Here is a 72,089-nt window from a genome sequence, read left to right as displayed (position 1 = left end):
TACACGTATTAGGGCATCCAAGGTAGGAATTTCCCTTTTAAATCAATGAAGGGCAAACAGATTTCTGTAGCTACATCATGAGAGATGCCATCAAAAGACTGAACACCAAGCAATGGTTAATAACCACTCTGATATGTGTATATATTACATATATTATATATATATATTACACATATGATATGATGAATACTGTGGGCCTACATACCTTAGCATGACTGTAAGTGCAGATGAGTGAGTATTAGTTGCAAATTTAGTTTCTATGTCTCATTCATTGTGTCCATGCGCTTATACGACCATTATGCAAATGCATCAATTCGACTGAAGGAGGAGAGTCGGAGGAGAGGACCAACGCTAATCGGCACTACTCCTGGCGACTAAAGTTTTTTTTGTCATGAAATAACCCACCAAAAACCGATCTATTTGGTTTACTAAATGTTAATCGATCAATATGACAACACAGGCTTATGCAGAATAGGTTAGGGAAAGTCAGGGCAGGAGCATCATGTGCATCATGTGCCACTGCTAAGGGCTGGGGAGGTGCAATCTTTTGAAACTCAAAAATGCTTTATTAAGTGTCTATAATGAGCACATTGCTTTCATTATGTATTATTAATATGATTGAAATTGCATAGTTGTGTTTACAGTGATATATTGGGACAATATATACCCAGTTTAGATGTGGATGGATACACCCATAAGAGCAGAGTGGCACAAACTTTGAGTGGAAGATTTGGCCCAAACATTGGGTAGTGGTACACCAAATACAGGTACAGAATTAGACATTAGAATATCCTCTGAAAAACATTTGTTTTATATAAAGATTGACTCCCAAAAACTTAGGAAAAGACACCAAATATGTTGGATAGGTGTACATAGACCCTCCAATATTAACACCATTTTACCCAGAGCGCCTCACTCTAAAACATCAAAAAGAAAAATGCCTATAATATGGATTCCACTAAATCCATGAAGGTATACTTTTAATATATGATAGAAGAGGATATTATGACCAATAAAAGCTATGAAACATTACTATGGCACTTTCTCTTGGGTTGACTGGACTAGATGCTACAATTAGCATTTGACTGTCATGTTCTTCTAACAGCTTATTTGAAAATGTAACTAAATAACTGATTACCTGAATTACAAACTAACGTGTTATGTTAAAGTAAAAAAAAAAAAGTAATCTGAGTACTGCAACCCCCCGACACTGATTTTGAGTCCTTCACCACTCCCTCTGACCTTGTTTTCACCAGTCGTAACCACAAGTGATCAGTTCTGATTCTGAGCATTAAATTCAAATATAAATCTCATCTCATTTTTTGTGATATAACCCAGACAAGACACACATTAGTTCTATTGCCTCCGTTTGCTGGCAGATACAGTATGCTGGGGTATTTAGGTCAAGATGATCTAGTGTGTGTCTTTTGAGGCAAGCAGGAGGAGACTCAACACATGCTAATGGGAGGCCTGCCTAATTCTCCTGGCAAACATCAGTCAAAAAGGGAGAAGAACTGCAGGGACACGGCAAGAAATAGCCATAACAAGTCAGAAAGTTCACTGTAGAATTATTACAGTAAAATCAAACTAAAACGAGACAAAAATAGCATCGCCAATGCAAAACATTTTTCAACACTTAGAAATAGAACGGCCAATTAACTAAACATTTATTAAAACAGACATTATGAATCTCTAACCGACCTAATTTAAATCATGCCAGTAAGTTCGGAAAATGAATTCATTTTAGATGGGTTGTCATTTGTAGAGTTGCTTGGCAACTCTTTGCACCCAAAAGGAATCACGTCATTCCCAAAGCAACAACCAATCACTAGTCGTGATTCCATTCACGTATTTTTACACGTACTTTGAAGTATCAAATTAGAAAAGCTGTACGGAAACGTCAAAATTCGATAATGTGGTTTTTGCCTCTGTTGAAACAGTTGATGGATATGGAAACTTCTTTGCTGAATAAATTCTGAAGTAGGGAACATTTAACTCACACTACTGATCAGCTGTTTCCGCTGTCGGCATCTTCCAGGACATATATTTATATTGTCTTCGTCTCCAGACAGCATGAAACCTGACTAATACTAGCTGACATGAAAGAACTATTAAAACTTGCCCAATTGAAACAAATTCCTGAAGACCTCTCTCCTATTTTCTCTCGTGGATTGGCCAAGGCGACTTGTTTTGTTTCTGGTTCGCAACCTCTACTTCTTCTACTCTGTTTACTGGCGGATTACAGCCATGCATAAAGCGTAACCCATACCACCAACTTCTGACAAAACTACTCAGCCTTTATTTGCTCCAAACCAGTTGACAGTGTGGCCTTGTGTCTGTGCATGATACAAACAAAACGGGGGCCTGCTCATAAAAAACAATGCTTAAAACAATACCAGCCTCACTGTCATGGCTGGTAATAAATAATAAGAGGTATCATTTTAATATAGTATGGGATAAGAGATATAGTATAATGGGAAAACGGTGGTAATATAATATAATATAATGGTATAGTAAAGCAATATAGTCTGTGGTCTCCACTGCTGTTGTGTAGTCTGATAGCAGCAGGTACAAAGGAGCGCATGAAGCGCTCAGTTTTGCACCATGATGGGATGATGGTTGCGGAGGTAAACAACAGCCCTCTGGTCTTGTCAACGTGACTCCCCGGTAACAAAAGTGTAAAAAAAAAACACGAGGAGAACCAGTAGAAAATGTTTAGACTGCAAAATTATTATTATTAACAAGACAGGCTAAAAATAAAGTAAAAACAAGGCGATTAGAAACAACACAAAATACACAGAAAGTTACACAAGCTGCTGCCATTTGAGCGGCACCGTCGGCAACACTCATGCTCGAGCTCTTGCTGTGCTTAAACCAATCTGGCCTTGTAAAAACTCCAACACACCCAATCTACCAGTCACAAACCAGCTTCAGCCTGGGGCAAGAGAGGGAGAGGGAGGAGAAAATATCTGTGTGTGTGTGTGAGTGAAGAGGAGAAAGGAAGAGACAGTGAGAGGAAATGTGTGCGTGAGAGAGAGAGAGAGAAAATGAAAGGATGAGTGAGACTAAGAACTGATGGGTAAGAGAGAGAGAGAGATAGAGTGATGGATTTGATTGGTGCATTGACAGTGATGGCTCACTGACTTCCAGGCCCGCCAGAAGGCTTACCCAATTATCCAGACTATACACTCAACATGATCAGCAGCCACTGGTAGGGCAGCATCCTGCATCTCAACTCTATCAAGTCTGTGCACGTGTTGTTCTTCCACACTCATGAAACCTCTCTCTCTCCATCCAGCCGTCCTTCTCATTCCCCTCCCCATCTCGCCATCCTGCCGCCCTCCAATCAAATCGCTCGTCGTGACCGTTAAATGGTAACAAACTATGAGTGTTGAGAGCGTCTGTGAAGTCAATGGGGCCCAATCCATCACCAGGAGGTGTTGGCTCGACCGGGATAAGAGGTGGTGGTGGTGGAGAAGGAGGGGGCTTGACGAGGAAAGGGGATGGGGGGGGGGGGGGGAGTTGTATTTGCTCATAATGTTCACCTCCAAGCAGCCGACTTATGGAGATTGGATTGAACAGTGTGTCCTTGGGCAAGGTCGGAATCGTAATGAGCGGGAAAATAAAAGTACCTTTTATGTGCAGATCAGAAGAGAGCACGGCAGTGGCGAGGAGACACTTTCTTCTTTTTTTCCAAGATAAATGGTGTGGCCTGAGAAAATACTGCGGGGGTGGGATCTAATGGGTAGTAATCACTTGTGACTGGAAGGTCTCCCGTTTGAACCTGACCACTGGATAGAAAAATGTAGTACAAGATAGTGCACTTAAAGGAACAGTATGTCACATTTCAGGGGATCTATTTCATAATGTTGTCATTAGTGTATAATCACCTGAATCTGAGAGCCCTTCATATCTTCATAAGGAGCAGGTCCTCCTCAAAGAGTCCGCCAGGTTGCTCCGCTATGTTTCTACAGTGGCACAACACAAGATAACCCAAACACTGTCTCTAGAGAGAGTCTTTCACGTTTACCCGAAGGACACCGTAGTTCTCCAACACACTTGTGAAACTGCGGTAACGTGAGTCGCAGAGTGCAAAACTGTGGTATCGCCCGCCATCTTCCCTTGCTCCTTACGTTGTGTTATTATAGCGAGGATGGCCTCTGAGCATGGCAAACGCCGTTACCACGGTTTTGCACTCGGCGGCTCACGTTACTGAAGTCATGAAATAGGGAGGAGTGAGCAGAGGGGTACTCAGTTGGTTGCAATATGCAACCACACCCTTAGATGGCACCAAATCCTACACACTGTAGCTTTTATTAAGAGAGCTTCTTAAATGATTATCATTTCTTACGTTACATCCTAACCGAGCCTGAAGTCAGACAGAAGGCCTGTGCTCACTGCTTTAAGCGAGCAGTGGTGCTCTGTCTCAAATGCAGAGTCACACTTCACAATAAATGTTTCAAAGCCTTCCATAACAAGTAAGGGACAGGTGAAGTCACAGAATGGCTGAGGCACACACCTATATTATCCCACTCAGTGATGCAATACATTTTATATGAAGTTTGTGGTTTAATGTAGGCATCATATTTGTATGAGCCTAATTATTTTGAGATTGACTAGTAATACAGGGAGAATGTAATGCATTTGTAATTATATTTTCTCCGTGCCCCTATTGATTTATGCAAGTTTCTCTCGTGTGTGTGTGTGTGGAGAGAGAGAGAGACCGGGAGAGAGGGGGCTTCCTATATGTATTTGAGAGTCAATAGGCCTAGTTATCTCAAAAAAGCAAATTCTGAGGTTTAATAGAAGTAAACAGACTTACTGAACGTGCATTGAAACCAATTGAAACTAATGGAGAATGGCTCCTCAAGCCAATGTTTACACCTGCTGTATGACATATAATAGTTCTGTGCAATTTGTATTTATATGGAATATCTAGATAGGAGTCCCTGGCATGTGTGTAAATAATAAAAATACCTACATTTTTACTGCTTATTCGAGGGCATTTTCCACCATTTTTAAAAAAAAAACAGTAAGAAAAACTCACTTTGCAGGTTTGACCGATTTTGAAAATGTCTTCAGATTTGGAAATTTAAAAGATTCCGGTCGCGGGCACAAATGGGTTAAGACACAGTGCTGTATTATGTTTGAGATACTCAGCTGGAGTATCAAACAGGTAACATGTAAATAGAAAGCATACCAATTAAAGGTCAAATCAGGTTGAGACATTTCTAGTGCAGCTGCAGTTCAACTCAGTGTGTTAGTGCCGTTGTTACTGTTACCTCTACCTACACAGCAGGACACAACAATTACACACCTGGGGCCAGATGCATGAAACTGTAGATTCACAACTTAAAGCTGTGTGCAGGCACAAAGAAAGACATATGCATGCACGTTCATTTCGTCAGATTTATGAAGCTGCACGTACGCCTGATTCTGTTTTATAAATCTCAATCATTGTGGACGCAATGGGTGCATGTGCCTCATTTCCACTCCCGCAGTTAGCCGTAAATGGGCATAGAAACTCACTGAAACATCTGTTGTCATATCAGGATTACTGCCTGTTCAGATCGTGTTGCACAATTATGACAATCAGTGAAATTGGTTGACAACATAAACAAACAATGTTACTATGAGGTTCAGTCTCTCACCCCATATTTAATGTCCACATTATCATATCACCCACAGCTGTCTTGGATAGAACCATGTGTACGCCGGTCTGAAGTATCCGTGAGGCGAGCAAATTCTCACCACACATTCTTCTTTTATAAATACCAGTTTATGTGTGGGAAATGGTGCATGCATGTTTTTTTTTTATGTGTACGCATCGCCCTGAGACTCTCAAATGGCATTGTGGGAAAATGCATACGGTAAGTAGATGTAGAAGATGAGGCAATATGGATCCAAAAAAGATTAAACATACAATACATAATGATAACTGTATATTTAACCCTCAGTGGAGCCGGTGTGGTTGTATAATATGGGAGCTGTTAAATGTGAAACTACAGCATGAAACCTAATGTCAAACTGAAATTTAGCAAGAATATTCATCCCTCCATCCCTCCATGGATCCATCCATCTATGAGGAGACATGAAGGAGGCAGGAATTGCCTTCTTGTTTACTGTAAAAATGGCAAACCTTTAAAAAGTCATGTTTTACAATGCAGTTCAGTTTGTGTTAAGAATTTAACAGAAACTAATGTCAGCACCTTAACGGCAAGCAGAAAAGGGAAGGTCACTCCACTAACAACACTTAATGAAATTGATGTAGTTGATTTACATTAGAAACAGGTGAATTTATCTTAAGAAGTGCCCTAAATCATCGGTTAAATGACTACATGTCGTTTTTTTTGTAGGATAGAGTGCTTCCCCGATCGTATTCCAGTATGTTCTGCTCTGATTTCCCATGTACACAGCCTCATGGTGCTTTTCATTACTGTCCTCTCCCCCATGAGCTTTGCATTTTACAGCCCTGTATATACCTTCCACAGCAGCATATGACAGCTATAAACTTGTTTTATCATGGGAGAGTTGTTCATGGCCACAGAGCATAGGCATGTCATTGCTCACTCCCTTGTGCTACACACACCCATTTCCATGTATATTATTATGTTGCCATGGTTAATCCATGCTGTTATGGCCCGCATGGTATTTTAGATGAAGTTGTTTCCAATGCTGATGTTCCCATCTGCTCACACAATGTGGGCAGAATGGAAAGAACAGGAAAACCTCCTGTTATTCCGACTAGAGAGAGTTCACAAATTATTGAGTGTTCACACAGAAGGTGAAGCAGATTTTAGAGCTGGCGGGTTGCATACAAAGTCTATGAAAAGACACAAATTTGCTTGGGGGGTGGCACAAGGTGACGTACAGTTGGTACATTGGCTGTTTGGGGTCAACTTCACACAAATGATGCAAGGCGAAATTTTTTCACTCTCTGTCTGAAGACACCTTGACAACAAGATGTGAGCCCCCACTGCTATTTACATAACCTAAATTAGCTTCTTTCATGTTTTTTTGTTACTGTAACAAGTGACAACCAGATACAAACAGTGTATTGCTCCTTTAAAATTAGCAGTGTCAGTTGTGTTAGTGGTATTGGATTTTATTTAGATGCTACTGCTAGTGATGGAGGCTTTGCGATCATTTTGCCAACGGCTTGATGCCACTTTCGTAGCTCGTTTCAAGCTATTGTTGCTGTCAGAAATCAGAATACGTTTTTGAAGTTTGATACCGACACCATATCCTTTTACAAGTGACAATTACAGGACAATGTAGCTGTATGGAGAGGCGAGGTCCCGCCCCTTCCAGTGGACCACCATGAGACCTTCATTCGGAAAAAAATATGAACGGTAGTCAACGGAGAGAGACAAAAAATGTTTGTGATCCCGTTTGAATTGTGACATGACACATATATACACATATGATGTTTGTCAATTTAACATAATTTTGCAAGTCAAAAAAGTCGCAGTTTGTTGTAAAACTGTTGAAGTATCAGACTGTGAAAATACGGCATTAGGAAGACTACAGACCTAAAAGTCGCGTAAGTGATGTCTCTTTCTCTCTGAAGCTATAACGGGTCTGATCGTTCTTTCTCAATTCAAATGGGATGAAAGAATTATTTGTCTCTCGTCGTTGACTACAGTGCATATTTTTTCCGAAATAAGGTCCCATGGGGTCCACCGGAATGGGCGAGACTTTGCCTCTCTATTCCCCCTTTGGAGGAAGAACATTTTTCACCCTACCCCCCCCACACCTCCCTCAGCTGCCAGAGTTTTCCGACATAATAATAATACCACTGGTCTCTCCTCATCTCCCACCACATTCATTGTGAATCCAACAGCAAGATAGGCTTCGTTATATTTTCTTCTTGACTTATTTTGTGGTTAATAACCGTCACCTGAGCACGTTGTTCTTGTTCGACTCGGAAGCAAACACTGAACCCGACCCGACCCGCAAACCGTCAACTTTATGTATGAGACAAGGGCTGAGCGCCGCGGCGGTGTGTGTGTGTGTGTGTGTGTTTGAGAAAGAGAGTTACAGAGAGAGGGGAAGGGAAGTGCACACAATGTAACTTATTAATAACTTACTCAGAACGCTGCTTTTCACTCCGGGGTTGGGTCGACCCGAATATCACTAAAACTTACAGACTATGTGTCTGAATGAACACCATTGCTATTGTGAAGGCACGATTTATTGACTGTTCCACCATGAAAAAGATTCTGTTGTCAAAACATTAGTTCTGCATCACTTCTTTCCCCCCGGTCACGCACGCCACACCTGTCATGCTTGCGGCGGGTGAACATAGTGGAGTGTCTGATTGGCCAAAGATTATTCATTGAGGAGTTGGTGGAGAGATCTACAAAGAGAGTGAATATTCATCAGGTGTCCAGACACACAACTCTGAATGAATGCCAATGTTCTGTGTCTGCTGGATGTGTAAATAGGCAACTATTTGCTAACATGTTGACCACAGTAACTTAAATAAGGTGATGATATATCAGGTGTTGTGTTTAGAGTTTGTTCCGCAGCCCCCAAGTGGACAAAAAATCTATTACAACTGTCTTTGAAATGAATGAGCTTATTATTATTAACTCTAAATATGTAGACATTTTTGCTAGATACTAGAAACCTTATCCATCGTAATCTAAACTATGACACTGCAATCAAATTCACAAAGTATACTTTTCCGCCAAAACTTCAATATCAAAAAGCATAAAAATGATTTACGTAGACAAAGTTGACGAATGATATTAGACTAGATTCTAGCGTGCTGTAAGTCACCAAACAACACACTGTTTTATCTAGTGCCATTAAATCTTTATTTGTCCAATACTTTGGTTTATGACCAAATACCTGCAAAACTAATGACATCCCATCAGCCTCAGCTGTACTTTGTGTTAATTGCTAATTAGCAAATGTTAGCATGCTAACATGCTAAACTAAAGTGCCGACTATGGTAAACATTATATCTGCTCAACATCAGCATGTTCAAGCACCACTGTGCCTACTGTAAGTACTGTACAGCCTCCCAGAGCTGCTAGCATGGCTGTAGTCTCTGGAGGATAAAATCAGCCAGCTAAATCTGGGACTGTAATCGGTTAATGGATGGAATATTGCATATCTTACCATGCCCAACTGACATGACTCATAACATGAACCCATGAATGTAACATCCATCCATCCATTATCTGTAACTGCTTATCCTGTTCAGGGTCGCGGGGGAGGGGGCTGGAGCTGATCCCAGCTGACATTGGGTGAAGGCGGGGATACACCCTGGAAAAGGTCACCAGACTATCACAGAGCTGACACATAGAGACAGACAACCATTCACATTCACATTCACACCTATGGGAAATTTAGAGTCAACAATGAACCTAACATGCATGTCTTTGGACTGTAGGAGGAAACCGGAGAACCTGGAGAAAACCCACGCTAACACGGGGAGAACATGTGAATGTCACATGAACCGTGCTATCACTTTCTGCTGCTTGGTGGTATTACAGTGTACATTTCAGGTTTCTCACAGCTTGTTAATGGCAGACGCAGGAACAGGAACTGAAAAAAGTAGTTGATATGTCAAACTACTGTACATTATCAGTCATTATGAACAATTTCCATACATGATATGGATTTATTATAGCTGTCCCTCATTCTTTGGTACTTGCTGTTTTCCCAATGCATTTTATCTGAATGTCCCAGTTCCCCTGAGTTGATTAGAGGGTAATTCAGATCACCTGTTGTGCAGAGTGTGGGGACCGGCTCCTAATTAAGAATTGAGAGCAGCTTGGTACATTTACCCTCTTGAACAATCATGGTGTGACGACGCCACTTCCTCAGGGCTTAAGGTGAGGAACTGTACACCCAGGGCGTTCTGAGCCTTCCTCCACTTAAGTCAGCCAGAAACTCTGGTCTTTAGGCCCTTTTAGACTTCTTTACTTTAGCTTGAGTGGATATTAACCCTCTGAGGTCTAAGCAATTTTTTGCTATTTTTGGTCTGCCTGGTCTCCTTTTGTATTAATAATTAAAGAAGACCTGCACCAGGTTACCTGCATCAGTATTTGTGCAAGAGTTTGTGCTGCTTACTGAGAACCTAACGCCCACAGGCTTTATTTTGTTTATTGCGTTATTTTCATTGAAACCCCCTTTATACACATTTCCTTATTATCACAGAGACATTTGTTTATTGAAGAGGTATTTGTATATTATTATTATTATTATTATTATTATTAGGGAGGCATTTTTTCATTGTCAAGGAACATGTGTGATTTGTTTCTCTGAATATTTCTGTGTTATGTGGTTGGTTCTCAAGCTTCTTCCCGGTCAGCTAAAATTTGGGGAATCAGTACCACCACATTCAGATTTGTCTTATAGTTAGTCAAGTATAAAGTGTATGGCCCTGTGACTGATTGTCAATCTCTACTGTCCAATGCATGCAGAGATTGATTTCATATTGTGTCTGTATATATATGAATAAATTACTTTGCATTTATACATAATGATTAATGCAGAACGTTCCTGAAGCACAAATAAACCGTAAACATTTACTTGGTGATCAAGGACCAAATAGAAATGCATCTGGTTTCAAAACATTTAATTTATAAATGAATCGCAAGGCAAGACAAACAGACTAATAGCTCCGAATGAAGCAGCAGCTCATAATTTATTGCCACTCCGAGTCATTTGGAGTAAAACCAGCTCAGCATGCACTGAATATTGTATAGATTTTTCTAATGCATGTTGATTAATGTCATATTTACTGTAGCACTGATCAACAGACTGATTTCACCGGAAGGCATGGATTTATTTTAGTGTGAGAAACTTCATACAGGTTCACAGCCCAGATGTGGCAGAAAGAGGCCACACGAAGACACTGCTGAGACCTGCATGGCTTCAGGTACTGCAGCCCCCCAGGACTTTTCTCTGGGCTGTTTACTGCCCATAGCAACCTCTCCCAATCACATGCTCTGTGAGCGTCTGTCAGTTGAGATTTAAAGTGTGTAGCCTTCTGGGAGGTTCAACCTCAGGCAATGGAGTGCTTCTGCTGCTGCTTTCTCTCCTCTCCACCCCTGGATAGCTGTGCTGCTCTATATAAGTTGTCTTCTGTGCCAGTCTGTCTGCTTCAGATCCCTCTCCTCATTACTCTACGTGTGCGTGGGTGGTATGGACTACATCAGTAACAGCTGATCAGCAGTATTACGCTATCATTTATCAACCTTTGAGAAGAGCACTCCGCCGCTAAATCATGATTGGCACTCGTTAGAATCCTCTCAGTCAAAAACAGCATTTTATTCGAGATTTTAAAGGATTGACAAGTTTTCTTGTCAATTTTAACTGCATGCATTGGACATGTTTTGTGCAGTCACATGCCTCAGATTACAGATAGATCTTGTTGGTATATATAATGCTGCGTTAGGTGCAACTGTTTCTGCAGTGTGTAGGATTTCAGCTGCAGCTACAGCCACACAAGCAAAATCTTTCACTGTCTCTACAGAGTTTCCTCTGCATGCAGCCCACTCCTATAGCAGCGTAGTAGATTCTGTGTGTGTGTGTGTGTGTGTGTGTGTGTGTGTGTGTGTGTGTGTGTGTGTGTGTGTGTGTGTGGAAGCATGCATGCAAATCCCTATGTGTGTTTGTGATTGCGTGTGCCTGGGTGGTGTAGAACTGTCACTGTGGATGGGCGTGGGAGCCACACACTAGCAGCAAAAAAAAAAACAGATGGCTGCTTAAATATTCATACAGTCAATTTGTTAACGTGCTCTGCTCACCGTTGTCCAACCAGCCTCTCGTGCTGGAGGAGGAGGAGGAGGAGGAGGAGGAGGAGGAGGAGGAGGAGGAGGAGGAGGAAGACGACGAGATAACAAAAGGGGGAGGGCAGGGAGAGTGAGAGGTGGATGGGGGATTAAGGGTTGTGGTCTCTGGCATGCATACATGGATGCTGTGAGGAGTTGAAGTGACCCTGGTCCGTGGAGGTCAGGTTGGCTGGTTCTGTGTGCTACTATGGGCTCACTAGGATGATAACATTGTTCATTTCAGTCATACCTTCTCACCAAACAAAGTCAGCACAAGCAACACCAGAACTTTTAAAAGTCCAGCCACAAATATGGGATAACATTGTGTGCTCATCAGGCAGCATTTGCATGTACAGCGGTGAAGAACCTTGACGTTGTTGTCTGGAATTATATCTGGTTTGCTTTCTGGCAGCAGCATTTGGTGAATAAGATATTCCGGCTGCTGTCTAACCGCCTCAGCTGTGACTGGGAATCTGATGAAGGAAGCTCAAATCTACAGCCCTATACTTTAGTGATGTATTACTCAAATAAAACATGGCGGTTAAATGTGTATGCAGCAGCCTGTGAAGGTGGTCAAAACCCTTGACACAAATAAAGGAAAATGTTTTCAGCGTAGGAGTAGCCTATAGCCTTAATTGAACTTGTATTCGTTTTAGTCCTGATTTGTTTTCTCATGAAGTCATCCTCATGAGAACAACAGCTTTTTTTTTTTTTTTTTTTTTTCAAATGCCTAAATGAATCTGACAAGTACCAAGGCCTATAGAAAGGAGGCTGGATCACGCGTTATATCTCCTGGGATATAACACATGCGCAGTAAAATCTCGCCTGCACTCGCCGAAATTGAGCCAATCGCAACGCATGACCGCAGCTTCAGTTACACTGCGCATGTGTTATACATCATTACCCAAGACCCATGTCCGCCCGTGACCCAGCCTCCTTTCCATAGGCCTTGACAAGGACGAGGAAGTAGCATGACTTTGTTATGGCTCCGCAAAAACAGTCAAGAGCCACTGAATGCGGTGTGAATGTAAATGGGTTCTATGGGTACCCGCGAGTCTCCCTTTTACAGACATGCCCACTTTATGATAATCACATGCAGTTTGGGGGCAAGTCATAGTCAAGTCAGCACACTGACACACTGACAGCTGTTGTTGCCTGTTGGGCTGCAGTTTGCCATGTTATGATTTGACCATATTTTTTTCTGCTAAATGCAGTACCTGTGAGGGTTTCTGGACAATATTTGTCATTGTTTTGTGTTGTTAATTGATTTCCAATAATACATATATACATACATTTGCATAAAGCAGCCTTTTTGCCCACTCCCATGTTGATAATAGTATTAAATACTTGACAAATCTCCCTTTAAGGTACATTGTGAATGGATAAAAAATGTATGGGAAATCACGCAATTAATCGTCATTAGATATTTTAATCGATTGAGAGCCTAGTATGTACACTTTTTGGGTTTATTTTTCAGAAACCTGTGCCAGTCACTTGTGTTATACTGACTTGACCTTACCTGTCATTATGTGCTGAATCGGTATATGTCCAAGCAGGAAAATCTTAGAGGGAATTTTTCACACTGCCAGTCTACTGTCTGAGTCTACTGTGCCCATGCACATGATTAGCAGTGACATTCTGTTTTTTTCTTTTTAAATTAAAGTTAAGGATTCACAGTCTCAATCTGGGACTTGGGTGATTATGATAGGCCAAGTGTCTGGAGACTGGAGCTGCAGAGTATCTGTCACTGTACTGTCTGTCTGGCTGTTACTGTTACTGAAATGTGATGAGCATTGTGTATCGACGTAGCCTGAATGTGTATATTACACACACTTTCATAATCACAATGAGGTTTGGTTATATTGTGGCTAAAGTAAAGTGAAGAATTGCTTATTCTTTTTTTTTCCTTCGATTGAATATTGATGTGGAATTGATTTTGTTTCCCCCGAAGAGTAAGCAATATTCTGCAAGATTCTCAGGTCAATAGACACCTTGATGCATGGGATTGGAAATGAAAGTCAAATGATCCTGTCTTTGTTTACTGCTCTGTGCTTGATGCCGTCGCACAAGGCACCCTTTAGCCCTGGTATACGCCGCACCAGGCTTTTCATTGACCACAATGTACACCAGTAAATGCAAAGGGAAAGTGCTGTGGTGACGTAGTTAAGAAAGCGAAAGAGACACACCGGGTGGTCCAACAAACACAAGGCTTTCATCCAAAAGGCCGCTGTTTGTGTCCCGTACGTTACGTTACAGTCGGCTGTTCGTTCGTGTCCTGTGTTCATGTCAAGTCACATGTTCACTGTATACGTAGTCATTGTAAGCCCAACCATGTTGTTTTTTTTCCTAAACCTAGCTAAGTAGTTTTGTTGCCTAATCGTGTTTTTGTTTAATTCACAACATTAAAGGGACTGTTTGTAACTTTCTAAGCGTATAAATGTAGCGGGTCGGCACACATGCGCGCTCGCATTTGCGCGCTCGCGTGTGGCCGCTGTCTCGTCTCCTCTGCCTGCTCGCCTTCACTCAGACAGCGCACGCGTTCTCGCGTACTCGCTCCACCTCTAGACGTGAACGCGCGCTCACTCTACACTGCAGAAGAGTTAGTTTAGCTCTGAGAATATGTAGTGAATGTACAGTGGACGTTTGTGCAGAAATAAATGCTGCAGCTCCTCCAGACTAATAGAGGTTTCCCGTGTCTTGGGAAGTAAACGGGCTCCGCAAAGAGAAACGTTACCGTCTCGTTACCGACTGGTTGCCAGTGTCTTCCTGCTCTCTCCGGCTGCAGGCGGAGGGAAACGAGTTTCTCGCTGGGGAGCCCCGCTGCTGAAGCCTGCGCTGAGGCAGGAGAAGCAAACACAGTATCAGCATTGATTCATGGAGAGACCTTCGTCTGGTCAGCTAACATTACTGCCAAGCAGCTGAAATATAGAGTGATATTGTGCTTTTAGCTGACGTGTGTCGCCTCACTGTTTTGAGCGATGCTCGTTCATGTCCATTTAGAGCGAGCACAAGCACGAGCCCGACGCTGACTTTCGTTGATTTCACGGCCACAAGTGTTGCTGTTAAGAAGCATTTCTGAAAGTTACAAATAGTCCCTTTTAAGCATTAACATTTTAGTTTTTACTGCGGGCGAAAAAGTGATTTTGAGTGGTCTGACAAAGTTGGATTTTCAGTATTTTTATGATTATCAAAATCACAGTTTGTTTTATCTGATACCCGATAAAATAAATAAATAAAAAAATCTCTGATGCAGCCGCCCCTCTCTGTCTGCAGTCACCACTCTGTCTCGCTCAATGTCTCGCCCACAGCACTATCCGATTGGTTACACGTCATGAGCAAAAGCCTATCAACACTGAAGGATAGCGTATCTCTGACACCGGTATTCAACTGGGCGTGGCTACGACATGGTTTTGTTAGGTCCCCCACACTGCATCATATTACACCGGGAGCGTTTCAGAAGCGTTTTGCCTGCCCAACAAGCAGATTTGGTTGATTTGGTCATTTTTCCTAGATATTTGTGCTTCTACCTGTACATACCAGTACACAGTACCCACATAGTTTAATCTCACAGGATTCTGCAAAGGGTGTTTATTGTGAAAATTGACCAGATACTTTAACCGTTCCACCTTCTGCTTGACTCAACCTGCTCTGTGCGACGCCATGCGTCCCAGGCAGAAATAGACTAGGCGCATATATTTTTAGCAGAGCAGAAAGACGCTTCTGGGATGCATCTAAAACATGCTATGTTGCGTCTGGTGGAATCACAAGCATTGTCTAAAGTGGCCGCGAACACTCCGACAGCCGCGACAGTCGGAACACGGCGCAGGTGCGCCCGGTGGAATCCAAGTGCGGCAGTCAAAGCTGCTGCGGTGAGCAAGCAGAGCTGACCGTGTGTCGAAATTAAGGTATAGTATAGCAGACATGGCTGAAGTTGCAATAAACAACCTGTGATTCAGCTGGTGACGTAGAATAAACATTGAAGGAGACTGCTGATGGTGGGTGGACGGGTCCAACAAACACAGGACTTTCAACCAGGACACCGGTGTTCATGTCCCAAAGTGTTGTTGAGTTATTTTGAAATGACGTTTTTGACGTGTATTCTGTATTTTAGTTAGTTTACTTATTTTAAGCCCGACCATGATGTTTTTCCTAAAATCATAACTAAGTGTTTTGTTGCCCAAAATGCGTTGTCATGACAAGTGGAAATGTTGTCCTATTTATACGCCTTCCCATGAGATCAGGTTGACTGGTTAGTTGGTCTGTCTACCACTTTGGTCCAGACTGAAATTTCTCAACATCTATTTGATGGATTGCCATAAACATAAGTAGAGACATATGTGTGGTCCTGATGTCAGTGATCTCCATCTACTTGATTGATCTGTACCAAATTTTCACTCCCAATAAAAAACTAGTCTACTATAAAGATAATAATAAGCGTAATTGTAAGGGAAAAAAACATGTTAATCATAAACTGGGCTTTGATGTCATGAAAATCTATATAACTAATTATAACTTTAAAGTAAAATATTAGCTGTTAGTTTATTTATTAGGCCCACGGTGCCCACTTGAATGACATGTTTTTGTTTTTGTTAGATAAGTGATGTTAAGCTGCAAGATTACTTCTGGACTCAAGTGTCCACACCTCCTCTTCTATCCAATATACACCTAGAATGAGCTGCTATTTATCATCCCCCCTGCTAATAATGCCCATGCCGTGCAGGAGACACGTCTTCCTTTTATGGTCTCAGTTTCCTTCCTGGAAGCTTCAGTTGGATGAGGAGAGGAGGAGGAGAGAGGAGAGAAGAGGAGGAGAGAAGAGGAGAGCGCACCACCACTCTCCATCGTCCATCCTCCAGCAGCGCTGCTGCGCTCAGCCTGTCTCCTGTCTGGAACATTGAGGTTTTTTTATCAAAAGAAATTATAGCCTTATTATAAACATGAAATAATCATAGTCGGTACTTGTTGGATAACCGACGGATGTTTTTTTTTTTTTTGTATATTTCCCCGCGTGGTGTTTCTCCTCTCTTGTTTTGTTTCGGTCGCCGGTCAGTCTGTGGAAGGAATGGTCCGCGTTTTGTCTCCTGGGTCGTTTCCACTTCAGCATGGGAACTGCGGTGTCCAAAAGGAAGAATCTGAGGAGTGATGCGATATCTTCCGTAGCCGCAAAAGTCAGGTGAGTGTTTGGGTAACGTGGTCGCTGTGAAGGCGCACGGAGGAGCAGAAGAGTCCACTGTCTCCAAAACTACCAGAGTCCATATATCCAAGAGGATTTTAGACAGTTGAGTGTGAAAGTAGCCCACCAAAGAAGTTACAATTAGCTTCCACTTAACAATAAATTAATAAATTTAGATATTATTCTCACATGGAGTAAATCAATGTTTGGTTGCACAGCTCCTTCTGAACTTTCTCTAACGCTCCTTTTCTCTCATGAATCTTCCCTAAATGTACAAACCATCTTCTTGATGTTGAAGCAGGTTTTACACCTTTCATTTCTCTCAAAGCAAACATTGTCATAAGATCTCTCTCTCTCTATATATATATATATATATATATAAATTATATATATATATATATATATATATATTTTTTTTTTTTTTTTTTTTGTGTGATTAATATGTATGTATGGGCATTTTTATGACACTTTTTAGACCTAATGATTCATTATCTACAGATTAATCCATAGTTGAAATAATCATTACAGCCTTAGATATCAGTGTTACTTAAAGTACCAGTAGGCAGTATATTTTTGGCTTCATTGGGCAAAAATTCCATAATAACCTTTCAGCATATTGTAATTCAAGTGTTCTGAGAGATAACTAGACTTCTGCACCTCCTCATGGCTCTGTTTTCAGGCTTTAAAAAATCTAATTTCAGAGAAAGAGAGCGTTCCTATTGGCTGTGCTCCGGTTATGTGAATCGGAACTTGGCGTTCCTTCAACAGATTTCACAATGGCGGCCTCGTCACAAACTTTTACAGCTAAACAGTACACTACACAATGATTCTGAAAACATTTGAGAGGAGAAATAGGCATTAACGTAACATAATATTGATTTATATTTGATCAGCGCTGCCTAGTTTGACCGTTTGGTCGGAGTTTGGTCGAGTGATTGACAGCCGGCTCTCATAGACAGCAGATGGATGGCAGACCTCAGATCAGCTCTTACTGCTTGTTTTCTTCCGGTCTGTGAAATCTTGCAGATGCCGTTAGGAGCACCTGAGGACACAGAGGCACATGATTTTTTTCAGGTTACCTGTCTCATGTACTGCTGTCACGAGTTAGCGACCGTTTTATAAAAATAACTTCTTTTGAATCATATTTGCTCCGATCTCGCCTGCTTCAGCTTTAATTATGTTTTGCTATTAGTTTAGGGCTATACACACCTTTTAAAAAAATGATGCTTGTGTTAAATGTATCATATTTCTCATTTATATTTGATATTTAGTTATTGTATATAACCCTCTACGAAATGGCCAGACCTATACATTTAAAATGCTCTGAGCTCTCTATATAATTCTGACTTGAGGAAAAGCTCTGTCCTGTAGTTGCATGCTGTTCAGTAGGTAGATGCAACCAGAGGGTGTATTTCCTTTTGCCTTAGTGACATGGCCATCTACAAACTTCCAGCTAGACTCACTGGACTTTGACTAATTCTAATGACATTTAACTCTGAACGTATGAGTCATGCCATGAAAGGTCTTTGTGTCTCGGGTGTCAGATCAGTGTGTACTCGGTCCGGAGGCTGCGGTATGACTAATGTTCTGTGGTAGGAGATGCGGTCTGCATCGCCCACCAGCTGACCTCAGATCGCAGACGATTGAAGCACTTCTGCTCTCAGTCATGTGTGTATACACCCACCTTATGATCCTGTGCACAGCTACTCTCCAGTAAAACACACGCATATGCTATAAAGCACACAGTGTATGACCTTTCCATCTAGGCTACTTACACAGTCACCCCACACCCCCCATTCTCCAACTCCATTTGTCTCTGTCTTCCTTTTTGCTGTTTATCTGTTTATCACCTCGCTCTCCGCCTCGCTCGCTTTTGTCACACCTCACGCTTAACTCTCCATAAATCGCGCCGATCGCCGCCAGCAGCACCCCGGACACGCATGCCGACCGCTGCCAAGGCGACTGACTGTGTGCTTGTATACGCATTTCCCGCTCTATCAGCGATCGTGAGCCACACTCCAGTAGACAAGAAGTTTAATGACTCTCAGCGAACAATATAGCACTTACCCTGAATCCCAGGTGCTCCGTTTCTGAGCAGAGCCAGGATTATAGTGGTGTCTCCAACCTGCCGATGATCTGAGTTTATCGGTTGTGCGGTGAATGAGCAGAGTTTCACCTCTCTCTAATCCAATACCACGTCTTTGTATTTGGGTAAATGTGAATAGAAATGCAGTGGAGGGATTATACTGGAAGTAAGCGTGTTTAATGGGATCCTCTTCTCCCAGCACCCCCTTTTTGACCCTTAGGCCTATACCTCACACAGCTGTCCTTTTAAAGTCTCACTTCGTTCACTTGAAAATGCTAAGCACTTTGTAATATACGCATTGGTCAGGTTTGATTAACACTCCGACGAGCGCTTCGGTTAAAAGCATGCTGATGTCTTAAAAACCTATAAAGCAGATTATGGGTTTGCATCCAAAGTGAATTAGTGTGCAGGAAAACGATTTGAAAACTGCATTTTCCCTCCAAAAGATTAATGTTTTTATGTCCATGACCTGACAAAAGGAAGAGCGTCCCAGCTAGATCAATTTTAAAGACTAAAAAAGTGGATCCTTTTGTTCCTGATGAGGTAAAAAAATACATCCCAGAACCAGCTCCACACTGTGTTTTTGGTCTACAGGGAGAGTGGTGGAGAGAGAGAGAGAGATAAAGAGACAATAATGATGCAAAACGGTGAAATGCAAACTAAACCTTGCGAAGACATACACACCAGAGGACAACTGCCCAGACTCACTACCAACGCTCCCCTATGTGACGTCATCGGACGCAGTGTGAAAAACAATAAGCTTTTTGTTCCTGGTGTTGCTCAAAAACGTGTACTTTTCCTCTGAATTTCGGCTGGATGAAATCATGAAATCATATATTTACTTTTCAAATCATAATCACCACGAAACCTAAAATATAAACTCAGAACTAAAATTCAAATGATTTAAACTTGTTTGTCCAGATGAAAACGTGGTGTCAGTTTGGTCAGTGGTAAGTGTGTGTGTGTTAGCCTTGTTCTATTGTTTCTCATTCTTTGCTTTTCTTTGGCAAACCTGAGTGTACTGTGCAGAGTTTACCCACAACACCTTGCAAGATTTCAGGGTATTCATCAAGATATTCAGATTAGGAATGTTGACAACATGTGATGTTGTGTTAGCATTTGGAAATTGGTCAGAAATCTGGCGTGAACCAGGCCGACCTTGCTGTTGTGTGTCATTGCTCTCTTTTTTGCCATTAACCTGAAATTCAACATGGAATTCATTATTTTCAAGTACAGTCAGGCCATCCAGCTATTTTACATTTTTTATTTGCTGGCAGAGCTCGGGTTGATCAAGAGAATCAAGTGAAGCGTCTCAGTGCATCGAAATGGGATGAGAAGAAGGCCGATGCCAAAATAAATCTGCTTTTAAAAATGGGCTGATTTGAAATAGATTGTGTCTTTTTCCTTTTGGTCCATTGTGATGCTAATGCAGGGCTGCAGACTAAACTTTTTACATTTACTTTTTACACACACACACACACACACACACACACACACACACACACCCTTCACACACTTCTGAAATTAATCCGGCGCCTCCAGTCAGGTTTAGGCATCTTATCGGGGAAACCGGGGAGACATGGTGCAGCAGTTACCTCCACTTATGATGTCGGTTTGGGGACAGGTGTAACGAACACTGCAGCATTTTTCTTGACAAATAAGCAATTAATAGTTCTTCATTATGAATTAGCGGTATGTTTTATGATTGTGATCTCGCTCGAGGAGGAGAAGGGCGCGGTTTCACACATGCACACACACACACAGACCCGCTAAATGTCAGGCGCACCGGTGTGACCAATGAAAATGTTTTAGTCGCACTTGACAGATTTGTTCGCACTCTGGAGCCCGTAATGTATGAACAGTCTCGACAACGGTTCTGGTTTAATACACCGAGAGGATTGTGAAAAGGTTAAAAAGGTTGATGAAAGTCTTTTACCGTGCACTTAATTATGTGCTTAATGTCTCCGTTTTTAAGGGAAGTTGGGGGGAAAATGAGTTTTCTTTTATGCACTGTGCCTGAAGCACTTAGTGCTGGCCCATACTGCCTCCCTGTCCCGTTTATGACAAATCTTTTTAGAACAAACAGCACACACGGAAAAAAAAAACACACGATAGCAAAGATTACAAGCAACTCAGAGCTACCATCGCCTTTAATATTTCAAGAATGTTTGAGTCACTTTCTGAAGGAATTGCTCAGCACAACAGATTTCAGGCGTTAATAGATTCCACTTCAGTGAAAATGTGATTTCATGGCCTCTTTCCCACAAGACTGTGAGACCAGCTCCAGGACTCTGTCCTCATCACTGCACAGATTAGCTCCAGCCACGGTCCAGTGTGGCTATTAGCTATAAAACATCTGGGTCCCCTATCTAAAACATAAACCTGTCACAACCATAATTATGGAAAACCATCACTGAGACTTTGAAGACCAAATACGACACGATATTTCTAAGCCAACAGTGCTGATAGATGATATTTAGTATCCTTAATGATGTTATGGCGAGTTGGCTTTATTACAGCACATCTGTATTATTTGATGCAGTGAAGAGAAACTTAGTTGATGAGAGAGAGAGAGTTGTTGACACAACAACACTACTTGGTTAGGCTTAGGGAAACATCAAGGTTTGGGTTGTTACGTAAAATAAGTAAATTTGTTACACAACTAGTGTTATTTATACGACGACGTATTAAGGCCATTGTAGGTTCAATAAAAAAAATAGTACAGGGAAGGAGGGGGGAAATATTCTGAGATTAAAATCATAAATATATGAGAAAAAAAACTTGGATATTCTCTGAGATTATAAATTCATACATTTGCAAGAAAAAAAATCTGAAATTGGCGAGATTATAAAGTCGTAAATTTGCAAGAAAAAAACTCGGAAAATAGTACAGTACAAAAACATAATGAAAAATAGTGGGGTATTTTTGTTTAGGACACCACATAACTTGCACGGTTGGATCAACCTCATCACTCTTATGCAACCGTTAAACGCTGCGGTAATGTGAGCTGCAGAGTGCAAAATATATTACTGTATATATCGGTTGATTTTTAGCTGTGCTGAAATCAAAAGACACATGCCTTTGTGTCTTCAAAAATAAATGTCTTTCATCTCTATTTTCCTGTAGCTTCTATAATATTATTATATATGTTCATGAAAGAAAACATTGAGAGCATGAAAGAATACATGTTTGTATTTTCTTGTAAATTTATGACTTTATAATCTTGCAAATTTGTGCATTTTCTCTCAGAAATGTGCCACTTTAATCTCAGAGAATATCAATTTTTCTCGGAAATGTATTATTTTAATCTCTGAATTTTTTACTCGGAATATTACCCCCTTGTCCAGCTTTTTCATATATTTTTTTGCCTACAATGGCCCTAATACGCTGTCTAAAACTATGCTAAAATAAGTAAACATTAACTTGGTTTCACACAGGATACCAACAGCGGTCTGCTGGGTGAAAGTACTCCGTTTGTTTATTTGATTCATCCATCTTCACATCCCACCCGACTTTCTCACTCTTAAAACTACATCTAATAATGACGCGGTTGGGTTTACTACATTGGAGTTAGCTGAAAGCCCGATGCATTCCATACAGACGCTAAAGGGTGCCACCGGGTGTCGGTATTAGACACAGAGGGGCACTGACCAATCGGCGGTTTTTGACGAGTTTGGAGTGAGACCGGGTTGGCAGAACACAATGGATTTGAGGTCTGGACTTTGGAAAGACCATTCCAAAAGCTTAATTTGATCTTTATGTAGCCATTCTAAAACCACTTCAATATGTGTTTAGTGTCATCGTCCTGTTTGAAAGCCCCAAATGCAATCCAATATTTATCCGTCCAACTGATGGTTTCATGTTGTTATCTTTCTTCTTCATTATTATATCCCATTTTCTGCAATGCAGCACAGCAAAACAGCCTCAGAGCATGACACCACCACCATCGTGCTTGACAGTAGGTACAGTGTTCTCAGGGTTGAGTGCCTTGTTTATTTTTCTCTGGTGTGCTTAGTGTAGTGTAATCTTCATAAGCAGCTGTTCAAATGGCACAACTTTTTAATTATTTTTATGGCCATTTCATTCCTTTTATTTGATAGCTGACATGGAAAATGAGGGGAGAGAGGTATCGGAAAGGACACACAACAAAGTTGGATCCAGCTGGGTGTGAAACGGGGACGTTGCAGTTCCTGGTCGGCGCCCTAGTCCCTCCCCTAGACCCCCACGGTGTCCTGGTTTTCTGGTTTCACTAGAAGTAGATTTGGTGGGCGGGTGAATAAAGAATTAATCAACAAGAAAAAAACAATGCAGTTTTCTTCCTGGATACTTCTCATGGAGTCTACTTGAAAACGACTGTTGTCTAGTATATTTCTGGTGTTACTCAGCCTGGTGAAGACAAGTTTGCCACCTTCTGTCCTTCCAGCTCCTCAGTGGGTTATGCTATTGACAGGACAGTTCCTCCTGAGGACAGTGATGCCTGGAATGGCAGTTTTAACAGGACCACAATCTGTACCCAATCAGTCTCTTAGTTGCCTATAACCATATTGTGTAATTGTCATGCACAGATATTGTAGAAATAAAGACTTTTAAGAACATGGCAGTTAACATTAAAAACATTTTCACCCAACCTAATCTGGGTTTTCAGAATTGTCAGAAACATCACCAATCCTGTCGGGCAAAAGGGTTGGGTCAAATATTTTTAAATTTTTCACAAGATTTATGTTTTCATCAAGGAAGACACATCTCTCAGACTACAGTACATTTTGGCCATAACAGCACCCTAAAACTCCCCATTGAAACAAGATTAACAGCTGTTTTAGGTGAGGCATTTAGTTTACATTTCAGGTTTTTCAAGAATGGTGATTAAAATCCTCCCTCCATCTGGCATAGAATAATATTAAAACCTGCGCATTTTCAGGGAAAAATCCTCCAAAATATCAGAGATGCTTTGTAAAGTCATTAAGTCATCTGCTGACCTTCAGTGATGACCAGAAGGAATTGCCACATCAATAAAGCTCGCCCTGATCTTAACCTCTTATTGACATTGTAATTATAGTCACAAATTTATCACAAGAAAGGACTACTCTAGTTAAATAGAGCAGAGGTCAAATAATATACATAATATACAATACACAATAAAGCTCTTACACAGTGCCCCTTTAATAAAAGCCAACATCAGCCCAACAGACGAGTCTCAGCCTATCTGAACCTGAGGCTTTACATATGTGTCTTTCCCTCCAGCAACTATTGATGAAACCACTTACAGCCTCTTGGGAGATATGGGCAATTGCCTGACTCATGGCCTTTGTTGTCAGTGGAGTGTAGCGGAGCAAGTGTCTCTTAATGAAGTCATCAGCCTTTGACTATAGCCAACCTTCCCAGTGTGTGTTGTGCAGAGATAGGCAGTGAAAGGACAGATGGGGATACAGACAGATAACAGTGGACACAGGTCAGACTGCTGCTGTATAAATCTGAAGTCAGTTTTATTTATATAGGCCAATAGGGGCTTTACGAACTGCACGGCACACGGCACCCTGTGTCCTTAGACCCTACATTCAGTTTAAGAATGTAAATTGACATATAACCATATAATTCAAGCAGTTGAATAGTTAGTTGAAGACTTGAGCTGCCTTCAGATGAGATTTACTCTTTGCTCAACGCGACGTAGGGTACAGAGGATAACGCAGACACTTGTAGAGGCAAAGCGCAGCGTAGTTATACGTCTTCAAAATGTGTCTATGTCACGTACAGCTGTTATCTCATTGGTTGCGCTTTGAAAGGTCAGCGGTGCGCCGAGCCAAGGGCCGCGCTTCCGCCTATAGCTCCACGGCTCTCCCCATAGGAAAACAATAGCACAGCCAGCGCAGAGCGGTTTTAGCGCTGATCATGAGTGGGAGTGGCTTTAGAGGTGAAAGCAGCTGAAATGCCAGTTCAGGAGCAAGAGATGAATGCAATAATAGATGCAGTTTAAATTTCACTTGAAGACAAAGAACCAGAGATAGATGTTGGGTGATATGTAAGCAGTGAAAGAAGTTAAAATGGCAGTTGTTGTTGTCCCTTCTTCTGCAGGTTTTGAGACAAAGTTAGCAAACTTTAACACATTAAAACTGTGAAACCATTTCAATTTTTTATCATCAGTATTTAATGCTTTCATTGAGCCATTTCATGTCCTTTAAGTCATCGTAGTATTTATAATAAAAAAATAAATGAGACTCCACCTCTCCCTAAACACAGGGCTGCGGTTATTTTCTTCACGAATATTTTTTAGTGTAAAAACCTCAATTACCAGAGAAATTATATTTGTTTCTCAATGATGCAACTTAAAGGGGACATATCATGCTCATTTTGAGGTTCCTACTTGTATTTTGGGTTTCTACTAGAACATGTTTACATGCTTTAATGTTCAAAAAACACATCATTTTTTCTCAGTGTCTGTCTGAATACACCTGTATTCACCCTCTGTCTGAAACGCTTTGTTTTAGCGCCTGTCTCTTTAAGCCATTGTCCCCAAAAACACCCAGTCTGCTCTGATTGGCTTAATATTGGGTTATATTCTAATGAGCTTGCGTGTGACATAGGAAGGGGAGCCAAATGTGATGGGTTCTGAGATTGCATGTTTTCCGATCTAGGCAGCCCACAAAAAAACTGACTGGGTTGTCTTATTTCACAGTTTGTGGGTTGGTAGGCGCTCCAGATACCCAGATGTATGTGCACAAGCACTGAAAAAGTGAGCTTTCCATGATATGTCCCATTTAAGATCTATAGCTTCTAGACAAGAGAGATGTAACATATGATTCAGTGCAATGTTTTTAATAAGCACAGATGTCTTTAATTTAGTTTTTGGTTCTTCATATATAACACTCATCTTCTCCCTGTTTTAATCTTTAACTTCCGTCCACCGGTTCCTTTTCTTCTCCTCTCCCACTCCACTTTACTGCTTTATCTTTTCCTCTTTACATTTACTTTTGTTCAACAGTCCAGAGGACAATAACTATGTAGGATATAATGATTCCCTGTTAATGATAGAAGCAGATAGGTGAGCAGTAAGATGGCCGGCAGTCCTCCCATTGATCTGACTAATTATGGTCTGATCACCACCCAGAGAGCGGATGGAACATGGAGGGCACAGCAGGGTCGGAATAAACCGCCTCCATCAGCTGGAGCTGGTTGTGGAGGCTGCACTCATCTTAGAGCCTGTCACAGTGAAACATGCAGTCACAGACTAAATGATGACACAGCCTCGCTTTTAAGAAAAAAAAGCTGCGTTATCGCTTACTGCAGTTTACTGCTTACATGATACATTCGGGCTGATATTGTCTTTTTTTTGGGATATCAGTGCAATCTGGTATGATTGATGTTTCTGCCTGAATGCAGCTACAGAAAAACAGTCTAGAAAACCTATAATTTGGCTTTCTCGACACATTTCGGTTCCATATTCACCTACTGAATAATGTTTTATAAGTCATTGTGTATTTAAAGGCAGCTGTGTGCCCCGAGGTTTAAGAGCACAGAGCAGTCACAGGGTGGGCGAAAGGCCCTGATCCTTGTTCCTTGAAATGCGTGAACCACGGTACATCACACATAGCTATAGGTTAAGTTGCAGTTAGAGATGCCCCGATTGATGCCCACGTTTTTGCTGCCGATACGATTGGTGACGTCGATGAGCCATATCGGCCGATACAGATTGTTTTGTTGTCGTTTAGTTTTGTCATAGCAGCTGGTATACAAGGCTCCAGACTAACTTTTTCCACCACTGTCCTGATAAATGATTTCAACCGTCCTGAAGTCATTGTTATCATGATGTGTTCAAATGTAATCTTGTAAAATGTAGTTTTTTTGGTGAGAAACTTGAATAAATCCAGTTGTTTGAAGGAGGTGTTTTCACAGTAATATAAGATAGATGATAGAGAGGCATTAGTAGTTTTAATTAGGTATTATAAGCTGCTAACGTTAGTGTTCAGAAGTTAAACAGGTCATAATTCCTTCTATAATATCTATGTTATATTGCTGTGAAAACACCTTCAAACAACTGTATTTATTAGTTTTACAAGATTACATTTGAACAAATCATGATAAAGTTACAATAATATATTTTTTCTATTGTTTGTTATTGATAACAGCACAACTTTGCGGGTCAAAGTTCACCAGAGTTGTATTTTTTTCTTTTTTTAAAGTTGACACAGATTTACTTTGTGATCAAATCCACTAATTGCAGCGATTGCATTGGAATGATATGAATTCTTGGGGAAATTTTGCAATTTTGAATGCTGATGTGAACAGGTCTTAACCTTAAAGGAATACTTCACCCTTAAAATTGCCATTTGTTTATCAATTACTCACCGTGTGTTACCTTAAATTCTTGAAAAAAAAAAAACTTTTTCTTTGTGGGTGAAGTATTCCTTTAAATAAGTCACAAGAGAGTTTGCATCAGTAATACATTATGCATAATATTTCACTGTATGACTTTAACTATAAAGGACAATGTAGTGTAGATGTTGCACAACCACTTATTTACTTATGGTCCAATCTTCAAAATGCCAACCAAGATACACGTATACAAGCGTACTTGAGGCAACCATGTATTCACAGAATACTTGGCATATATTGTCTGTACACAGTAAATGCACTGGACACATAGACAAAAGCAAAAGCACTTAGTCAAACTAGCAGAGGACGCCTTTATTCTTGTGTCTGTACAACTGAGGCTCCTCCAGCACCATCGTGCCATTAGACGTGAATGTGTCCCCAGGCATCTATACCGTGCATCATCGCTATGTGCCTCATATATACAGTCATCCCACTCCTTCACACATAGAGAGAAGGAAGGAGGAGGAGAAGTCATAGCATATGACATCATCTAGTTTCTGGATCATAAATCTTCACTCTGCCCCTCCACTCCTTATTCAATACACTTTCCTTACTTATTATACCTCCCTTCTTCATCCCACCTCCCACTCCTTCCTTATACTTTCTATTTTGGTTTTATAAAGACATCTCCCTGATGTCACCGTGTCTCTTCTCCTCCCTCCTCCCCCTCCTCATGTCACATGGCTGAAAACATGAAGTAGGTTAAAAACTTGGCTGCGGCAAGACGAGGCACCGCCGGACCCCCGGAGCTCAGCAGAGTTCAACTGTGATGTATAATTCATGTGTTGAAACTCTCCGACACACAACTGCACAGATGTTTTGTGCTGATGCTTATCAGAGAACCACTTTGGCCTGAGGAGCGTGTCGAGCCTTCGCTGTGGCTGTGGAGAAAACTCCTCAAGAGCCGGAGGGAAAATGAATATGTGTGTGTGTACAGTATGTAAATTGTAAATGTATTTATACATGACCTTTCTAGTCTTCCGACCACTCAAAGCGCTTTACACTACATGTCAGCATTCACCCATTCACACACCCATTCACACACTGATGGCAGAGGCTACCATGCAAGGTGCCAACCTGCCGACCAGGATCTAATCTAAATACTCATTCACACACCGATGGCTCAGCCTTCAGGAGCAATTTGGGTATCAGTGTGTTGCCCAAGGACACTTTGTACTGTAATGTTGACTGGAGCAGCCTTTGCTGTTAGCTAACCAGGATTATGCTGTTCATAAGGAGCAGATATTACACTGGCGATAAACCTATTGTGGCAACAACTGAAGATGCAGTAACGGTGTTAAAGTGCTGTGTTTCTCCTTCGAGGCCTGGTCATACCAGCATGGCAAACAAATTCATTCCAATGGAATCTCTGCTCTTAGTAAATTCTCACAAATGTTCACATTGAGATCAACTCGGGTGAACTTTACGCTGTTGACCAACATCAAGCCGTTTTGACCATGCTGTGATCACCGCTGTGCCGCCATGTACAGTGAAATCGCAAGATGAGACTTTTTCCATCAGCAGCAGTGCAGTAAAATTGCATGATGAGTCATTTTCCATAAGCTCTATATAGGTTCAGTCCGTGTTTGCTCGGTATACCGCAGCGCTTTGTCCTCTTCAAACTGTGACATGTTTTTGACATCTCTTGTTCTTTCATCAAAGGATACGGAATTATTGAAAGTCAAGCAGATAGATCAGAGATGATTTCATTTTCAGCTCCCTTCTCCTCCTCCTCCTCTCCCATCATCCATGCGGGGAGGGGACTTTTCATGGGAAGCATCGCTGCTTTTGCTTCTGCACGTGCCGCCTAATATTTAATTACTTAGAGTGTCGTAGCAGGCAGGTATAGAGGCTACAGCAACAACACAGCAATTCCATTTCACCGCAGCCCCCCTGAGATTCAGCCCTGCGTGCATACAAAAAAGCGTGTTGTGCGTGTCTATGTGTGTAGCCTACTTTTTTCTGCACGCTGCTCCACATTGTGGCACACTCTGGAGTCTGTCTGTGTATCTGTGTGTGTACAGATGGCAGGAATACCAGGTCGGAGTGAGTGGGAGGAGAGTGATTACAGGCCTATAGGTGTGTGTGTGTGTGTGTGTGTGTGTGTGTGTGTGTGTGTGTGTGTGTGTGTGTGTGTGTGTGTCTGTGGCCTATATCTTTTATGACGTGTGTTATTAGTATGTGGGTGTTTCAACGGGAGACATCTGTATCTGACTACAAAACAAAATATCACACACTGTGACTTATCTTGTGTTACACTGAACAATAAAGAGTCTGGATATTATTATTCAAAGATAAGCTGAACTGAGTGCTCCTCAGTTTTTGTGTAAGGAAATATAAACTACAGTATAATGATACTGCATCTATTGTGAGTCATTTTCCACCTTTCAAAAGAGGATAAAACTGTTTTGCCCTGTATAGTCTACAAACTAGAGCTGTCCTGAATACCATTTTTTGTGCTGTGAAGCTTTAGTGAGAAATATTCAAAGGTATTCAAAGCTTTGCGGTATTACTTGTGGCTTTAGAAGGCTAATCGCAGTTATTCAAGGCTGTTCTTTCTTTTAGAGGTGGAACATGACTGAACTGCTGTTGCCTTTTTGTTTATGCAACTCTCTGGAATGGCTTTAGCACTACAGGATACAGGGATGGTCATAGACCAGTGCAGAGTACACAGGACATTGCGTTTTGTGTACACCAACGCTGAAAATGAATGCACTCATGGTTGCGTAAGTCGCTTTGGACAAAACATCCATTAAATCTCTTGTGTTTTAATCCAAAAGGGTCATTTTGATGTTTCACAAATCCGGTGATAGCGGCATGAGGAGAGAATTATCTGAGGAGCATTGAATGGAAGAGTTATCTCATTATGTTTTATATATATATAGAGAGACAGTCTGCCACATAGATTTTCTACACAACCTGCCAGTTCCTGCCAATATAACATGTTTACGCGCCTGCATTTATTTCCTGGCTTTATGGCTTGGCACATGCAATGTCACAGTCCCCTATGGGGCCTATCTAGCTGTGCAGGAGAGGCAAGCTGTAGCTTCCAAGCTGTCTCCCAGTGCTCCAGTCACTATATAAGAACACACTGTTATAGAGTATGAGCTGAGGACACTCTTACAGAATGTTTTGGTGGTGTAATCTCCTTGACTGGTATAGCATGTATTGACCCATGAAGAGGCCTCGCAGATAAAGACAGACTGTTTATGTGGAGAGAATCTGGACTCTTTTGCGAGACACTTCTCTTGTTTGACAAGAGCAGTTGTGCAGGAGGGCTCAGGGTTAACTGCTGCACTTTGTTTTGTCTCTACAGAGCAGCCAGAGCATTTGGAGAATATCTGTCCAATACCAATCCAGAGAACCGCAACGGAGCAGGTAGGTGAAACAGGTGAAAATCATCATCTAGCACCCACCACTGAACATCAACAAGGAACACTAAAACCACCAGCGACTACAGCCACATTCTAGTAGCACATTTCTGCCCATTTCTCCAGTTTGATGCAGTAGTATATATTATCAAAAAATCAGGCTTGGCTGGAGGAAAAACTTCAAATATGCTGAATGCTATAGTGTTACAGTATATATAAATATATATATACAGTATAGCATATCTGACATATACGTATAGTGTTATATGTTATAGTGTAATGTTATTAGAAACCACAACCGCAACCACACTTTAGATGCCACCAAATCCTGCCTACTGTTCCTTTAAAAAAAGAACCATATACCCAAAATAATAAGCTTGCAATCAAACTACATAAAATGCCACTGAAACATATCTAACTAGAATTACCGCCTTGCGGTTGTATGCCTCCGACAACCAGTCATCACTTTATCCTTTATCCTCTTTATCATAATTTTATTCTATTAGACATTTGTGTGAAATGTTCCTAATTAGCATATGAATTCTTGGCCAAAAACGTGTTTTGTGATGTCAAAGTGATCTTGACCTTTGACCTTTGACCACTCAAATCTAGTCAGTTCATCCATGACTTCAAGTGGAGTTTTGTGCCAAATAAAAAAAAAAAATAGAAAGTATTAATCTTATATGATCTAAACAGAGCTTTCTGCTCAGTTATATCAGTTTCACTCTGCAACAAGCGTGTCCCATACTTGTTTATCCACAGCACAGATAGCATGAAAAAACACTTTGTTATAAGCCTGCAGCACTCTGTGAGAAGGAGCATCTATCGTCCGTGACCCTACAGGACGAAGGGACTGTTGTTTTTGCCAAAGCCCCCTCATGTACTGAAACCAGCTCATCCATTTCCAAATCTTTCATCGTTCCTCACCTGCTCTTTATTATCACTCAGTCACCTCTCCTCTCTGCTTTCCCTTCTCATCCTCCCGAAAGCTTTGCTGGCTCGCAAATGTTTACCACTCTGCTGCCAGAGCTATGAATCTGACAGCGCAATGATCTCTCTTCATTTACCTTTCAGGTGTTTTTCTGTATAAATTACAGACATGACATGTATCTGTCACTTTGTTTGCTTACTTCTCTCCATCTTCTAACTTTTTCTTTCCCCTCTATCTCCAGATCATTTATTGTCTGACACCTTCCCCAGCCAGGACTGCGACTCTCCAGACGTCAGCCGTTTGCATAACAACAATCTGACACCACACATCCACTGCTTACCCATAGCTAAACCCAACCAGCCCAGCCAATCCAAACCCAGTGCTCATACACAGTCTCAGCCTCAGGTCAACACCATCCAGGCTCAGGCACCTTCGTGCCCTTCCAAACGTCGACTCTCTGCTGAGCGCAGCCTCTCCACGGAGGAGCCGCCGGGTGCCAAAGGCCCAGAGCAGAGCGTGACGGTGAAGCCGGCCAGGGTGTACACGATCACAAGGGAAGGCGGGATGACCCTGGGGGGCCGTGGCAGCGAGGAGAGCCTGGAGCTGGAGGTGCTGAAGGGCTCCAGGGAGCAGGCACCTGCCTCAGTCAGCCACAACCCGTCCTGCACCAGCCAGCCGTCAGCCACAGCCGCTCGCGGTGGCCATCACCGTAGTAGCCATCACCGCAGCAACCATCACCATGCCCACCAACATCACGGTGGCCAGCAGTCGTCATCGCAGCCGCTGCATAGCTCAGGGAGCGCCAACAACATCCGTGACTGGGGGATGAGGAGAGGGACGTCGCGGGATGACTATACCCCAGACTGCGTGACCTGCATTCGGGCTCCGTGTCAAAGCCAGCGCTCCCTGGACCTTGATACCTCAACGCAGGATGGAGGGAAGCCACGCAAGAAACTGGAGAGGATGTACAGCGAGGACCGAGTGTCTACTGATGACAGGGGTAAAGAAATACAGTTACAATACATACAGTTTGTAAAGTAATAGGTGTAAAAATATAATAACGATACCTACCCTAAATGTGAATAAAACAGTAAAACGAGTTGTATTTCACCCATTCACCCTCAGATGTTTCACTTCACACTCTCTTTGTCATCACGATCCTCCTCCGCTAATTGTAAGGCCCGTGTTTGAACACTCAACTCGCTGATACCACGCCTTGCTTTTGTTTCCTGTGTTTGCAGAGGACAATCCTAATAGCTGGTTCCCCAAAGAGAATATGTTCAGCTTTCAGACAGCCACCACCACCATGCAGGCGTGAGTATGGCATGGAAATCCGGCTTCCCTCCCACTCTGTACATCACTTCTGTGTCTTACTGCACCACCGCCGTGTTGGCAGGATATGGCTCAGCCTTTTTCCTTCCAAGACACGCTGCTCAAATGTAGCGTTCTACTACAAAGTCTTAATGAGCATTCACACATTTCTCACTTGTTGGTTTCACCAGTATATGAAGCCAGCATAACTTGTTATTAGTCCAATTCTGTTTTTTCACCTTTTGTGTTCGTCTCTGAGCTATGGAATTAATTGGCTGCTCATACTGAAATAATTTTTTAACCAAACTGAAGTTAAAGTTTTCATTTGATTAAGTGTGCTCGCAAGGCTAGTTGATTAACTAGTTAACTGCTAACACTTTGCTAGCGCTAGCCAGTGGGACGCACACACGAGAACTAACATGCGTTAAAATACATGTGCGGTCGGCCCGGCTATGTCAATAAAGCACAGAGAAGCTCTGATTACAACACACACAGAGAGAGAGAGACTTCATTCTCTGCTCAGGTAGACATTACTCCTCTATATCTTTACATAGACAATAGTTGTTGAGATGAGATATTAATCCTCTGAATATCAAACAGAGAACCTTTAAAGTCACGAATTTACAAGAAAAAACAAAAAAATGCGAGAGGGCAAGCTCTGTGCAAAGCACCGGAACAAAAAAACTGACACATCTCCTTCAGTATGATAATTATGCATTTTGCATGTCTAGTGTGATAGTCTGTAGATTATGTAGCCTATAGATAAGATATATTTTAATTAATTACAATTTAAATTATTAAGAGACAAGACTGCTAAAAGAATGTGGTCATATGTGGTCCAGACCGCCTCTGAATGTGGTCTGAAAGATCCGATCTCAAATGCGTCCTCAATGCGTGTTGAGTGCGTTCACACCTGTACTTAGCGCTGTCCACTTGTGATCCGATCACTGAGAACGCATGTTAATACCAGGTCTGAACAGGGCCTATGTCCGTTTTTCAAAATAAGGTGTTAACAACTTAAACTTTATTTCAGCCGTCACATACATACAGGTACATACATGAAATCTGACCTCTGCATTTAATCCACCATAGGCATTAAAAGCAGAAGACTGCTGTAAAGCACTGGGGAGCAACTTGGGTTTCAGTGTCTCGCTCAAGGACACTTACACATGCAGATAGTTGGAGGCTGGGATCGAACCACCAACTTTTTGAGTAATAGACGACCCACTCGGCCCCCTGAGCAGCCCTCCCCCTGATCCTAACCCCCTAACAAGTGTCTGTTGGTCATACTTACACATACACACACATACACACACTCTCCTCATGACTAGTTAATTATCACCTATCACCCAGATCTTATAATTATGAACCTCAAACAGACAAAGCTCACCCACTGTGATCTTTTCCTCGTCTCTCCCACGCTCCATCTTCTCTCCCCATATGTCAGCGTCTCTCCTCCCTTTATTCCATCTGTTTCAATCTGCCCGTGTCCCTATAGGGGTCAGACTGACATATGGGCCTGACACTGGCCTTTGATTACAAATTAATTATTTCACCTCTAGCATGTCGGGTTTGTTGCAGTTTCATTAATTACCCATTTGCTGTTGAATTGATCAAACTATTTGTCTATTGTCAGTCCGTAATCTGAGCTCTTTTAGTGAGACATTTTGATCAGATCAGGTAGATATGAGCATCATCATCATCTGTCGTGTACGTTTCCTCACTTCCTTTCACTATTGATGTCGAATTTGTACGTCCTAATTAGACTGACAAGGGATTCTGTCCTTGCTCACTGATATTTTGAGTTTATAGTCGGTCCTTTCCCATTCGAGGTGAGTTTTTTTTTTGTGCAACATGTGTGTGAGTGGAATATTTGACTGCCCCTGTTGCTGACTTCTCTTTCATTGTGTCCTCTCTTCTCCCTCTCCTCTCGATGTGGCGGCTTTCCAAACCACGACTGTAGAATATCGTGAGTAACTCTTTCAACTGCCCCCCTACTGTTCTTCCTTGTTGCTCTTCCTTTTTTCCTCACTCTGTCAGTTAGGTACCGTAACATGTCCTGAACCCTTCTCCTCATGTGGCTTTGTGCTATTCAGTTTGCTGTGTTCCTTAACCCCCTCGAACCTCAGTGTCTGCTGGGCTGGGTGTTTGAAGTTATAGATTCAGTCATCAGTCAACCCAAGTGCAGGGAAGTAAGTACTCTACCACAGGATATGAAATGAGAATCAGCGATACTGAATTCACTGACTGCACAGGAATAATAAGTCATCAAGTTAAAGTATTGAAGTGTTGCACCTCGTCTGAATAGTGGCAGTTGCTTAATTGAAGTGTCTTTCATCTATTTCATTTACCCGGAAATAACAGTGATGACTTACACACACTTAATGTCTGCCCTGAAGCTGTTAGCTTATGCAACCATTCATGAAAAGCACATTTGTCAAGCTGATGAATAAGACATGTAACAATATGTATTTATATATCTAACATTAGTGTTGCATTTGGTATTATAAAAGAGAGGAGCCCATCAAAATAGACACACACATAATCAGATTAGCACTAAATAGGTCTGAACAATTAATTATTTTAAAGTCAAGCAAATTTCAAATCGTAAGAGCTGTGATAAAATTAAGGCCAGAATTTTAGTTTAAAACATTAAAAAAAATAACTAACTTTATCACCAGAATGTGAAGAGGTTACAGTGCTGACGTTATGTCAAAGACGTCCATGTATTGTCTTGCAGAAATATCTACTGAAATGAGCATGCTAACCAGCTAGCCCCGGCCCGTCCTGTCTTGTAATACCACTTGTTACTCTGAGAGATGATAGTGAGTCACTGCAACGTCCAGTCTGTCCTCAGTCCGAAATAAGAGGACCAAGAAGTAGAGCTGCCCCGAGGGCTTGTCAATCACGTTGAAGGTACAGGGTCTGTGTACGTTTTGGTTTGTTTATTGGATTAAATTCAAAGTGGCAGAAACAAGAAAACTCGTATTTCTGTTTCGCTGGAGTTGCGACAGCTAACCTCTAAGTAAAGGTCCGTCTTCGGAGCCACGCCCGCTCTCCTCCCGGCGAAGTAGTTTCCTGGCGGAAGAGAGGACGAAACAAAAACACTAGCTATTTTCTCGTTTCTGCCATTTCGGATTTAATCCAATAAAAAAACTTTCAAAGCGTTCAAGGCCCGTAAAGTCCCCGGTTAGTGTCACAGTAAAGTAAAGGTGGACGCTACACGTGGAGATTATAAGATGGCGGTGTTATTTCAACCGTCTCTCAGAGTTTCACAATTTAGTTGAATTTGTGTGTTCTTGCCCTGCTGTTAGTTAGTAGTTGGCTTTTTTTTAGACTGTATGGACCTAGTAGTAGAGGTGAAATGCTGCTCCGTATTTCTTAGGAGCATGTGGCCAGACATTACACATTGCACCTTTAATACGATGTAGACCACCAAATAAAACCAGTTTATTTTACAGGAAATGCTGTGCATGCTAGTATAGCTAGTATATCAGTAGGTACAACTTTTTGCTGTTGTAATTCATTTTGGTGAATTTCATGATTTAATTTAAAGTTATTACATAGTTCTGTATAGAAAATGGAAGTACTTCAACATCACAAAAGCATTGCCATATGAAATCTGGGACATATTATCACCATAAACAAACAGGGTTATTGGAGAAAGATTTACCAGCCTTGTAATATAGTTATTTATTTTTTTCGAACCACTTGGTTGAATTTGGCGGGAAATCTGCTGGATTGCTTTATGGTACAAAAGAGGAAGAGGGCTCTCAGCTTTCAGAGTTTGTGGTGATGGCAGATGGTGGAAGGATGGAGTCACAGGCTGAAGGAAGAGTCACTTCCAACATGTTCATCATTTTTCAGGGCGAGGGAATAGAAAGTGAAAAAATATTGTAATAGCAGTGCAAGACGCAGAGCTATGAAGGCTTCTGGATAATAAGCACTGTACACACTCCAGTGACTTCAGCCCATTGTTTGTCATTCCACAGCTCATCAGCTGTCTGTCTGTTTGTCAGTCAAAACCGAGCTGCAGGGCATGACTTCATTTTCTGACATACGTTGTCACAGATGATTCTCATTATGTCTGACATCCTGTCAGAGCCATTACTGTCCCCTCTGGGAAAGGCACACCCACGCTGACCAACTTTCACACTGGCAGAATGAGAGATAATGGACACCAAGACAGGCACACACACAGAATTAATGATTTAAAAATAATTTTAAAACTCAAAGATGACTTTCAGTTAGTAGTGCTAGGAACTGGTTGGCTAATACTGGTGACTTGATAATATAGTTAACTCACATTGGATGGGCAGGATGGGTTTCCTGGCAACTCCTCAGTGTCTCTTCTTGTAGATCCCTATCTTGCATTGTGGTCCTAGTGTGCGTGTGTTTGTGTGTGTGTGTGTTTGTGTGTGTGTTCTTCTTGAGGACATCCACATGTCCTCTGCCTCAGGTGGATAAACATCCCTGTGCTGCTTACTCTAATCACTCAGCAAAACTAACCCCCACTAACCCGTATAGGACACCTTCAACCTCTTAAATGTTGCCCCAGCCACCCTAACTGGAACGTTATTTATTTATGCCCGAACCCAACTAGACCCAAAGGGCTTAAATCTTGTTAATTTCTCTCAACTTTGTGGCATGTCAGTCAGCTCAAAATCAAACGTGTATGGACTACAGTATAAACGATTTCTGAGCTAAATCAGATAAGTTCTGTGAAGGTTTTATTTGCCCCTTGGGTCAGTTTGGGTTCCGACAAAAATTCTTTGGTGTTCGGTCAAGCGCAGCTAAAACAAAATTTTATTCCAACACAAATCCACTTAACGCTTCTTCGACGTCCTGGCAGGGCTTTCCGCGGCATTGCTGAGAAAAAGAGGCGGAAAAGAGAGCAGGAGGAAGCCACCATGATTGAGAGGTACCGTGTCCTGGCTTGTCCTGTCCCGTCCTGTGTGGTGGTGAACCGGCCTCTGTTACAGTTGCCCCTATATGACATAGCAAAGAAACACCCCTCTTGATTAATGGACACCCCTCTCTTCTTAATGGACCACTTGGCTCATGTTTCACCTCATCTCTCTGTGTACTGTACATTTTCAAATAGTGACTGGGGCTCAAATTCTGAGAGTTCAAGGCCTACTTGCTTTTGTTCGATCTCTGTTACGCTACTGTCAACGAAAGTCAACACTTACAGCACAGATGTTTCACAATAAAAGCATTCCAGCGGCTAATAATCCCTCATGTCGCTGGTAGGCTTTTATTTTGAAACATCTGCAGCAAATATTGGATTTCATTGGCTGTAATTTAACATAGCTCAACATCTGACGCTGTTGTTGTGTACTGATGGAACTAGTGCTGTAGAAATCACATTATGCTGAATTTAGGTAATTCCAATTTTTTTTTACCTGAACTTGATGAGGGACCAGCCTTCATTTTTTTGGGCTGACTTGGCTATTACTTGGATAACAGCTTTTAACTGAGAATTTGTGTGGCCTATACTGTACATACAACATTGTACTGTACCATGACCACGGGAAATACTCATTTCTGACTGGCTGGCAGGTGCTCTTCAAATGGTGAACAGCAACAGGCAGGTGAGTGCAGTACGTAGAGATACAGTGAGGTTGTGAATGTATTGTGAATACAAGTGAAACATTTTCCAGGCAGTTTTATAAGGTTTTGGACAATTTGACTCATTTCGAAGTGGGTAATCCTACTACCAAAAATTAACACTAATAATAAAAGCAATAGTCACCATTATAAATTTAAACATTGTAATCTGTCAACATATTCAAAATCTGTAGCATTATTAGCGGTTTCCTTATTGGAAGTCCTGTGTTTGCTTGACCCATCCATCCACCCCGACCTCCTGCCTTCACAGACTTTGTCGCTCATTTATTACGGTCGTCTTCTTGTATTCGTATCGGTCATTGTATCAACCATGTGTATAGATGATATCAGCCTTCTGAACCTACTAGTAGGTGTAGTAGGCCCCTACTAACCCTTATCTATGAACCGCTGCTGACGCCCATTCAATCTGCTGATACCATTCAAAGCAGGCGTTCATTTAAGTTTTTGCTAAAATCAACACTTGGCTTCTCGTAGTAACACTGCTTTACTGTAGGTGTGATGGTGCTAATTGAAAGGTGCCTCCTTCAGCACAATCCACTGTTACCACCATTCCACTTTTAGTTAATTGGTGCGTAACGCCTGCTTACAGCCAGCAATGGCATACAAAAACATTTTACAACCATCACCACTGCCTACAGCAGGCAAGAGAAAGACTTTTGAAAAGGAAATTTGGTAAAAGGTAAGTGAAATGATGTCGGGTTAAAGGCTGATTTCTTTCATCAAGTCTGCTGTCAGCTCTAGCAGTATGCCCCGTTCCACTGCGACCACAGTTACTCTGCTTTTACACAGGAAAGAAAACATTCTTTGCACTCTTGTCCTCAAATGCCGTTATGGGCCATCACCATCCTCGTAAGAGTGTTCTGCTGCAGGTTTAACCAGTGTTATTCACTGAACACTGAGGTGTAAAAGCGGGATCAATCAATACAGGGCCGTAGCTCTACAGGGCTGGCACTCAGAGTGAACCAATCAATCAATATTTGGCAATCAACTTCACATCCACCACGGCTGAGACATGCCATTTGTTGTTTGAGCCCGTGTGTGTGTGTGTGTGTGTGTGTTTGTGTGTACAGGGCTGTGTCACATACTTTCAGAATGCAATGCTTTTAATAGAAAGGTACATCTCAGTTTGTTTCCCAAATCGAATTCTGCATGTTTGAATAAGCAAGATTTCTTTTGCAAAGCGTTTTGAAAAGTCACAGCCGGATTGAGAGGGTTGGGGTGAGACAGTTGCAGACACATGCATTTTCATACACACACACACACCGGCATGAATTTGACTCGGTAGTGTTGATGCGCGGGTGTTAGTGATTTTAAAAGCGGTTGTCACTCAGTATGAAAATACAATGCCGGCTGACTGATGGATCCCCCTCTCCTCTGACTCATCCCTCTATTTTAGGCTCTGCCTTCACAACTCCTGCAATCAACACTGACATGTCAACATTGTGCCTCCGATCTGCGCTCTCCATACAAAATAGCTTGAGATTCCAAAAAAAGAGAGTTCATGTGGGATGGTGTGTGCTTTGCATTTTTGCTATGACACTTTGATACCATGCTGCCGTTTGGTTTCGGGTTACTCTAAAATATCAGGTTGATATCCGCTTCTTATCAATGAGACTAAGGCCTTAAGCTTGACAGTGATGTCATTTGGTGTTACGGAGTGGCACAAACAACAGTGACTCTATGGGAAAGGCTAGCAATAACTGACTACATGTGGGTCTTATTAAAAATAATGAGCTGTGGGGTTTGTGGAACAGCCATATCAGTCGTCACGAACCTCATCACGGTTTCACACAGCTTTGTTTCACATCACTACATTTTTTTAGGTCACCACAGAGCTCCATTACCCTGTAAACTCAACCACTCATGTTTAATTGGGACCAGTATCATCTTCATAACCAGGAAAAAATGTCTTCTACTACATCAGATTAGCATTTCAAATGTTTTGTATTTTGACCTGATGAATGACTTCAATAGTTTGTGGATTAGCAAGATTGTCATTGTTTCCTTGTCTGTCCATCAACTACCGGTAATCCATTGAAAGTAGCGTTGGATGATATGGCCAATCCATTTTAATCCCCTGAAAAATGCAGCAAGACTAAAATACCACACTAAAAACACACTAAATGTTGAACATTTTTAGGCCTTTATGTTCAAAATAGTTGTGCAAATATACTTTCATACTTTCAAGACTATCATCGTTTGGCATATTAAAAAAATACAGGTTATCCCACACAGCTGTGCACTGTCAGAACCAGATGTTTCAACTAAAAGAGCACCGACATTCAGTTTAAAAGTTAAATATCAGTTTTAGCACTGTCCTTGCTGTTTGTGTTTGACTTTCACTGGATATTTGCACAGTTAGCTACCTGACATGCTTAAAAATGTACTTGGGTCTATTGGTCCAAGCCTGGTCCCTATTATAAATAGCTCCCTGAAATCTGGTGTCCCAACTTATTTTAAACTTGCAGTTGTTCAGCCTTTCCTGAAAAAAAAACTAACCTCGTTCCAGCCGTTCCCAAAAACTATAGGACCATGTCTAAGCTGCCTTTTATCTCCAAATTGTAGAGGAAGTTGTTGCCAAACAGCTCACTGCTTGACGGCACATAACAAGATAAATTCCAATCTGGTTTCCGTCAGAAGCATTCCACTGAAACAGTTCTTCTCAGAGTCTCCAGTGACATTATGATGTCTTCTGATGTGACTGAATGCTCTGTTGTGCTGGATTTTAGCGCAGCCTTTGATACGGTAGATAACAGCATCCTGACTGAAAGGCTAAAGCAGTAGATGGGTGTCTCTGGGAGAGCCCTGGACTGGTTCTCCTCATATCTCTGGGATAGGAGTTTTTCTGTGTCGGGTCTCTACATGTCTGAAACTATTATACTACTATATTATTAGCAAATGTAAAGGTATATCTCATAGTCCCGTTACACTGAGGATATCCAGCTGTACAGTATGTCTCTTTTAAGCTAGACGAGACTGACAAACTGACTGTTTTGCACAATTGTCTGACTGTCATTAAGGACTGGATTGGTAACAACTTTTTTCAGCTAAACACCAAGCCCCCAGGAAGAGCGCCGGTCGTTGATGCCAATTTTCGTAGCGGACAAATGGCGGTACTACAACTTCTGTGTCCCTCACGTGATGCCATTGGGCCCAAAAATACTTTTTCCCATAGTCTTTCATTGTCAAAGAGACGTTTGTAACTCAGCAGATAATTTTTTTTGAAGAGAATCAACTTCCCAGTATGAACACTTGAATAGCCCTTATTTAAATCATTAGGTCTTAAAGGTTGTAAAATGCACTAACAGCTGAATCCAGAGTTATTTCCCATCCTGCGTTCATGTGAATGAGACCCAGACCGCGCCAGTTAGAAAGCAGTGACGACAGCATGACGGCTGTGACCCCTTGACCGAGCCATGTGACCTAGTGGACACTACTGCTGTTCAATGGGCCCAATGGATGCGGAAGATCGCCGGAAGATCCGGGTACTTTCCCAGTCGGAAGTTGAGCCATTTTGGCATCCTGCGCCACTGAGCAACTCTCATAGTAATGAACGGGGCCCCGCCTCCAACGCTGTATCCAGTTCTCCTAATACATCCATGCTAAACACAGATAAGACTGAGAACCTCATCATTGCTTCAGACAGTATAGCTTCTGAGCTCCAAGGTTGCTCAGTGTATTGGGTCCCTTTCTTCAGCTGCACAGACCAATCTTAAAAATATTCGTACATGTCAATCGTACATATTTCTTCCATTTAAGTATATGAACCTAGAACTGAATTGAATAGATCAGCCCTATTGTCACTGATACCCGATCCGGCTATTTGAGTCAGTATCGGCCCGCTATCCGATATATCGGTATCGGTGCGTCCTACTTCATGGTCAGGCACCTGAGCACATCTCTGACCGGCTCCATCCTTATATCACCAGTATCAGCCTTTGTGTCGCCTTGTGCTGTCTTATTGTGTGATTTTTTTAAGGTCTGTTGTTGCTTATGTTTTATTGTTTGTTTCTTATACTGTTTTATCGTCTTATTTGTATTCTTGTGAAGCACTTTGTGAGCTTGTTCTATGAAAGGCTCTATACTAAATCAACTTTACTTTCTGACTGACGTGGCAGGGACAGACTGAATAAAGTACACTCTGTTCAGTCGACTTCCTTGGCTTCTCCTCTCATGGCCGTCTGTTCCTCTTGTAGATGTGACTGTCAGAATCTCTATGAGATAGCCAGAGTCAGCTGCCACCTGGAGATGTGACAGTCACGTTATCTGCGACTGGTTGGCATATAATGTGACTATTCACTATTGCAGTTTACGGGTCGTGACTCAAGACAGTTAATGTACAGTACCCAGCTATCATCGTTGTTAGGCTCTAACTGAAAGTAAACTCTCATATTGTAATAACTCCATTTTCATGATGTAGACATTTTACACAATGTGCAAAAACATTTGAAATGAATCAAATTAATTCAATATATAGTCCAGCTCTAATTGAAAGTGTACTTCTGTGATTCAACAAAGTTGGGGGACTAGCAAGGGACAACACCGTTGACACCTGCATTTCCCATAATGCAACTCAATAGCGTCTCTTTATTAGACCCTCCCTGTCTGGTAAACTCCATGCTCCCGGTTTGTAAAACAAGTTTTCCATGACAAATATGTCGACTCCAAGTCCAAGCTGAGATAACCCCTGATGACATCACTGGGCTTATTTTGAATTATTTTGAAAATGCAATACTCGAGCTGAGGCAGCGTGTGTAGCTTCACTTAAAGAGTGATAAATTAAGATCAGATAACATAAGAAATAACTTCATTTATTGTTGTGCAGCAGTGGCAGTACAAAGGAAAGAGTACAAATATAAAATATCAATAAAGGTGCAAGTATAAAAGTACCAATAAACAGATATCTAAAATATGCAGATATATAAAGATATGCACTGTATGAGAAGTGGCAGATAATTATTCAGAGATAAGTGACACAACTGTAAGTGAGTGCGAGGCCCACTTCCACTACACTGAACCATCACAGTCAGACGAGCTTTGATGAATAATAAAACGCTGTGTTTTAGGCCGCACATTGTTCCACTTGCTACCACTTAGGGCTGCTTTTCTATTCCGTTTTCGCTCATGTTTCTCTTTTCTTATTCTCTCTCCCTCTCTCTCTGTGTCCCACTATTTTTCTTCAGTGGTACGAATGAAAATCCAGACGTTTGTTTGTGATCAGGAGCATTCCCCTGTGTTAAAGTAATGCCAGGCACCCAACTGAGCAGGGAAGGAAAGGGAAGATGAAGAAGGAAAAGAGTCAACTAAAACTAAACTACACTAAAAGAATTCCGTCAGAGATTTTCATGTGATGCTCTGATGTTGAAAACTGCTTGTACTTTTAAAGAAGAATTCTTCTCTTGAGTCTCTTGCAGAGGTTTTTTAAAAAGTTTGATATGACATGTCTGTGTAACTTCAAACACTCACGATGTAAAGCACTACTCTGGCTTCTTGGGAGGATGTATAATCAAAGGATTGGTACCGAAACCACCTCACTATCAGATGGATAGTTCTGTCCTCTTTGAATGTTAACATGTTAGTACACAGCACAATTAATCTCTGATGACATATCATGGTCATTTTATGAGTTATTACAGTAAATGTATTTGATATTGGTCCTTTAAGCAAGGATATGCATCATGTCCAGCTAACACCATTGTTTGGATTAGGAAATAGAGTTGGGGAAGGTTCAAAATGATTTTAATTGTGCAGCAGATCAAATATTTTTTTCAGCCAGATGATTAGGGTATTGCAGATACTATATACAAATTTTCAGAAAAATGGATGCTTTGACATGAGGTACTTTGAGGTACTCTTGAGCTTAATGTATGTGCATGTGCACAAGACAGAGCTACCCACCGGAGACTCAGAGCTGATTTTGGTCCCAATCTTCATGTCACAGCTCTGTCCAGACCGTTGACTGTGTTTTCTATCCATCTGTGTCTGTAAGTTGGACACATATTTGTCATTCTCTCGCTCTGTTCTAGTCCTCATTCCTAACGTCAGTGTGTCCTTCTTCTTTTCCCCTTAAATTTTAGAAATTTCCGCAAACACCTTAGAATGGTGGGCAGCCGCAGGATAAAGGTCCAGAGTAAGTCTTTCAGTGTATCTGTATGCATGTATGCATGTATGTATGCTGGTGTCCGTACGTTTTCATGCATTCGTTCTCTACAGTGTGAACCACGCATTCTGCTTTATGCATGGAGCATCAGTACTGTGCATAATTATATGAATATTGTGCTAGAGTATGTTTATGAATCAGACATGCCATCAAAACCTTATTCCTTAAAATCCCTGTTGATGGTGATTTGGTCAGTCTACACTGATGTGTTTGGACTGGTGTGTGTGTGTATGTCAGTGTGTGTCTGTGTGACTTTGCACTCACTAACATTTGCTATTTGTATTTAACACAGATGAATTGAGTGCCAGAAAAACTTAGCATGTCCATACATTTGTTTGTGTCCTGTATCTCTAATCGTGTTTCCATTCAATTGTCAAGCAACTTTTAAGCGGATTTTTGTTGCAAAAAAAGAAATGAGAATTTGGAGCGAATAAACTAGGCACTATAGGCTACGCTTTACACATGGCTGTAATCCGCCAGTAAACAATTTCAATTTAATTTCAAGACAATGTGAATATATATCCGAGAAGACGGCAACAACAGAAACAGCTGATCAGTCACGTGAGTTAAATGTTCGCTACGTCAGAACTTATTCGGCAAAGGGGTTTCCATATCCCGTTTAGCGCATCAGCTCTTTTTCGACAAAGTCAAAAACCACCTCAAGCGAGTGTAAAGACTTTTGTGCGCAATTGAGGTTTTATTGAATTTTGCCGATTCCAAACAGCTTTTCTAATGCTAGACTTCAAAATGCACTTCAAAATACGTTGATGGAGACACGGCTACAGATACGTTTCATTTTATTTTTGAATAATATTTATGGAGCAAATATTTTCTCATTATATTTAACCATTTTTAGTACTTCACAAATCAAGTTTGGCTGACAGTTCTTCAAGATTTGGTCTCATTTGGGTAAAGAGCAGGATAAATTGATAACTAATTGACTGGGTGAGGGACGGAGTTTAGAAGCTGAGAAAAGGATTCAGCAAGAAAATGTGTTAGTTTTCCTATAACCCAAGATTGTAGGAAAACTACAAGAAAATCCTCGCCTGGCAAAACACAGTTAGCCCAACTAGTCTATAGTCTATAGAAACACCTTTGACTCTAACCTGAGACACTGAGACAAAATCTTCACTGGGATTGGCTCATCTTTCTGCAAACAAAAACTTATGCCATCAATATCATTTGAAATATGATAACAAATTCTATATATTAGTGTCTTTATGCGACGGGAATATAGACCCCAAAATGAACAGTCAAGTGATCAATGAAATCAATAATATTATTATGAATGTTATCATCTATATTGATATACATAATACCATAATGAATAAATGCAAAAATCTGTCAATTATGTAATTGATTAGTCACTTAAGTAATTTTCATATAAAAAATGACAATCATCTGCTGGTTCCACATTTGTGATTGTGAGAGTTTGTTGCTTTTCTTTGTCTCATGTGATAGTAAATCAAATATATTTGGGATTAGGACTGTTGAAATTATGATGGGCATATTTCACTATTTTCTCACCATAATTTTTTTAATTAACTGACTTCCAGGAGTGTGCTCTGTTGCACCTGTAACCTTGTCAACTGTGACAAAACAATATTGTCATTTCAAAACAATATATTTTCAATGAAAATCAATAAACTATTATTGAATTACCACATAGCCATATTATGTAAACATAAAGGACTATGGCCAGTTAACAGGGACTGTTCTTCACACACACACACTGGGTCAACGCAGACGCAACCCTTGTTTCCTGGGGTTGATGATCCTTTGGAAAGTGTGTGTGTGTGTACGTATGTGTGTGTGAGAGTGACTCTCTCCCCCCCCCCCTCACCCATCAGCCTTTGCCGACCGCCGAGCCAAGAGCTTCAGCCGCTCGTGGAGTGACCCCACCCCCGTCAAGCCTGACTCACTGCATGACTCCAGAGACAGTGAGTCGACGCTCTCCATCACTCACGCACATGAACAAAACACTTTACAATACAATATATAAAATACAATACTTAATGTATACAGACACATAAACACACACACACAAGCACATGACTTTAGATGCATTTTTGTTAACACACAACATATAAAAACTCATGCTCAAAAATGCACATATATACGTTCTATATACGTTGTACATGTTCTATATGTATACTTTGCCCAGAGAGATGCATAAACACACAGACACACTGACACATGGGCTGCGGTCAAATAGTCATATTTGTGTCTTTTCCTAACCACTTTTCCTTGACCTCGAAAACGTCATGAGGTCAAGGAAAGATGTGAAGGAAAATTCATAAGGAGAACCTCGGTGCTCAGAGAATCCCACTGCACATCCACTGGGCTACGGATGTTTTTTGAAATCAACTTTATAACATATAGAAAATGAGTACAGTGACAAACTCAATGCTGTACGATTCAAGTAAAGATTTCTCTAAAACAGAATGACACCTTCTCAGAAGGATGATTTCAATTTATCCATAATGTACAATTAAACAGCGATGGCGAATGTTATTAATGGCCGAATGGTACGTTGCATTAAATGTTGCTTGGGATTGTGGGACGCCATTATCTCCTTTTCTTTGGTAAAGGATGGTCCAATGTTTCCTATGCTAAAGGAGATAAGAAAGAAAGTATTGAAGCACCTTTCTTTAGCAATTAAAGAATTCAACCAGCTCTTATCATGGCTGCTACTTAAATACTTCCGGGTCATTTCACTAAAGACTAATCGACCGCAGCCATGCACTCTCTTATTATACAGTAGCTCTTGTCATTGTGTGTCTACAGTATTATCTGAATATCCCCACTCCTATTCTGTGTATCTGTGTATCTCGGCTGTTGCCATCCATCCACTCAGCCTTCCTCATCTTTCAAACCGGTTGTCCATCTGCCTGTTGCTGTGTGTTGTAACTGGCTGGATGCACATAAGGAGAGTGTTACTGTGTCGTTTTGTCTCGTCTGCTGTCTGATTTTAACTCTTCTGTTCCTCCCCTCTGTGCTGGGAAAAAATGAAATAACAGGTGCAACGCTTTCTAAACGAAGCACCCTCCTCTCTAATCTGGTTTGTGTGTTATCCTTTCATCTCTCCCTTTGTTCCTGTGTGCGCGTGTGTGTGTGTGAGCCAGGTGGCGAGCTTCAGACCTCCTCAGGGACACTAGATGAAGGGCCGGATGAGGACGCCGACTGGGAGGAGGAGAGAGAGATGGAGAGAGCCGCTTGTGAAGGAGAGGACTTCATCCCACCTAAAATCATGGTTAAGATCTCGGCGATTAGCTTACAATTTCACTTTGAAGTAAAAACAAAATCTATCCGTCATGCAGCCGAGGGTATTAATGTTTCTCTGCATGTTTCTTATGTTTCCACAGCTAGTATCATCCAAGGTCCCAAAGGCTGAATATGTTCCCAACATCATTCGTAGGGACGACCCCTCCATCATCCCCATTCTTTATGTGAGTAGCAGCTTTCCACCACCATTGTATTCAGGATAAGACATGTTGTGCTGTATTAATTCATTAAAGTCCTTTATTGGTTGCAAAGAAACAAAGAGCTAAATTTTTAGATGGATGAAAAAATACAGTAAGATAGAATATGATATTCTTCAGCTTGGCCTCACTTTGGTGCCAGAGAACAGGTCGTTACCATAGACTGTATAGATGGACAAAGCGTCTCCACTTCCTCCCACATACAAATTCCACGCACTGACTCTACTATTCTCCAAATGACCTACGCTACTCTGACAACAGCTGGCTCTAGATAGGGCCACCGTAGTTGTCCTACACGCTCGGCACACGGAAGGTTTCGATCTGCAAACCTCACCGCTAGACGTCTCTAAATCCTACACACTGTTCCTTTAAGTGTGACTTCCACGAACAAACCAGATGTTTTATGTGTGGCACCAGTCATCAAACTGTGAGGACTGTTTAAATGACATGGATACCTCAGCAAAGACACATGTTCACCACAAATTACAGTAATCAGAAAAACTGAATAGTATAGGCAAGGTGAAATTTCAAGAACAGACAGACAATTTTTTTTTTTTCCAGTTTGACAATCACAGTAAAAGACCAGTGATAGCCCAGTAAGTGTTGGAGTCATTCAGTCAAGTACGTAGGGTCCATTTTTGTCTGAGTAAAGAAGAACATTGTCAATCATCTTTTTTAAATGAAGTCTCTCATAAACAACATACAGACTGGTTGCAGCCTGGCTGTTAAGTGGCACCGTGTTCTTTGTCTGTTCAGATGGAAATAAAAGGACAACCTGTTGAAAAAGAGCAAAGCACTTATTTGTAGTGAGATGTAAAAAAATCCAATCACTTGTGTTTTGGACATAAGATGGATACAAATTCTAACCTACATTCTTTAGGTTAAAGCAAACTCATATTTATGCATCCAGCAATACAGTATATGCAATATAATATAAATTAATTATCATTCTAGAGCAGTGGTTCCCAACCTTTCTAGCCACGGTAGAGATGGCAATGTTGGTCTCTTAGACTGTCAGTTGATTGGTCCAGACTGAAATGTCTTAACAACTATTTGATGGATCAACCATCCAGTTTGGTACATTCACACATTCGTGGTTCCCAGAGGATGAAGCCTACTGACTTTTCTTCTAGCGCCATCATCAGGTCAACATTTTAATTTGTCCAATACTCATGATCATGAGCATGGTAAACATTATACCTGCTAGCTTGGCTTTAGACTCTTAGTCTTGTTGGATTTTGACCCCTTAAACAAAGTTTAAATGTCTACCTGTGACCAATCATATGATTGAATATGTTTATGGTTCATGATCAGGTCAACCAGGCGGTGATTAATTCCCTTGAAAATCTCAAATTTCTCAATAATCCGCATGTAAACAGATTAGAGGAACGTCTGAAGAAATAGATTTTGTGTACTGTAGCATAGATGATTTTCAGCTTTCATATCCTGTTAATCACCTTATGAACCCTCATGTTTACCTTGGAGCCCTGACCCCGAGGTTGGTTACCACTGTTCTAGGAAATAGAGATGTAATGTTGATGTCACTCAAATCTCATGGACCGTAATTGTGAAAGAATAAAAGTCAGAACTCTTAGAATAACGTCTAAATGAAATCTGACCCCATTAATGGCTGTAAATGAGCCAGCGCTTTGATTCAATGTCTGGTCAGTATAGGGTTCAATGAAATAATAATTCTCTTTTAATTTTCCCTTTAAAGGACCATGAACACGCCACGTTTGACGACATCCTCGGTGAGTGTGACGTGTGAGTTTTTTTTAAACGTTAGCTATCAAGTGAAAATTACTCTCCCGGTGTAAATATGGAAAAGATGAGGGTGGAATAAGTTTCAGCTTGCTGGAGAGCAGAGATGACTCATTGTTTTCGTCCTCGTGTGTGTGTGTGTGTGTGTCTGTGTCTCGAGAGACAGCCAATTTATTTGTCTCACCATTACGACTGAGTGGGAAAAGTGACACCTCTCTCTCTCTCTCTCTCTCTCTCTCTCTCTCTGTCTGTCTCACCCAGAGGAGATAGAGAAGAAGCTGACTGCCTACAGAAAAGGCTGTAAAATCTGGAACATGCTCATTTTCTGCCAGGTGAGTGACAGCAGAAACAGGGAAATATTGTGACATTAATGTCCTTTAAATGAGTGTTGGCTTGCAATAAGTCAAATTATTTCTCTCTAACTAGTAGTTATGGATTTGAAGGATAAACTGATATCAGCTGCTACCACGTGATAACAACGTCGTTCTACTATTGGCTTTTAAGCTTTTGTTCCAGGTGGGACCCAAACGTCAGATATCTTCCACAGAGATAAACAAAACATTAATTTTGGACCCTTCAAAATTTTTAAATGATTAATTCACAATCATAATTTAAGGTAAAGACGTACTTTTATTCGGCATCTTTCTAAAATCTCTGTGGATGTATTATTTTTTTTATTATTCGTCTACATAAAAATTGGATCAATAGCACCTTTAAGAGTCAGAAATCAGTTTCATTAATTTATTCATTATTTCAGAATTATTTATTTATTTGTTTAAAATTGAACAGTGTGGTTTCATAATATACTAAAAAAACACTTTAAACTCAATGTTGAATCGCTACAACAAAACATATCTTACTATATGACACATAATAAGTATCTACAGATAAATATCGTAGGAACATTTATTTTGAACTCACTGTCTGCTGTCTGCTTTCGTACTTGTTGATAGTGTTTCCTGCATGCTGCTCTCATTCACAGTCCCGTTGAATATGTAACAGATCTCCAGCTGCTTTGATGAAATGCATAATCAATATCAAATAGGCTATCATGTTTAGGCTTGTTTTTCTTTTAACTGTACCTCATTCTTTGGTACTTGCTGTTCAACCCTGAGTTGATTGGAGGGTTATTCAGATCACCTGGTGTGAGGACCGGCTCCTAATTAAGAATTGAGAGCAGCTTGGTACATTTCCCCTCTCGGCCACGATGCCCTTTATTTAGGGCTCAAAGGGGGAAAACCACCCACATTAAGAATTCCACTATGTTATCCCCATGGCTTAGTAAAGTTCAGTCATTATTAGTGAACATGAGCTGCTCTCTCAGAATGTTTGTTTTCTCTTTTATACCCACATGAGTTTTATTTAGTTGTAGTGTCCTCAGTTGTGAAACAGAAAATGTTCCCTTATACTCGGAACATTCCTCTGGGTGCTCTCATTGTCTTCTAGACAAATCTCTCCCCACTCATTCATTATGATCCTTCCTCATTTTAGCAGATTAAACCAGAAACTCTGGTCTTTCGGCCCCTTTTGAGACTTCTTGACTGTCTTAACTTTTCTGATTGAGGGTGATTTTGAGCATTCTTCTGATTCTTTCTTGACTTAAACGGGACATATTATGAAAGTCTCATTCAGATTAGGCTCCCCTACTAGCGTCACATGCAGACTCAATAGAATATATCGCTCACAGTTGGCCCAAATTCAATCCGGTCCCTACACCCTCCCACTACGTGGTGGAGTGAACTCCGTTTGTAGTCACACTCACAGCTAAATGAAGCACATTCTTTAAGGTGGAGGCTATAAATACAGTGCCCACTTCGGGACGAACTTCCCTCTCTCCGGAAAGTAAACTATAAATAAATATCAGAATCAGAAATACTTTATTGATTCATATGAAATTGAGTTACAATTTGCTCCTAATCTAGAATAGAAATAAAATATAAATGAGAAATATGTATAACAACAGTGAAAATAATAATGCTGAAAAATAGGATTGATCATTAAGTGTGTAAAAATGGTATAAATAAATTCAAATATTAGTTTAAATATGATGTTTAAATAAATGCAATGTTAATGCCAGTAAACCAGAGTATACCTGATTATTGCTCAGCTGAATTAATGCACTACATTATTGTACTGTTAAGTCAGTATTGCACAGTTGAAGGCAAAATAAATTATGGGGTTATAGGGGTAAAAAATAATATGTTGTATATATTTGTATGAATATACAACACTTGTCTACCGTTTTCTAGACTAGACAAGGGTATATTTGATCCTAAATACAATCTATTTACTTGAAGTTGATAAAGTCTGTATGACGATAAAGTAGAATAAATTAAATGTCTCTCTTAGTTTGAGCAGTTTACGAATGTTCGTACCGGTAGTCACACAGAACTGACATTGGAGCGTGTTCATGGCGAACATAAAACGCCGTGCACGTCGTCAGTAAGGGCAGCTGGTCAAATTGTCATCGATGCAGCTCGCTGTTGCAGTGTTTTATAGCCCACTTCCACTCCCCGCTAATTGGTTTGGGATGGCACTTAACGTGGCGGACCCTCCACGCGAATGCGCAAACAAAGTGGAAGTGGGTAGGGAGAGTGTGTAGGGGGAGGTTTGGAATTGGGCCCTTGAGAACTACCTTTGCAAAAGTGCACCATATTTTTCTCACAAGCCAATCAGAGAAGACTGGACTTTTTCAGGAGGGGGTCTTAAAGAGACAGGCACAGAGACAGTTTTAACTTCTGTTTCATCAAACATTACAGTTTTTGGTTGAATTTTACTAATTTTCAATGCTGACGTTTGGATCTTCTGTAGAAGAAAACCAACATGTTTTGGGATTACACACAATGTCAACCACAGATATCAGTTCTTCCGACCATTTTAAACTGTACTGACTTTTATACTTACCAGTATCTATAGTAACACAAACACCTTTCCCCAGGGAGGTCCAGGACATCTGTACCTGCTGAAGAATAAAGTCGCCACCTTCGCAAAGGTGGAGAAGGAAGACGACATGATCCAGTAAGACTTCATTTTTCAGATGTAACATTTGTTTTATTAATCTATTATTATGATCAGACAGAGCAAAGAACAGCCATTATTCATTCAAACAAAGTTGTTTCCGCAGATTATTCAGTCCTAATTTTCATAAATGAATAGCGACAGCGAGGAGGTGATGGTATCTGGTTAGTCATTAGTCACATGTGGGTTTGGATAATAGGGTGACAAATCAAAGACTTGCAACTCGACTTGGACATTAACACCAATGACTCGTGACTTCACTTGGACTTGAAAATACCGAATGCCTTCCCTCAAGCCCAAAGATTAAAAAGTGTGCCACGTATGAAGTCATTTCCTGAAACGTTAACGCTGTTCATTCCCAGCATGTCAACACTTAAATCCCAAGATCCATTTTGTTAGAACCAATCCGACAGCATCCAATCAAGTTGCAGGAGAGAACCATGAAGAACTAACGTTACGTTACTGAGCGCCAGTTGGAAAACATGATACCACACATAACTTTGTTTGCATACAAAAACTACGTGGTGGTCAACAAAAAAATCAACTTGCAGTATTCAAAATGTCCAGGTTGAAAATTACAGACGGAGAAGCAATTGGCTTTACATTTGGTGACGAGGGCATTTTGATTTGTTTGGGACTCAAAACTCAAAGTTTAGGACTCGGCACTTGTCAGTCTTGATTCGGGACTTGAGAGCAAAGACTTGAGACTAACTTGTGACATGGTCCCACCTCTGGGTTAACATTCCTGTCAGCTCGATTAGAACCTTAGAAGCAGTTTAAAAAATGGTTGATGGTTAAAAACATACAGCTTTTCCTTTAACCCTTCCACGCATACATTTTACATTTGAATGATTGCAGGTGGTATATTAGCATGCAATGGAAATCTCGAACCATAAAGTGCCTCCAGATTGTGTTCAGAATTGTGACTATAATGCGGTTACTTACAAATCATCATTCAGTTTTGACCCTAACCCTCTTACTAACTCGCTTTTCTCCGTTCCCCCGCTGTTCTCGTCCATTTTGTTGTGGATTTTCATAACCTCTCGTCTCTCCTGTGTGTCCAGGTTCTGGCGGCGGCTCAGCAGGCTGATGAGTAAGCTGAACCCGAAGCCCAACCTCATCCACATCATGGGCTGCTATGTGCTGGGGAGCGCTAACGGAGAAAAGGTATAGTTGTCTTTGTAATCAGGACAAACCTAACAAATAAGACTCTCACACACTCCACTACTTAGTGCAAAAGTTCACTTTAAATGATGTCGACATGCAGCACACTGACTCCTAAATACACACACACACACACACACTCAAAGTCACATGCTGTCTATAGTACCTTGCAGATAAATCATTAAGACAATCTGTTGGCTTTGAGTCAAATAAAGTAAATGCCAGAGCACTTTTTGCATATGCTCAGCAAAATAATTAAAGAGGAAGCATTTTTTTGTGCATGCGAAAGATAAAATAATGTACAAGAAAGTATTTTTTTGTATCCATCATAGGGACAAGTGTATGAATTCTGACTTTTACCACTACCTTCTGCTGCCTGGCTGCAGCTCTGATGCTGCTGTCAAGCTGCCACACAGCGCAGGCAGGGGGAGGACACACACACACAAACGCAGCACTTTGGAATGACAGGGAAAATAGACTCCTTGACACCCACTCAATTAAGCTACACCCTCTCACCCTCGCTGCAATTACATGCTCACACATTTACTCGCACACTCATACCTCCTCCAGTACCCCTGCCACGACCCTTCCCACCCCCACAGAGACTGATACACACTCGCTATATGCAGGCACACTCAAGGCGTATGCACACGAATATGCCCACACACTAAAATATTCATACTTTTCTCATGCAGCCCCATCTAGAACCCCTGCACTACTGCGTCTTATGATTGCTTACTGCTGTAGCAGCCATTGTTCTGCACTTTGGTGGTAAGAACTCATGTAGAGCTTCTTCTGCCCACTTTACAAAAAACATCTGAATGCGAAATGAATTATAGTCCTGGAATATCAGAGATAGGGGCAGGGTAAAAGGCCATTTAATGCATATTGTATGCTTGTGTACATCTTGACCTCAATGCTTAGAGTTGTGTTTAATGCAGTATGAAGCTGTGAGGGCAGTCAAGACAGAGAAAAACCAAGAAACGGATGTTGTCTGAGGAAGTGATAAGCCTTATAGTGGTGCCACATGTAGTATGTTGTTAATATTTATATCTTATTATATATTAAACACTACAGAGTAGAGCTGGGCGATAAATGGATTTTATCAATTAATTTGTTATTATGATAGGACGATGTTTAAAAATGAAAATCTATTTTCACTTTGACTTGGGTAATCACGCTTCATAGCAGGGTTTCCGCTGGGCCGACAGTAAGTTGACCCTCCGACAGGCTGAGACATTGGGGAATTTAAAACAATTAAGATGTTTTTAAACTAAAACACGTAGCAAACTTCTTGTGTGCGAATGTGTGGTTGACAGAGAGACAGACAGAGAGAGAGAGAGAGAGAGAGAGAGAGAGAGAAACATTAACATATCTGTGAATGTAGCAGTGCAGTGTGTCTACACTGTATTTGTCGCTGTATAAATGCTACAGCTCCTCAGACCCGAGCCAAGTTCTTGTGTCTTTCTGATCACCTGCTGATTAAAGTGAAGAGGGTTAGTTAGCAACAACTTCTGCCCGGGCTCACTTAAGGTGGGCTGACCTTTCAGGTGCTATTCTCACTTTAATGACAAGACGCTCCTCTGAATTTTGCTCAGCAAAAGCAGGTAACATTAGCCGAATCATTTTCTCATAGTATCCCATATGCGAAGAAGAGAACCCGGTGTTAATCATTTTTATTGTTAAAATAAAAACAAAATGACAAGGGAAAAAAACAACAATTAAAAACGTAAATCGGGTGTGGTAAGGGATTTCATTTTTTGGGACATATCACCCAGCCCTACTACAGAGCTTTTATTTGAAATGGATACAGGAGGTATTGAGTAAGTATAAATAGCACAATGCCACAACAAAAATTTAACAGGGAGCAGATCAGAAAACAAGGAAGCTTCATACTAACATATGATTAAATATACGTATACAAACAGAGTGAATTAGACCCTGAGCCAACTTCAAATAAACCTGGTACCCTCTGCAGTTGAGCTAAATAAAGGCCGCATTTGAGAATTGACGGTATTAAATGCTGCATGTAGCAAATATCTAACAGTCCGAGCTTGTACGAGCCTTGGGCATGTATCTTCTAGGTATAAAGAAGTCTTAGCAGTGCACCGTGACATTTGGCATCTTCTCCACATCGAGTCAGTACAAGTCACACGGGGGATGAACAGGGAGGCTGCTGCCTGTTTGCACTCCTGCTAGCTCAGCTGGAGAGCCGCTATTAATAGACTGACTGACAGAGCTACCATCAGATGATGCTCACTCCATACTCCTCCCAGCATCACTCCTTACAGCTCTATCAGTAAACATATACATAAACATAAGAAAAGGAACCTTAAAGTGATACTGGTACCAACAGAGTACTTCATTCAATACCCACAGCAGTTACTACCTTGTCATTGGGCCAAGCTCCTGAAGCCATGTGGCGTTGCGTTACAGGTGTGCTACTGGGAAGATGACCCATGGGCACAGGAAGAGAAGTTATGGGGTTGTTTGATTTTATAGAAAAAAAAAGGTGTGTCATCTTGATTTGTAACAAAAAATACAGATTTCGTTGGAGTTAATATTTTCAAATTCCATTTTAGTCAACTCTTTGTTTTCATCAAAGATATATTGACTTTTTTAGTCGCAGTTTTGGTTTCATACAGTGTTTCGCATCGTCAACGTCGTGTCTTCGTCATGGAAAAAAAATAGTATAGTTTAGTTTTTAGCATAGAATATTTAGTATATTTTGTTTTTGTTAACAAATTTAACACTATTTTTTACTGATTTAAATGTAGACTACCTGGTGGCTCCACCATGCTATAGACCCCATACATGCACAGTATAACTTTCCTCTAACACACACATATATATATATAGTGTGGCTCCAACTTTTTTAATGCATGAGAACGAGATAATTCAAGCTCTCTAGATGTGGTGAGATGGGTGTCAGTTTTGGAGTGATGCTGTTTATTATGCAGAGAATAAAGGTAATTATGAGTAATTAATTTAAACTGTGTGTTGTTCACATCATTAGAGATGGCCCAAATTCCAGCAAACACAACAAACATATCAGTGACATCAAAAGATAGAAAAAGGAAAAAGGATTTTATTTTGAATTCATTCAATGCCTTACATCTATAACATGTGGGCCGCTGCTTGTGTGTGCAGCTTTCAACCATGTGATTTTGAGAGAAAAAAACATCTATGAAACTATTGACGTGCATTCCAAATGGTTTTAACTTGTCGTAAGAATCTACATGCCAGCTATACTTAGGTCCAAGAGCAAAATACGGCATATTCAGTGGAACAACGCATGGCTGAGGAGTTAGGGTCCACAGAGCGAGAGAGAGAATCAAACCAACATCTTCCCGTTTTTGCATGAATGCCATTTTTCAATCATTTGTTGGCCACGCAAAATGATTTTTTAAAGCACTTATCAAAAATATTTTTTTTCACAAATGTTGCCAGACTGGCTCTGTAGGTTTCTCTGTAGCTACTCACTTAGTTTAACAATAGCATAAGGGTTAATAAGATCAGATTCACTGCTCTAGTAACAGCAGTAGTAGTAACATTTTACTTGCTAACAGCTTCCTTGCATTAGCATTTGCAGCTCTGACCCCGGCTCTGAAACATCATGCTCTATTGATGGCCTGCCACTGTAAAGCCTCAGGGAAATGTCCAGGTTACGCACCAGAGCAGGTAACTGAGCTCCAGTTCTGCGTTCAGTTCCTTCATTATGATCAACAGACCATATGCCTGCTCGCTGTGTACCTGCTCCGCATTTAGAGCTATAATATTATCAACAGAGAGCTCATTTACAATATGACAGATCTGTTTGTCTCTCACAAATGTTTTTTTTATGGCTTGAACAGATTTCATCCTCCATATGTCAAGAGATACAAACTTATACAGACAGGCTGGTTGCCTGGCAACCTCACAATATTGAAAAGACAAGATATAGTCTGGGACACAACCCCCGTTAAACCGGCACTAAATCAACAACTGAAACTCAACTCACATCTACAGTACATGTCCCCACCACTGAAAATGTTCCTAATATTAAAGGAAAGGGGCCTTGAAATCTTCAGAAATGTACCCACAGTTTCTCTCAAGGAATAACATGAATGTTGAATGTTTTGATAACCAAGATAACAAAATACATTTCTTTGCAAAAAATGACCAATTAGTTTCCTACATTTTCTGTCATGTATAAAAATATCTGATCGTACATCTGAGGCAATATAGGGAGTTATCTTGCTGCCAATAAAATAATTTATATACATTTTTATATTGAAACTCTGAGAAATCTTAGATTTTTCAATAAAGGAAGAAAACCAAAAAGCATGAAACATCATCCCTCTTTGAACTGACGGATGCACGGCATATCCTTCTGGAGATGAAGCCTGCAAATGCTGTTTTGGCTGCTCGGCTCCATGTGTGATGGCACACCAGCTGGCACTGGACCAGACCCCAGGGAGTGAGAGTAGGGACAGGGATGACGATGTGGAACAAGAGGGAGGAGGAGGAGGAGGAGGCAGTCAACGTGTGGAGAGAGTGTCATCAGGTCTGACAGGCTTCCAGATAAACACACGGTAATGGCTGATGTGCTCATCCTGTGTTATGGCTACGTAAAACGCTTTGCAAAGAACAAAAGTCCAATAAAAGTGTATTGAGTCCACAGTGAGGGGAGCCATTTATCAAATCCACATTTCTTATTTTATTTATTGGTTTATTTAATAGGGAAATAATACACATTGCTATAAATGAGTTAGTCAAGAGGCTATATTTCATCTGTAGTCTGTGGACAGATGTCACAGAGTCATCCTAAAAACAGAATATCGAATTAAAATGAACACCGAACGTGTCATTCAGTGACATTGCACATTTCAAATGCTGCCTAGAGAATCTCCATCAGTATCCCAAACCCAGCGTGAGCTACTGATGATGCTCTGATGAATCATCTGTAGACTGTCTTAATGATGGCACGGTGACACAGGTTCAGCCCACTCAGCCCAGTCTCCAGGAACAAATGTTGGCATTGTACGTTTCAGCATGTGGCGTAGTACATCGAGCGACCGTTTTGGAAAGTTAAGTGGAATAATAACGAGTATAAGAAAGCTCACTAAGGACGGGTGGGAGGGTTGGTAGACAGGGTCAAACAAACACAGGATTTTCTAAAGGTTGATCAAAGATCACTGTGACCTAAGAAAACCTGTTTTTGGCCACAACTCAAGAATTCATATGCTAATTATGACAATTTCACACAAATGTCTAATAGGGTGAAATGATGAAGTGATGACATTTTGGTCAGACATGGATGTGAACTGTAACTTCACTGGTTGGTGGAGGCTTATAATGTGAGGTGTTAATTCTAGTTATTCCTTAAGTTATATTTCCTCATATAAAGATATGAATCATAACAATCTATATCAGCTTTTAAAGGCAGGTAGAGTTTAGGTGTTGTATTGATGTGACCCTGCTCTGCCAGGGCCCTTACCTCACTATGGATCCACTCTGACAGATGCGTCTATATGGACCGAAAACATTACCATAAGTGCCTTTCACTTATACTCAGCTATTGCAGTGTAAGTGGCACATTGACCTTTTCACATCCACTCAGCCGCAGTGCTGCATGAAAAGAATGAAAGTGCTGCAAGGACCTCCTCCTGCTCGCTGCATACAGGCGTACCTCTGCACCACCACCACCACTGGTTTGTTTGTTTTCATTTCAGGATGCCTGATGGCGTTTGGAATGAAGTATTCCCTCTCTGTAACTCCTCCTCTCTGTCTCTCTCCCTCTTTCCCCTGCAGCTGATTCAGACTCTGATGAAGCTGATGAGACCCTCCTCAGTCGAATTCAAGTCCCCCCTAGAGCTGTCTGCAGAGGGTGAGAGCACCACATGCACATTTGCAAATAGTTACAAACTCAACACAAGATAGATTTTCTGCAGATATCTTTATTCCATCTGTGCCACAAAATAGTTTCACGCACATCATGCACACACACTAAAAACATACATACAGTATTGCATTGATTCGGCCTCACCTGTACACTCGCTGAATGTTAATAGTAGCCATTAATCAATGGCAGTAAGCCGCTCAGCTAGGAAGACAGCACATTAGGGAACATGAGCATATATGCAAACGTGAACTCTGCATCCCTCATCAGTCATTTTCCCGACATCTACTGTACTGACGCAATGCTAATTATTTCCCTATTAAAATGTCATTATCGCCTCTATGTGTTTTCCCACCTTTCTTTTTCTCTCCATACATACAACCTGTGATACTGTGAAGAAGCATTCAGCACTTATTGTGTTTTATTTATATGACTGCACTGAATGTAGTCAAGTCAAAGTTTATTATAGCCCAATATCACACAGCATGCCTCAAAGGGCTGTACATATATTAAAAATAGCAATGAGCAACATTAGCAAAACACAAAAAAACATATAGAAGTGAGATAAACTACACACAAAGCATTACAAATGGAAAAAATAGACAATACATACAATGAAAACAATAACAGCATTAGCAAAATATACAAGAAATCTACAGAAACCATAGTTGATATTTTAGGGCAGACTAAATGCGGTTGAAGGCTGATGTGAAAAGATGTTTTTGAGTTTACTTTTGATTGATTCGACCGAGGTAGCCTCTCGAATCTGAGTAGGAAGACGATTCCAAAGAAGGGGGACTTGGTAAGAGAAGTGCTGTACTACCTACTGATGTTGTATTTATTTTGGGAATAGTCAGGAGACCGGCTTTTTGAGGTCGTAAAGCCCTTGCAGGTATGTGAGGAGTGACTAGAGGTGATAAGTAGGATGGTGCAAGTCTGTGTAATATTAAGTTAAAAGTAGGATCTTGAAGTGCAGATCTAGCATGTACAGGGAGTTAATGGAATTAAATAAGAACGGGGGTGGACTTTAGTAATGTAGAAAGAAATTACAAATTAAAAAAAATAATTTAATACTAAAGGTCAGAGATCAGCCCTTAAACCTGTTGCTGACAAAAGCCAGAAGCTGAGATGTTAGTTTTTTTAATGCATTTTGCATATGAGGTCATCTTTTGCGGTTAAGAGATTGCTTTTTGCATATTGACTCATTGAATAAAGTGCACATATATTGCCTTGAGGACAGAAAAGCATTTGTTTTCTAGGTGATAGATCAGAAGGTATGATATTAGAATTTATTGGCATGCAGCAGAGGCTCATGGGAATGTCATTATAATTTATTATAATTATTATTATTTTGTCCTGATGATGGCACTAGACAAAAAGTCTAGCCTACTGGTGGCGCTAGAGGAAAAGTCAGGAGATCACCTTTCTTCCCTAGAGTCATGCTGTTTTCGTTGAAAAAAAAAAAGAATCATCATAGAGACACAAACATTGAAAGGATTCGCTTCCCCAAGAAAATTGCAATTTCTAAAAAATCAAAGTCAACATTAGGTTTAAAATACAGTTTGCTGTCAGTAATGCTATAGTACCAGTACCATTTCATGTTTGGACAAATGGATGACCTCCTAAAGGCAGCAAGCATGTCCTTTATTTTAAAGACACCAATGCAATGATTGATGGCGCCATGACAGAAAATCATCTACAGCTCAGTGACCCAGATCCTGCTCCCGCCACAATCACAGTATTGTCAGCAAAATTGATGACGTCTAGATTTCCATCAATAATCTGAGTACGTTTACATTGATCTCACATAATACATCACAACCTGAACAGAGAACAAATCTAACAACAGCAACAACACTAAAAGCAGACATGGTGTTCACTGTGATACTTACCTAACTGAGGCTTGTTTCATGTGTCTTCCTTTGCTCTTTCAAAATCACTCCGCGTCTGAGAAAAAAAAATGTTAGACTAATGTGTTGTCGTGGTTGCTTAGCGACAGGGTCACGGGGTGGGGGATCACTTCCGCCAACACGGAACAACCGGCTACAAGATGGAAACATTAAAGGTTAACTTCGATGGAGGAGTAGATTGAGCAGTGCAGGAGGTTCCACAGAATATGCGAGCAAGCAGGAACGTAGCAGAAATACACTGCCTCCACAGCTCCACGACTCCTATAAACTATCCGACGCGGGTCTTGACACGAGAGAGAGATTACGGCCGTAATAGTGTGAATCCTCTCTCCAGAGCTATTGGCAAACCTGACAACAAAATAAGGTACAGGCCTGGTACAAGTAAAGTCCTCCTACTGACACTGAACAGTTTCTCAGTGTTTGAACAATAAATGGCAACATATAAATGTAAATAAATGTAAATAAAGAGCCAAATAATGAAATCAATATTAGGCTAGCCTGCGATGAAAAAATAAATATGCTAGCTGCTATGGTGCACGTTCCTAAGCAACCGCCGTTCCATAGCAACCGCCTCCGCGTCACGTCGGGCAGAACAACACCCCTTAGCTGTGATATAATCACAACATACCACAGCCTGTCCGTCCTCTTAATGATCAGCAGAGTGTGATATAATGGGTGGTGCTAGGTGAGCTCAGGTTTTCCCAGGAGTGAAATCTTGATCTTGTGTTTTCTCTGTGTTGTCTTATGGCTGCAGGCAAAGAGATGATCGAGATGTACTTTGACTTCCGTCTGTTCCGCCTGTGGAAAAGCCGTCAGCACTCGAAGATGCTGGACTACGACGACCTCTTGTGACTTGACGCACGTGCTGTCGACTTGTCGGCCGGTTATCTCATGTGTGAGCCAACTGCACGGTGACAGGGCGTTTGGTTGAAGGGCCCCCCCCCCCCGAGAGGCTCCTAGACGGGCTCTGTGGCAGAGCTGGAGCAGCAGCAGCGCAGTTGGGTCTTTTTTTCCCCTCTGAAGCGGCAGGGTGGCCCTGTAGATTCAGCCAGCGGTGTACTTTTTCTCCCTTATCCATTTTCACTTTCTGCCTATCTCTCAGAGAAAAGAGAAAGAGAGGGACAAGAAGAAGGACAAGAAGCGATGGGACTCATCATCCCTAGCCTAAATGTGTCAGAAAACTGGAGTTAGATTCCTGAGTTCAGAGAGGATGTTAGATAAAAGAGTGACAGATGAGAACAGAAGGAATTCCTCCTTTCTGAGTTTTTTTTTCCCTTTAGCCAACCTATCTGCTCTTTTAAGATGGAGGCTTGAAAGGATAGAAGTATTTTCTTTGTCAGGTGTGGAAATTATTCACAAGGGGATTAGAGCTTATATGTAAATAAACAAGTGCGTACCGGAGCCTTAGAGAATAGATTTCCAGCATCTCTCTCCATGCTATCATGTGAAAATCTAGACTTTTAATTAGTCTTATTCAAATTTAGAGTTGTCTATTTAACACAGCTTTTTTTTAAACTTCAAAATAAATGTGTTAGTATTTCGTACAGACTGTTGTATTAACTCAGGTTAAATCCCTTGTTTGATACTAAGAATTGTACTCACTGTTGGCAACATACTGTAGATCAGAATCCAAGGCCTTCATAGCCACACAGAGTCATCCTCAGCGGAACGTTAAGACTGTCAGGGATGTCATATTTTAAAGTGTGTGTGTGAAGCGCGGAGGTTTTCTATATTTTCATAGTCTTTCAAGTCAACTGTAGCCGAACAGACAGATGTATCCATGCATGTTTCACAACATTAGAGCATTATGTTTGACCCTGCTGAGCCAACACTAGCTGTTCTTTCTTGAGTTGTTGGTTCGCGGCTGCTGATCCTTTTTAGTGTGTTTATCTTGCATGTGTGTGTCCATAGCATACTTGCAGTTTGTCGCTCTGTGAAGAGGTTGCAGGTGGAGATTATAGACTCTTTACACCGTGGCAATGTCTTTATAAAAAGTAGACAAAAATACATTGATAACATACATACTGTATATTATTATTTAAACACTTGAATTACTCACATTTTTTGGAGTAAATTAGAATTTCCTGTTTACGACTTAACTTGAATCACTCAAAGTAGCAATGGAGTGGTAGAGGTGATACTTTCCTTCGAGCTATTTTTGTTTCTCCTCACCACCAAATTGTTGTTTTAGTTTTAATATACTCCTTTTAATAAACCAGTGCTCTGGCATTTCACTGAACATCACAATACAAAGGTCTGTTGTCCGAAAATATAGTCCTTGCAATACCCATTTCTATTATCCATTTTAAAACATCAGGATACCTTTGCTAGAGTTGAAATAAAATGTATTTTGTGTTAACATTACAAAAAACTTAAAGGCACACTCGAGTAATTTAGTACTGCACTTCCATTACGTTGGGGGACCAATGTTAGAAAAAATATTGTATATTATCAAAAATAGACATCAATCTGTGCAGCAGAGGCCGATATATCCTGATTTTTAATCCCTACTGTGGGTTAAACTCCAATAAAACTTGATCATCATCTACGTTTCCCATGACGCAACTGGACGGCATCTTTTTATTGCCCTCCCTGCCTGGTAAATGTCCATGTCTTTCGAACTCTGAACCCCAACATTTGTTGCAGCCTTTTTCTGATGCCCAAGCTGAGAAACCCTGATGACATCATGAGACACTATCAGGGGTAATTTCTAAAGTGATCTGATCTTTAAAAAAAAATTGGTAGAGTGCCCCTTTAAGACTTCACCAGACAGATGTCATTAAAAGTTTTACACTCTGTCCTCCATTATATCAAACTTCGGGCCATTGTAACCAAGTTTACGACAAAGGCCTTTATTCGCCTGCATTATTGGCCTAACCTATATTTATTAAAAAGTAATTCTATTTTTCAAAAAGCAAGGGCTGACCCCATTGTACTGTATAGCTGGACAATATTCACAGTAATGGTAAATAACAATAATAAGTGCCGCATAAAGTTACTTTAAACTAAGTTTTTGGGGGAGAATGCTGTTTTAAAGCTTATATAATCGCCGGGATCTGTTCTGATCAAGTGTATTGTCAGATAGGTTGAGTGACGTTTGCATTGCTCCATCTCAAGCTTGGGCTGAGGCGGCCATGTCCTCTATTATATATCTGCCTGCAAACATGCAGCTTCATCATTTGATAAAACTCCTTGTATGTGTGTGTTCTTGGATTTACGCCTTTCTGAAGATGTGTTCACAAAGATAGGGAAGAATGATGGGAAACCGTCAAAAGTGAAGACTGTTTGCTCTTCGTTTAACTTAGATTGAATGATTCAGGAGAGGAATTTCAAGTATAGTAATATGTGTCATTCATCCACATATGCTTCCTAACTCTATATAACCAAGCTTCCCTGCACACTGTAAATGTGTGCGTCATGACCATGGTTGACTGAGCCTTTTCACTGCTCATGTGTACATCCATGTCTTGTGTTGTTGTTGCTTCCTGATCCATGCAAGTCAACTGAGCTGGAAGAAGTGTTCATTTTATTGGAGTGTTTGAGGGGATCAGATGCCAACACTATTCATCTTAATGCATCCATGAGGACATAGGGGCTCTATAAGGAGAGCTTTGGTCCAAAATGGGACATTTATGCATTTGAAATATCCCCTTATCGCCACAGAGGATGTAAAACATGCTTTTAAATATTATTGAAGATAGTAAATGTCTTAAGAACATTGTTTTATAGTATAACTGCTTTTTACAGAGGGCAATAAATACTCCTTTGGAAGTGTGTCAAATGGAAGGTTAAACTGTTTTATCCAAATAGGTTTTTTGGACTGAAGCCCTTTAAGTGGATGAAGGACAAGGAAACATCGATACTATCCTTTGCATTATCTGGTTCCTATTATAAGAGTGGGTTGTTGTTGTTTTTTTTCTCTATTGAATTATTGTATAACTGTAAGTTATGTTTTAGGTCTGTGCTTGTGTTGCATAAAAAAGCATTCGTTCTGCAGTCAACTCATGGTTGTGCCACAAAGTAGCATGTATCACTAGATGACTGTCAAATGAATTGTGATCATTTTGTATAATTACTGTAAACAAATAAGACCATAATGGTATACAATATGTCCAACGCGTTCTCACTTCCAACTTGTCAAATACCGATACTTGGTCAGTGACCCTACGCTTCAAACTATGACGCTCTAGGTACCCCTCTAGCGTCAGTTTTGGACGTGCCAGGGACGGCGTGTTAGTTTCCGCTCATTACATGCATAGAGTCTTTTCAAAATAAACTTCCGTGTTCACAGGAAACTTACAGTTTCTGCTCAATACACGCATACAAACTTCAAACGTAGGTTTACTTAGATTTTAGGTCTACTTACACAACAAAAGTACTTGGTTAGGCTGAAAAGGTTGTGGTTTGGCTTAGTAGAAGTATGTTTGTTACGTAAAATTAGCATGTTTGTTACGTGACTGGCGTTGACTTTTAGTTTCACTCGGGACACTAACAGCGGTCTCCTGGGTGAAAGTCCTGTGTTTGTTTTAAGATTTGATTTGAGAAAATGCGTGACTAAATAGCAGCACAGGTTTTATAGCACCTTCCTCCTGGTTTGTGCTATAAAAAGAACCCTCATATAAAACTGCTGAGATAACCAGGCCTTTATTTCTGAAGTCTCTCTCGCTTTTTCTATCAATGCAATCTCTAAACTTTTTCCATGTTCACTTGTCCTAACTTGTCCTAAATTCAGGATATTTCCACTGCGCTCTGGTTAACTGAAATACTTTGTACATTGAGTTCTGGTAAAGGAGGTTGCTCTTCAACAATGGGATTCACGGTGGAGTGCTAGACCCAAAATCCAATTAGCATAAAAAATGTGATAGGGTAGCACATCCCAGCTTTCAAGATCAAGGTGGACAAAATACAAGTTTCCCTCTATTAAAGTCAACACATCCTGCACATCACATTAAAAGCCTCCAAGCAGCTCAAAGGGCATAATCCCATGAATTCTTGGTAGGCTTTTAATTTGTAACATCTGCATTGTTTGCATAAGTGCTGAGTTTAACTGACGGTAACTTACAGCGCTCAAAAAAAAAAGTAGAAGCAATGGTATGCTGGTTTTGTACTGCTGGAATTAGTGCTGTGGAAATATAATGCTGAATTTATTACGTGAACTAGTACAGGTAATTCCATCCCTCTTCAGTATCTCACCAAGCCTTTTTGTTTGTGCTGGCCATTCAGTCGGCTATACTGGCTTTAATTTGAAATGCTTATTTAATATCAATTTCGTACAATCACATATGGCCAGTAGGCGCTGCCACCCTTGCTGATAATCTTGCTTGTTCACAGTAATTATACCAACTTCAAAATTATAGTCATGTCCCTTCATGTTAAAACCATAGAACACGTTACCTCTTTCTTTGTGCTCATGCATCGTAGCCCAGAGGATTACATTTCTCAAACGTTATATATCCTGACTGCTTGTATCATGTGAGATTGAACCTCATGGTCTTTGCTGTCTCGTGTGCACAACTATGTTTTAGCTTAAGGTACGGTAGGATCTGACCTTTGTAATTGTTGTACATTCAGGGTTTGCTTCATGCTGTTTAAACATCACCTACTCTCCAAACCTTTCTTCTGTAGCAGTATGCCGTGTATGAATATTGCTGTATGGTTATTTAAATATGTAAAATGTACAAGGTAGGGAACATTGTTCAAGGTATTGTATTAGTCTGTAATACCTGTGGATTTTAATGACTATTGATTGCAGTACTGTGGATGATGGACAGAAACAAAGTTGAGAAGTATGGAGGCTTGACCCAGCAGAGTGCAGTCTGCCCACTGCTTGGCTCCTTTGTATTCTACTGGAGTGCCGTCTAGTACTAACCCTGCTCATATAGAGGACTCCTCTGCTTTCTCCTCTGCTTTCTCTTTAGTTTAAGTAAAGGCAAAACCCCAGAGCCTAATTACATACCTTGTTGTAACTGCATCTCAAGTCAATATATTTAATCCTGCTCCTGTGTTCACTTTGATTGCAAGCTGAGTTGCACAAAAAATTGACACAAGCTTAATGGATTCCTAATGATTTTCTGATCACAATGAAAATGAAGACCTTGCTGACGATACCAGAGATCCATTATAGAGCTCAGCCCCGAGGCTGTGATCACACAGGACGTGCTGAAACACAAAGCATCATGAAGCGAGAGTTAGCTTACCAACCTGAAGTAGTGCAGTAGATAACATGCTGCAAAAAGAAGAAGAAAACAACATTAGCAATGCCGCGTGCTGCTTTATGACATCATCTGAAGGAGAACATAACCTAGACTTTTATCACCGCGGCCAGCATCTTTTATGGGTCTATTCCACATTGATGTAAAGTGGAAAATAAAAAACAAGTATTCTTTGTGATCACTAACTCTCGATTGGTTGGATATATTCCCATATTACAACATTTATATCACTGTGGCTTGAGGTCACATTGCATTTACAGTACACTTTTAATTAACCGTTTTAATCGAACTCTGGTGTGGTTCATTTGGGCAGTTCTGAACGCAGTAATCAAACCCTGGTGCAGAACCGCTCCAAGACCACATCAAGACTCAGTTGCAGAAAGTGAACCAAAACGCAGTGGGATATGGGCTGCCTGTGTGGGCATTTGTTGAGATGGATACAGGTAAATGACCTGGACTTCTGTAGAAGTCCGATGTTTGCTTGACATCTGGGCCGAAGAGAACATACACAACAATAGTGATGCAATGAAGTCATTGGAGATAAACTGGAGGAGAAGGGATTTGTGTACACAGATCAGTGCCGATTCCCTGTAGAAGTGGCGCTACTGATTCGTACACGCGCCTCAGCAATCAATCTTTTTATTAGGTCCACTTTAATTAACTGAACCAAAGTAAAAATTTCACTCTGATTGGGAATAGCCAAACGGACTATGGCTTGTGAAAAGCGTCTTTAGATGTGGCCAAGTTCTGACCACCTCCAGCAGTGGTTAAGTTGACATTTCTCCTTTATCAGAAACTATCTGATGAACCCAGCTGCAAGCTAACTAAGATCTAAGATGTTTAGACTTGGTGGCAGCGGAACAAGACTCAACATTTAAATACTATCACCTCATTAGTTAAGGCATAACATGTTAGCAAAAACCTCTTATAGGCTACAACCAATGCACAGAGAGCAACATTAGCACTCATTTGAAGTTGTGGTTTTGGCAACCCGACAAATACAGTATAGGTCCAATATTCACACTCCTTTTAGCTGTTGTGGTCTTCACCAACTCCTGAGAAAAATATCAGATTCGTAGCTGATCCACGAACTTGCTAACTTTGTCTGTCTGCCGTTTGGTGATGGGCAGGCAACATACAATGGGTTAATCAGAGCTTTTTAGCAGAAAACAGCTGGTTGTTGTGGCTGGAAAACGGGTTAATTGTAGTGGAATTTGTTTGCCGAAACACCAAAATAATTAAGTACAATAGGCTACAAATAATTCTTCCTTGGTCCATCACTACAAGAGACCCCCTTAGCTTAATATGAAAAATATTGACTATTGCAGCTTGCAGCTTGGAGAAAGCAGGAGACCCCACTTAATGTTTTTGGTAACATTAAAGGAGTTGAGCAGGAATAACCTCAAAGAGTCATACAAGGACAGTCTTGGCAATCTTTTTTTGGGTGCCGGCAACTTTGAGACAGCAGACAAAACCTCAGCCACGAAGAGATTACTCAGATCTCCAGAAATGTCAAGACACTCTTTAATGAGGACTTGTATCCATATTAGTGCAAATCGATTACACCGGAGTTGAGCGAGTGAGCAACACACGCAGTTTGACTTGTCGCACTGGCTCACTGAAGCAGCCATTTCCATTTTTCTGAGAGCATAATTACACAAATCAAGAGATTGATCTTTGAACGCCTCCCCCTCGCCTGTTATTTTCCAAATGAAGCCGTGTGACACCAGCTCGAATTGTTAATAAGCATTGTTGTGCCCTCCCCGCTGCTCTTGCTGGTTCCCGTGAAGATTGCTAAGGCTCAGTTGGGAGCGTGATTGAGTTTGATGAGGGTGATGGATTGATGCCGCTTTTGATTGCCCTGACACCTCCAGTCGGGCTATGATTGTATTTCGGGAAGAGTGGAAAATTAGATGTGTCTATGTAACGTCTGTTTCACTTCGCATCAACTTGTAAGTCATCTAACTGAGCATTACATTTTGGAATAGCTTTCTTAGACTGTCGGAGTGATAGATGTTACAATAAGGCTCAAAAACAGGTTTATCATCCATGTGTCTTGATTTATAGAGTCTAGTTTATTATGGAAGGTATAATAGCAATTAACTTTACTATGTGTCTGGTGATTTTGATACTAGGAAGAGTTAATAATATATCTGGGTAGCTTTCCTGAGCTTTTGGGTTCTTCCTTATAGAATAGACATTGTAGATGGAACTTTAATCCAAACTTATTGTGTCTGAACTACTAACAAAGAAATGTTGTTGCATTGCACAATGTTGGTAATAACCTGTGATAAAAAATGATTGTTTTTAAAGCATTTTTCCATTAAACCTTAGCTCTACACAGCATGTTTCATTGTGTTATTGATTGAGTGATGACATTAATACAGTAGAAAGGGTTAGGGTTCTACTCTCAGTGGAGCTCAGTGGGTAGCAGGCAGACACACTACAGTAACACCACTTTTTCTGAATGTGTACGGGCTCATGCTGCAATGTGCTTAGAATGAAAGTCAATAAATTATCTAACTTATTAATGTTCACTTTGTGTGCAAGTTGCATGAAATTTCCCGCCTGACCGTTCATGCAGTGGATTACATTAAATTATACTTTATTAGTCTCGGTGGAGAATTAAATCATTGCAACAAAGAGATTAGTCTGGATAAGAGTAAGATATAGAGAGTGCTACAATGATACGAGACAAAGTATGAATATTTAGAATATTCATCAAATGTCTGACTTCTCATCCATTAAAATCTAAAAGGAAGTTGCATAAAAATGACTGAAAATCTTGTGATTAATTGTAAAACACATGGGTAATTTGAAATTGGGTAAAAAAACATACAAGCTGAACTACATTTATGAAAATAACCCACATTCACACACACAGAAATACTGATAATAAAAACCCTGAGAGGTCTTTCCGAAGCACGACTTGATAGCTCAAACCATTATTTTTTTTAACCAGCTGTTTAACCCCAGGTCTCAAGAATCACTGACACACAGAAATAACACAGAGATTGTTGCCACACATAATATAAATGTGTCCTGGAGTGCAAATCGTAGCCCCACTGTGACAAACAAATCTAATTATTAGCTAAACAGACGGAGGTAACATATGTGCAGAGGCTGCAGAAATGCATTGTTAGCTCTCAGATAGGAAAATGTCCAGATGGAGGATTCATTAGAATCATGCTGAGATTTATGACCGGCTGCACGACTGACCGGGTTCGAATGTTAAAGGTACAGACCAAACAAAAACACTTGACTGCATAAGCTGATTGTGAATTCACTGCATACTTGTATATAGTACTACAGCACACACACGCACACAGACATACAGGAACACAGGAGTCAGTAGCCTTACAGTAACCATCATGTGATGAATAATTGAAGAGAGGATGGAGCGAACCAGACCACACAAGCACAGGAACAACTTTGGTGCTGAACACTCTGGGAAGAAGCTCCAGAAAGAGAAAGGCTGAAAGGCGAGTGAGGAACATCTGATGTGTAAAAGAGAGAGAGAGAGAGGAGGGTCAGGAGGAGAACCTGTGTGAAAGAGAGCAGGAGAGAAGACACAGAGAAAAGTTTTGAGTAAATTCTGACCATCTTTTATCTCTGTGTATTCAGCCCCAAAGTTTCACAATCCCTAATAATAATATTTTTTATTTGGTGGCGCCTTTCAAGACACCCAAGGACACCTTACAAAGATAAAATAATACTCAAGTAGATAAAAACAGCTAGACATGACACAGACACATTTATGCAGACACATATGATGAACCGATGGACACTACTGTGAATATGCCAGTTTGAACAGGTGAGTTTTGAGGTGTGATTTGAAT

At 40.9% G+C, this 72,089-nt stretch overlaps 1 protein-coding gene and 1 long non-coding RNA gene across 2 annotated transcripts; one reads left to right on the top strand and one right to left on the bottom strand.

Annotated features, from left to right (window-relative positions):
- The first annotated feature begins 16,558 nt into the window (after positions 1-16,558).
- nsmfb (NMDA receptor synaptonuclear signaling and neuronal migration factor b) lies at positions 16,559-70,594 on the top strand. The gene is made up of 16 exons (XM_074637568.1): positions 16,559-16,965; positions 30,735-30,796; positions 31,962-32,720; positions 32,962-33,034; positions 34,995-35,000; positions 37,884-37,952; positions 44,740-44,792; positions 46,673-46,762; positions 47,948-48,075; positions 48,188-48,271; positions 50,022-50,055; positions 50,327-50,397; positions 53,004-53,083; positions 54,148-54,250; positions 60,041-60,116; positions 62,793-70,594. The coding sequence occupies exons 1-16, from the start codon at positions 16,895-16,897 to the stop codon at positions 62,888-62,890; spliced, it is 1,857 nt and encodes a 618-aa protein (XP_074493669.1). The 5' UTR covers positions 16,559-16,894; the 3' UTR covers positions 62,891-70,594.
- Positions 48,317-51,274, bottom strand: LOC141768983 (uncharacterized). The gene is made up of 3 exons (XR_012594236.1): positions 51,148-51,274; positions 50,987-51,075; positions 48,317-49,079 (listed from the first exon to the last, which is right to left on the bottom strand). It is a non-coding gene; the product is annotated as an uncharacterized LOC141768983 (long non-coding RNA).
- Positions 70,595-72,089: the final 1,495 nt, after the last annotated feature.

The sequence above is a fragment of the Sebastes fasciatus genome, chromosome 6 (genome assembly GCF_043250625.1).
Source record: "Sebastes fasciatus isolate fSebFas1 chromosome 6, fSebFas1.pri, whole genome shotgun sequence".
NCBI classification, from domain to species: Eukaryota; Metazoa; Chordata; class Actinopteri; order Perciformes; family Sebastidae; genus Sebastes; species Sebastes fasciatus.
This window is presented reverse-complemented; position numbering and strand designations above follow the sequence as displayed.

Bases quoted from the DNA above. Each gene is read 5' to 3' on its own strand.
- nsmfb (XM_074637568.1), top strand. From the start codon at position 16,895: ATGGGAACTGCGGTGTCCAAAAGGAAGAATCTGAGGAGTGATGCGATA. The intron at 46,763-47,947 runs GTGAGTCGACGC...TGTGTGAGCCAG, and splicing joins ACTGCATGACTCCAGAGACA to GTGGCGAGCTTCAGACCTCC. The intron at 48,076-48,187 runs GTTAAGATCTCG...ATGTTTCCACAG, and splicing joins TCATCCCACCTAAAATCATG to CTAGTATCATCCAAGGTCCC.